The sequence below is a fragment of the Pteropus medius genome, unplaced genomic scaffold (genome assembly GCF_902729225.1).
Source record: "Pteropus medius unplaced genomic scaffold, Ma_sr-lr_union100, whole genome shotgun sequence".
NCBI lineage: Eukaryota > Metazoa > Chordata > Mammalia > Chiroptera > Pteropodidae > Pteropus > Pteropus medius.
Window position 1 is genome coordinate 15,402,992 of NW_024342471.1, and position 70,496 is coordinate 15,473,487.

At 46.7% G+C, this 70,496-nt stretch overlaps 2 protein-coding genes, 1 long non-coding RNA gene and 3 pseudogenes across 7 annotated transcripts in view; 4 read left to right on the plus strand and 2 right to left on the minus strand.

The window, feature by feature from the left end:
• Nucleotides 1-1,511: 1,511 nt before the first annotated feature.
• Nucleotides 1,512-1,630, plus strand: LOC120604006 (uncharacterized; annotated as a pseudogene).
• Nucleotides 1,631-6,162: 4,532 nt separating this feature from the next.
• R3HDML (R3H domain containing like) lies at nucleotides 6,163-16,304 on the plus strand. Of its 3 annotated transcripts, none has more exons than XM_039864387.1 (6): nucleotides 6,163-6,300; nucleotides 6,995-7,302; nucleotides 10,050-10,168; nucleotides 10,292-10,424; nucleotides 11,532-11,647; nucleotides 15,060-16,304. In XM_039864387.1, the coding sequence occupies exons 2-6, from the start codon at nucleotides 7,045-7,047 to the stop codon at nucleotides 15,190-15,192; spliced, it is 759 nt and encodes a 252-aa protein (XP_039720321.1). In that variant the 5' UTR covers nucleotides 6,163-6,300; nucleotides 6,995-7,044; the 3' UTR covers nucleotides 15,193-16,304. The 3 variants fall into 3 exon arrangements, with proteins under 3 accessions (XP_039720321.1, XP_039720322.1, XP_039720323.1); XM_039864388.1 differs by having other exon boundaries at nucleotides 6,999-7,302; XM_039864389.1 differs by lacking the exon at nucleotides 15,060-16,304 and adding an exon at nucleotides 12,428-12,882.
• Nucleotides 16,305-31,489: 15,185 nt separating this feature from the next.
• Nucleotides 31,490-31,608, plus strand: LOC120603997 (uncharacterized; annotated as a pseudogene).
• Nucleotides 31,609-31,789: 181 nt separating this feature from the next.
• Nucleotides 31,790-51,202, minus strand: LOC120603693 (uncharacterized). Of its 2 annotated transcripts, none has more exons than XR_005653090.1 (4): nucleotides 50,129-51,202; nucleotides 41,255-41,463; nucleotides 40,687-40,845; nucleotides 31,790-33,048 (listed from the first exon to the last, which is right to left on the minus strand). It is a non-coding gene; the product is annotated as an uncharacterized LOC120603693 (long non-coding RNA). The 2 variants fall into 2 exon arrangements; XR_005653089.1 differs by lacking the exon at nucleotides 31,790-33,048 and adding an exon at nucleotides 37,379-38,362.
• Nucleotides 36,882-37,000, minus strand: LOC120604021 (uncharacterized; annotated as a pseudogene).
• A 3,240-nt stretch (nucleotides 51,203-54,442) lies between the features above and the next one.
• Nucleotides 54,443-70,496, plus strand: part of HNF4A (hepatocyte nuclear factor 4 alpha) — a 24,295-nt gene continuing 8,241 nt past the window's right edge. The window contains exons 1-7 of one of the 2 annotated variants that reach the window (XM_039864390.1): nucleotides 54,443-54,656; nucleotides 58,612-58,786; nucleotides 59,871-59,965; nucleotides 65,220-65,326; nucleotides 66,008-66,163; nucleotides 69,491-69,578; nucleotides 70,463-70,496. The exon at nucleotides 70,463-70,496 is cut by the window's right edge and continues 122 nt beyond it. In XM_039864390.1, the coding sequence (XP_039720324.1) occupies nucleotides 54,542-54,656; nucleotides 58,612-58,786; nucleotides 59,871-59,965; nucleotides 65,220-65,326; nucleotides 66,008-66,163; nucleotides 69,491-69,578; nucleotides 70,463-70,496 (770 nt within the window). In that variant the 5' untranslated portion in view covers nucleotides 54,443-54,541. The remainder of the gene's footprint in view (nucleotides 54,657-58,611; nucleotides 58,787-59,870; nucleotides 59,966-65,219; nucleotides 65,327-66,007; nucleotides 66,164-69,490; nucleotides 69,579-70,462) is intronic. The other variant, XM_039864391.1, reaches the window with a different exon arrangement.

Below are 70,496 nucleotides of genomic sequence, written 5' to 3' on the forward strand. Positions count from 1 at the left end.
GCAGACCTCCTCAGTGACAGCCCCCTGGTTTCAGAGTTCTGGGGGGCCGTGGGAAATCAGCTCCTAGGATGGACTAGGGTGAGGTGTTCTTTCCTGAAGGACTAAGCTCTGGTCTTCTCGACTCACCGGCCTCCCAGCCTCCAGCCTCCACGTCCTGTGCCCAATAAGGCAAAGCACAAAGGATCTCTAGCCCTGCAGTTAGTGTGGCATTCATTCAAGGCCTCCAACCTGCAAGAAATGGCCTCTGCTGACCTCTGAACCCATCTCTCGACACACCTCTTACACTCTCTACCCTTAACTCTTCTCTAACCTGCTTTTCTTCAGTTCTTCAAAGGAACTGAATTTCCCTCAGCCTCATGCTGTTCCCTCTCTGTACTGCTGTCTCTCCCACTCTAATGTCCCAGCTTCTCCTTCCACCTGGCTATTTGATTTGTTTGTTTGTTCGTTTAACCATCACGTATTACTAATATGACTAATGGAGTGTCTTGAAAATTCTTGGGCTTTGCTCTTCTACATGAAATTTATAAGCAGCTCGCCAACTTCTCCCAGAAACGTTGTTGGAATTTTAATTGGGATCATAATTGTATCTACAGATTAAGCTGGTGAGAACTGACAGCACGTAAGTTTACTTATAACGACGGGATGTGAGTCACTGAGGATTCAGAGACAAACTGGACACGGTTCCTTCCCTCAGGAAGCTGCTTTGCTCATGGTCTTTCCTTTTAATTTTATTTCTCTTCATAAGAGAAGATCTTATCGGGCCCATTTTACAGATGAGAAAACTGAGGTTCAGAGAAATTATGTGACTTACCCCGGATCCTATGGGGAGGAAGCAATGGGGCCAAGATCCCCATCCACGTCTGTCTGACTCACAGATCTATCCATCAAGTCATTTTGGTCTGCGGGTTTGGTTTATGTGTGTCTGTTTGTGTGTTTGCACGTAGGGTGTGTTCTCAGGCACCCAGAGTGGAAAAGCATCTATATTTGAAGAGGGATGTGCTGTGGGGTTGAGTGAGAGTGCAGGTGTGTCTGCTCTTCTGGGCAGTGACTTCTATTTGTGCTAATGTCGGGGTCCTTGGCTATGTGTGTACAGTGTTGCGGGTTTTAGTGGGTGTACTGGGCACAGCATTTATGTGTATTGGGTAGGAAGTGTGTGTTGGGGGGACAGGAATGAGATATTTCTGTCGGTGTGTGTGTTTTTTCTTATGTAAGATTTTAATTTTATACTCGTTGAAATAACTCTTTTCAAGATTTTGAAAACCATATGTAACTAAATTTTTTTTATTGAGGTATAAATTAATTTTAAGTGCTGAAATCTTAAATGCTCAACTAGATGGATTTTTACATATGTACACCCATTGTAGTCACCACCCAGATCAAAATATGAGACAGATACAGCATCCTCAGTAGGAGCTTCCTCGTGTCCCCTCTCAGTCAGTAGCCCCCAAAGTAGCCACTGTTCTGACTTTCGTCACCCTAAGTTAGTTTTGCCTGTTCTTGAGCACCTTGTCATCTACAACCATGCCACCCTGAACGTGCCCGATCTCATCTGATCTTGGAAGCTAAGCAGGGTCGGGCCTGGTTAGTACTTGGATGGGAAACCACCTAGGAAGACCAGGTGCTGTGTAGGTGTTTAACAAAGAAAAAGAAAAAGCATCTTGTCAATGGAATTACACAGTTTTTCTGTTTGGGGAGGTTAATAGCTAACATTGAATAAACTTTGCTTTGTATGCAGACACTTTCCACATCTCCCTGAATTTCTCATAATGGCCAAATAAGGTAGCACCTATTTATTGTTCCCAATTTACAGATGAGGAAACTGAGGCTCAGAGAGGGCTCACGGCTTGTCCCAGATCTCCTAGATCCAGGTCACCTATCTGACTCCACAGCTCTGGTCCTTACCCACTAGACCATCCTGCCTCCCTCTGAATACTCTGCCAAAGAGGTGACACGACCATGTGGAGTGAGACCTGGGTGCCCAGAGGTGTTTCTAGGTGTGCTTTATCTTCTGAGGAGTCGGTGTCTCTGAATCTGTGGTGAGACTTCTCCAAACCCCCTCGCTGGGTCAGAAACTACCATCGGCAGCCCAGCCACCGCTGTGCAGTGGAGAAACACCAAGCCACAGGGGGCAAGTCCAGGCTCCCAGACTGACTTGCTTTGTGACTGTGGGCACGTTGCCTCCCTTTCTGAACCTGTTAAAAGATTAAAATCCTCATGCATGGTTAAGGTGGTAACAGATGGAAGGTGTCACTGTATAAAGTACTACTGCTGTTATTTTTTTAAAGAGACTTTTTTTTTTTAAAGGTAAAATAAAACACCAATACAGAAAGTCACATAAAGCAAATGTGAAACCTCATAAGGTGAACCACTTGTAGCCACCAGTCAGATCAGGAAATTGAAGCTTCTCAAATGTCCCACCTCTTTTACAGCCTGACTTTTATGGTTTTCTTTGTTTCTTTATGGTGCTATTGGCCGAGTACACATCCCTCAACAGGAGATTTTAGTCCTGGCTCTATAAAAAATGTGTATCTTTTAAGTCTCTACTGATTCTCCCTCTATCCCTTTGGTTTTCTTACAGTTTGTCTCTTGGAAGAACCCGGAGCATTTGAAGAGTGTGGATCACCGCCGCTATTTTTCGCATGAGTTCCTGTTTTTCACATGTGTTCTTTTCCCTACACCACTTGGGTTTGGAGCGACATAGATCTGGGTTGCAGCCCTGAGTCTGCCAGTTGTTCTGTGACCTTCGACAAGTCACTTAACCTCTCTGAACCTCTTTCCCCAACTAGCAAATGAAAGATGTGACCTAGAAGATTTCTAAGGACCTTCCAATGTTCTCAATCTCCTTTCCCAAGTACCAGGCTCAGGTCCCAGAGTCTCTTCTGAAAAGCAACTTTACGGGGTAAAGATCAGAGAGACCCAGCATTGGAATTCAGTTTCCACTGGGACTAGCTGTGTGAACTTGGGCGAGTTACTTAATTTCTCTGAGTTTCCATTTCCTTGTCTGTAGAATGGGGATCCTGATACCTAACTCATGAAGCTGGAGCAAAGTTTAAATGAGATCATGCCCCCAAAGCATTGAATGCCTGGCATCTTGTATGTGCTAAATAAATGTCGACTCTCATTGTTTTTATTATTAGCTGTTACTATTGCTGACACTTATCGACTGCTTACTCTGTGCCAGGCATTGTGTCAAGTGTCTTAAGATGTACTAACTCATTTAATCCTCACGACAGTGCCACTAGGCAGCTTCTTATATAGATGAGTAAACTGAGGCACAGAAGGCTTAAGTAACTTGCCCATGGTTACACAGCAAGTAAGCCATGGAGACGGGTCATAGACCTAAGCTGTCTGTTAGCCACAGAGCTATACGATCTTGAATACTACTTCCATCTATAATAATTTCCTCTTGGCTTATCCAAGCCCAGAGTGAATTTCAGGAAGGGCGAGGTTGGAGCAAAAGCTCAGTCTAGGGTGATAAACTCCAAGGGTGAGAAAGTATTCTTAACCTAAAGTGAGAACCCAGCCAGCATGTTAATCTGGGCTGCCCCTGATTATTTCTTGCCCCTACCTTCCTTCTAACATTTTATCTACTGGAAACTGCCCTAGTCAATGAGGACACTAGAGAAGGTCTCAACTGGTGGAGCTGCCAGGGGTGTCCCTGTGTGTTTGCCACCAGTGCGATTTCTGGGTTCCTGGGCTGTGTGAACATGTAGGGTAGGAGATGGTGATTTTGTCCGTGTGGTTGGACTGTGGGCCTGTACCTTCCTCCAAGCCTGTCTGTCTGTCTCTGTGGAAAGACAGTGTAACTAGCCTACCCAGGTGCCTATCCTACCTCTGCCACCCACTGGATATGTGACCCCAGGCAAATGACTCACCTCTTTGTGCCTCAGTTTCCTCATGTATATAAAAATGGACATGATGACAATAATAGTACTGACCTGATAGGGTTGTTCTGAAGATTGAATGAGCTCATCCACGTAAAGTGCTCAAAACAGGGCTGGGCACTGAGGTAGGAGCAAACATGCACAGCTTTTATGTGTTAGATTTGATTAAATGTGTAAAGGGTGGGTTTCTGCATATTTACACAAGGGCGCCTGAGGGCGAACAGTAGAAAGGATCTGAGGGGCTGGGGGAATGGGCCGTCTCTGTGATTCGTGAGAGGGGGGTGTGCTTGTGTGAGTGCGTGCATGTACGTGTGTGGTATGTGCACAGTGGATGAGTGTGTGCATTCTGTAAATGCGTGAGGATGTTCAGGGCCAGAACCCCACTTACCGCGAAACAAGCTCCAGGCCCTAGGACAAGACACCAAGGCTCCATGTGCCTCGGTACCCTCATCAGTACAATGCATGGGGTTACTACCTCAGAGGCAGCTCTGCGGACAAGTGAATGAATGTAAATGCCAGTTACACGGGAGAAGTTTGTGTTAAGCATTCTGAGAGAATGAGACATAATCATTGATGTTCCCGGGTTCCTAAGTGTCAAGCCATTCTCGTCTTCTTCCCTGGGCTGCAGAGCTCCCCCTGGTGTACCATGGTTCCCGGCTTGCTGGAGGCAGAAGAGTCCTTAGTTTAGTTTCTCTGATGGGGCATCTGAGACCCGGAGAAGGATAGGGACTTGCCCCAGGACATCCAGCATACTGGATAGAGGCAGAGATGGGGGCTGGCTTGAGCCAATCTCTCTTGACCTTCTGGGATGGTGGGAAAGCCCTGCAGAGGTCAGGGGCGGCAGCCCCCACTCCTCACTGCCTGCCTACCCCACCTCCCCCAGTGTTCAGCCTGGGCTGAGGGAAGCTGCTCTAGCCGAAAGGTGTGTGCTTTGGCAGCAGGCTCTGTCTGGGCCATGGAGGCGGAGGCCGGGTGGCTGCCCGGGGTGAGAATTCCATGTGTTTGGGGAGGACCCCACTCGGGGGCCCGGTCCCAGTCTCCAGCCCTGCATCACCACCTGATTCTGCCTGGGTACTCTCAGAGGTCACTGGAGGAGGAGGCTGATCGCTGACAGATGTGTCTACTTTGTTTTTTTATATAATATCTATCTTGTAAGTCTACCCCCCTCATTACAAAAGTATTACTTCTTATTTGTGGAGAACACAATTAGTCAGAGAGGAGAAAATTAAACTTTCTTAACCCAGAAGGACAGCAACTCAAGAAGCTTTGAAACAAACATACACACCTGCATGCTCATCATATATACACACCAGCATGATCATGCATGTATCAGTACACATATATATATGACACACAAACCATCATAAGCAATGCATATACACGTGTGCTTACCGACACATAACATATAAGCACATACATGCTTGTGCAAGTACACACAGTGTGCCAGACACTTTCCGAGTGCTCCACAAATGTTAACTTATTTAATGTGTGCAACAATGCTCTAGGTAGGTCCCATTATGACTCACATTTTACAGATGAAACACAAAATGGTTGAGTGACTTGCCCAAGTTACTCAGTTAGTGAGCGAAAGTATGGAGATTTGAACCCAGATCCATGAACTTAATTAATGAGATGCTATGTGTGAGCTGTATATTAGTGAATATACATACTCCCAGGCTTTCTTCCTGTGCATCCATATTGATCTGGTTACAAACATGGCACCCTTTTTACATACTCACAGCCCTGGATCAGACTTGGATTTGAATCCTGGCTCGATTGTGGACAGGCTGGCATGACTTTGTACTTGTTCCTTCACCTCTCTGGGTCTTGGTGTCTTTATCTGGAAAGTGGGGGGCTATAGTATCTGCTTATGAGAGTTTGCTGAGTTTGTGTGTGCAAAGCACTCAGCCTGGGCCGGGCACATAGCAGATGCTCATGAGATGGGGTCATGTTAACTAACTGCCTGCTCTGAGGCCAGAGGGCTTCGTAGGGAAAACAGAGAATACTCGCTGAAGCAAGGTGGCCTTAATATGCTGGGGTCTAGGAGGCAGAGAGAAACGTCCGGATCTGGAGTCTTCTAAGGGGAGTGGTATTTCCCCCTGGAATCCCTGCCAGTGCCACATCCCTGTCCTGACCGGTAAGTCTAGCCCCAGCCCTGCGTGCTCCAGGTGGAAGTGGGAACAGCAGAGGCTCAAGAGGGCGGGAGAGGAAAGCCCACAAATGGGCAGTGGGCGGAACCTCCTGTCCAAGTCCGGCCTGGCCGAAAGGGGAGGGGGCTGTGGAGCCCAGCACGTCAGATGCCATCAGCTCCCAGAGGACCATTAAAGTCGCCGGGCTGCCAGGCGGGCCAGGGTGTCTGCAGAGGTCGCCAGCCTCCTCACCGTCTCCTGCCGCCCGCCTGGGCTGCCCATCCTGGGTACGCGCTCCGGGGAGCCCGCTGCCTGCTCTCCCACGCGCTCGCCTCCCCTCTGGCTGTCTTCTCATTGAGTCCGTTTCTCTCTCCCTCTCCTCTGTTCTTTCTTTTTTTTTTTTTCTCCTATCATCTCTCTTTTCCTCTTGTATCTTTTCAACTTCCTGTTTCTTTCATTCCTTTCCCTGTATCTCTTTCTTCTCTCTCATTTTCTTTGTCTCCGTTTCTCATTTTTCTTTCTCTCCGCCTCTTTCATTCTCCGTTGTCTGGCTCTTTCTGCGTCTTGCTCTCGATCTTGAATGCGCAGCAGCTTGGGATGAGAGCGCCCTCACTAAGCCTTGGGGAAAGTTGGCCCTGCCCGTCCGAGGACACTGAAGGAGCCCATTCTGAGCGGGCTGGGTGAAGAGGGTGTCCAGGCTGGGGAGGACTGCTGTCTGCCTCCTGGGCCGGTGGGCTGGGGCCCTGGCTTCGAAGTGGTAACCCCATCTCACCCCAGGTCCTGGTCCAGATTAGCCACTGTCTGTGCATTTCTTTCTGTTGCCCAATCTACTCAGTCCGCTGGAGTGGGAAGGACAAGGTGTTGGGCACATGGACTAGAGCTGAGCTAGGAGACCTTTGCCAAGTTCCCAGGGTTAGCATCCTATGGGTGGCGATGCTTGAGAACACTCAGGGTTGGCGCCCTCATGCCCACCCCCTCTAGGCAGCCAGCTCGTACTGCACGAGGCAGACGCCTGACCCCTCCAGCCAGCTATGCCCCTGCTGCCCGGCACGGTGGGCCTGGCAGGCCTGCTCTTCTGGGCAGGCCGGACAGTGAACGCCTTAATGCCCAATGCCACCCTGGCACTGGCCCAGACTGAGGGCACAGCCATGTGGCCCACGAGTGGCCTGGGGGTGGCCCGCTACCGGCAGAAGCGCTACATCTCTGCCCGGGACGTGAGTGCCTTACTGGATTATCACAACCACATCAGGGCCAGCGTGCACCCGCCTGCTGCCAACATGGAGTATATGGTGAGTCTCCATGCCCTCCCCAGTGCCCCTTCCAGCAAATGCCACTTGTCTCAACATGTCCTGGAAGGGCTGGACCATTCACCGGCCTGGCCCCGCTAGCCAGTATCTGGGTTGTCTGGACCCCGTGGAAAGGGCAGGAATTAATCTGCCTGTTTTAAGGATAAGGACACTAAGGCAATTGCACAGGTCCTCCGGGGAGTCAGGGACAGAGGACTGCTACTTATGGAGCACCTACTGTGTGCCAGGCACTTCACAGAACCCTGAGGACACGCCTCTTCCTCAAGATGGAAGTGATTATTCTCATTTTCCAAATAAAGAAATTGAGATACATAGAGTTAATTTGCCCAGGGTCATCCAGTTGGGATTCTAACCCAGGTCTGCCGCTGCTAAAGGCTGTGGCCTTAACCAACACAATACCCTGCCCAAGAATTTTGGGCCCCCACTGGGGATCTGCAGGAGGCGGGTGGCTGGAGCTTTCCTTGCTAAGATCTCTTTGCCCCAGAGCTGTGATGGGCACACCAGACCATCCTCAGCAAGACTGGAGAGGCAGAGTTTAGAGCCTTGGGGGACTGGTAGCTGGAGGTCTCCAGATGAGGAAAACCAGCACTCCTGCCATCAGGGGAAGCTGGAATGTCTGCCTTCAGAGAGGCAGGGCCGGTGGCTGTCACCCCAGCCTCGCAGCAGCCAGGGTGAAGGAGGGAAGCTTTCTCTATCACAGCTCCTCCTCCAGGACTATTGTCCCAAACCAGCCTGGGGAGAGAAGCTTCCAGCTCATCCACAGATTTCTTGAGGAAAAGACATTGCCGGTCCCCCTTCTCTAAGACTTGCTACTCAACAGTCTGAAAATTCTTTTGCAAAGTGTCCGTTTACTTACATGCTAATGCTGCTTAGAGTCAGGCAGCATGCTAAGCCTGGTGGACATTGCCCAGAACAGGATGGACGAAAGCCCTTCCCTCATGGAGTTTCCATTTCGGTGGGGATGATAGAAAACAAACATCAACAACAAAATATATAGAGATTATAATGTCAGGCAGTGATAAGGTGTTGGGAAGAGGTAGGGATTGGAGCTGGAATGGCAGACAGCTAGCGGTGGGGGAACAGTTATTTGTTCATTGACTGACTCATTCATTTATTAATACCACAACTGGCACATAGAAAGAAAGCCCTCCATTTTCAAACAAATGACACATTTATTGAGCACCAGTTGTATGTGCAAGGCACTCACTCCAACAGGCGTTTAATTATGTATGGCATTCATTGTGGAGCAGAGAGAGCTAAATGTCTCACCAGGGACCTTGGGGAGGGTCAATGAGTGTAGGTTTGATGTTAGCAGGCCCCTTCCCTCAGTTTACCCCCTTTGCAGCATGAAAGAGACATTCTTCTGCTTTCCTAAAAGACTATGAGTCAGACAACCCTCGGGAGATGTTTGCACCCCTCTTTTGGCACCTCCATTTCTTCTTCACTAGCTGTGCCCTTGGCTTCTGTCCGCAAGACAAGTACCCTCGCTCAAGGAGTCCTTCCTCTCCCACAGCCCCAGGAAAGTTCCAGTCCTCTGTTTCACGTTCTCACACCTGCAAGGATTGTAACGATTGTCTCACATATCATCTCCTTGCTAGACGGAGTCCTTGGTGCCTAGCAATACTGCTCAATATCTGCTGAATGAACAACTAACATCTTAGAGGACCCCAGGAAGTCAGAGCTAGAGCGGAACTAGCACTTTTTTAAGTGATGCTTTTTTCAGATTATAAAACTTGGAGCATTCATGCATTGGAAAATGATGAAGGTGTTGCGAAGGATAAGAAGGGTATTCTCAATCTACAGATGTGGAATAATCACTAAGATAACCTATCTTGTTAAGTGAAAAGAGAAAGTTTCCAAAGAAAAAAGAGAAACACCAGATAGAATGTCTGAATGTCCGCCATGCTGCCATTTATAATATACATACACATATATTATATATTATTATACATATATCACTATGTGTAAAAACCATATATGTGCATATATTATATATGTGTGCACATGCATATAGATATAGATATGTATGCTTGTACAGGTATAGAATATTTCTGGAAGAGGGCACAGGAAGCTCAGAGTTAAGAAACTCAGAGCAAAGGTAAGCCTTAAACGATCTGTTCTCACCAACCTCTCTTTCCAACCACAGTTCTCACCACTAACTCCTCACACCCTGTAGGGGACAAGTGACTTCAAGGACAGGTGGAGGATAGAAATGAGAGCCTTTCCACTTTTCCTCCTTTGGACATCTTACATATTAAACGTGTGCATGTCTTCATTATTCAAAAAAAAAAAAACCTTTTGAATTAAATACTTTTAATGTCAAATTCATTTTTTAAAATACAATAAGTAAGGTAAAAAAAAATAAGCTATAATAAAATCAGTCATCTTCTCGTCACTCTGGGCTCAGCCACTCCTAGGAACTGCTGAGAACTCCTGGATCAAAACCCCAGGACTCTGCTCACAGCACAGCCCCAAAGCTTGAAGTCCAGTGAGGGGGATAAGGACACCATACTAGGAGCCAGAGACCTGGGTGTGCATCTCGGCTCTGATGTGGACTTGCTGTTGACCTTGAAGTCACAAACCTTTTCTGAGCCTCAGTTTCCTAAGCTGTCAAGTGGATTTGTTTCAGGGTTCGGGCGTAATGGTGCCAGGTAAACGTGTATCTCTGGACACTGTTGTGATGGTGGTGGTTGTTCCCCTGGGGAATTTCATGGCCTCTGTTTCCCCAGGTCTGGGACGAGCGGCTGGCCAGGTCTGCCAAGGCCTGGGCCACCCAGTGCATCTGGGCCCACGGGCCCTCACAGCTGATGAGATACGTGGGACAGAATCTCTCCATCCATTCTGGCCGGTGAGTGACCCTCTGCCCTTCCTTTACTTAGTCAGTCATTCGACGAGGTCGCCAAGCAGGCTGGTGGCAGAGAGGCTTTTCCTTTCTCCCACCCAGCGTCTTCCATCTTCTCTGCCTCCCCAGGCACCGCTCAGTGGTGGATCTCGTGAAGTCTTGGTCTGAGGAGAAGCGACATTACTTGTTTCCGGCCCCAAAAGACTGTAACCCACAATGCCCCTGGCACTGCAGTGGCCCTGTCTGCTCCCACTACACCCAGGTACCCCTTTGTCGGGAGTAAGGACTGATGGGAGAGCAAATCTTGGTCCCTTGGGATAAAAAAGAATGTAGTGGAACAGAAATTACAAATAAAATAGAGCCCCCTGTGGATGTTCTTTTACATAATAAGCATGTTCCTGGAAAGTTGTATGTATGTTGAGTTGAGCTGACCTGAATCTGGTTTCGAGTGTCATAGGTGGAATGATAGTTTTTTTTTTACCCCAAAATGGAGCTGTAGGACAAGTTCAAGAAGGCTTTTGAATTTAATAGGTCCCAACATTTGCTAGTATTTTGTTTTCTAAGGCTTCTACTTAGAAAGGCTTAAAAAGACATGCCAAAATAAAGTAACAAAAATCACAGTATATTTCGAGTGCTAATATTGAATATATTAATACTTATCACGCATAAAAAATACAATGCAATATAATGTTGCAAGAAATTGGACAAAAACTTCTAATTGTATGACAAATATCTTCTTTTAGTCCTGTTGGTCTTTCTATGACTCTTTTGGAGTTAACATCAAAAATGTAAATATGAGACCCTCTAGGAAGCATAAGGCCTAAATCAAATGTCCTTCCTGACATCCCATGAGGTATCATTATCTCCATTTTACCAAAGAAGAAACTGAAGCACAGAGTGGTTAAGTGATTTGGTGAAAGTCACACAGCTAGTGATACTGAGATTCTGACCCAAGACTGTTTAACTCCCAAGTTGGTATTTTAACCTCCAACACAACAACAATTTTCAAACAGTGGTCACTAGGAAAAAAGAAAAGACAAAAACCTAATAAAACAGTACAAAAAATATTAGCACATTTCACACATGATAAAATTAAATATTGGTTCATAAAATTTTTGTTCCAATTTTGTGTACGTGTGTGTTTGTGCACAGGGTAACATTACGAAAAATTTTCCTTACTGTTGGTTGTAGAAAAAAATGAAGTTTGAGAAACACGATAGTACAATATGCTTCCAGCCCCCTCACCTTGAGACAGGTAGACCTCACTTAATGCACCCATCCTGAAAGAAGTCTGGGAGCCTCCCAACCCCAAGGATCCTGCGCCCCACTGACTCCTTCTCACAGCTTCGCCATCTTTGTCCTTCCCCAGATGGTATGGGCATCCTCCAATCGGCTGGGCTGTGCCATCCACACCTGTGGCAGCATCAGTGTCTGGGGCAGCACTTGGCACCAGGCGGTGTACCTGGTCTGCAACTACGCCATCAAGTAAGTGCAGCACTGAGACAGAAGGGGCTCTGGGGCAGGAGGGCGGATTGTGAGGTAGAGTGGGCAGAATTCAAAGAAGAGGACACCCCGCCTTTCTCTATTCTAAGTAACCTCAATACCATATATGTGGGTAGTTTCAGAGTCCAATAAGAATCCTTTTTCTTTGCCCAAGTTTCAGAATCAACTGGGAGATAAAGGACTGAGGTGAGTCTTACTGATGAAGTCAATAGCGGGGAATCTGTCTTACATTGCCAGCCAGGCAGGCTTGCAAATACCTCAGTATTGAATTAGACCTGCATATCCACTGACGAGCAACACTAACAACCTCAGGCCTCTTGCTATAAGGGCAGTGCCCTCTAAGCTTACCACGAGAAATAGAACAATCAAGAACACATGTTCCCTGCAGGTAGGCAGATCCCAAAGGAAAGGAAGGATAGATGGCATGTTCAGCTAATCAGACTCTTCCAGACTCTCCAGTCAGCTTGGTGGGAGAGAGGTCATGCAGAAGTGGCCTTCATGCTCCAGTCTCTTGGAAACATGGAGAAAGGGAAATGGAAGTTCCCATCCGACAAACAGTATACAAACTTGCAAACCATTACAGGTTCTCATACAGAAACCAGAATAATTCAAAATTACATAATGACGACCACTTTTTACTCTCGCGTAACCCTTGATCATTTACAAAATACTTTCACCTTATTACCTCATTGAAGATATGAAAGAGAGAAAGAAGGAAGGAGAAAGGGAGGGACCCTGGGAAAATATTTTTCTTTTTTACAGATTCAGAAATTGAAGATCAGAGAGGTATCTTTTGGTGATTTACCAGAAGTCGCAGAGCCAATAAGTAGCAGAGCTGTTTGACACACAAGCCTTTTGATTCCAAGTCTCGTGTTATGTCTACTGTACTATGCTGATGGTCTGGAAGTCACTGGTAGTCTAAGCATTAATTCTCTGTTTTTTCGTTAGATGGTAACACCTATTGACAAAGTACCATATTGTAGCCTAGCTTTGTTAGACAACAAAACTACAATAACCAAATTTCGTTACAAACAGCCTAAGGGATTGTTCCAGTTTGTTTGCTGATATGTTAAGTTCTTGCGTCATTGAGTATTAACAGTATAGTTGTTAAGATGTTTAGACTCTGGCATCAAGACTGTCAGAATTTGCATCGTAATTTAACTTCACTTCTCTATGCCTGTTTGTTCATCTGCAAAGTGGGTGCATATTCCACTCATAGAATTGTTAAGAGAATTAAGTGAGCTGACCCAGGCAACATGCCCCTCGCCCCCACCAGGCTCATAAGAAATTCAGAGCAAGTATTGGTTCTTATTGTCATTACCAGACCCAAGTTGGATTCCCAGCTCTGCCAAGGGCACGCTGATGACTTTGGGTAAATCATGTTATCTCTTCCTTTAAAATAGAGCTAATACTGCCTGGCTCCAGAGGCTCATAGTGCATTGTTGTCCATACTACATGGTAAATAAATGTTGGCCGTGATTATAACTAGGTTATAAAGTCTTCAAGGGTGGGAAATAGATCTTATTCATTTCTCCATATATCCTTCTACTACAGTGATGTCAACCCTTTGGTTTTTTAAGCAGTAGAACATTTTTCCAAGTTTTAAATTAAATAAAAAGGAATTACTCTGATCCCATCACTCCTGGTGTCTCCACCACCCACTCTCCCCACCCCCAAATTTCAGGGAGACTTTTTGAAAACTGTGTACTTACAGCATCTGGCACAAATCCTGATGCCCAATAGGTGCTCTGGAAGTGCTGAACGAATAAATGAATGAATGAATGAATGAGTACCATCTGAAACCAGAAATGCATACTTTTCTAAGTACTTTGGTTGACTTTACTCATAGTCACTCAACAATCACTTTTGGAGAACAAAAGATTCCATTTCTGCCCAAGAATAGTGTTCATTTGAAGTGTGAGAAAACCAGGATTCGCAAAGATAACGAACACTGTGGGCCAATAGTGAGACTGTTAGGCAGCCACAAGCAAGAAAGAGCTAAGGGCACGATTTTAGACCTTTAGAGGAGAAAGAGGGAGAAGAGAAATCAGGGAGCTGGGCTAGAAGAGAGAGTCGTGAGAAGGTGAAGTGTGTACGCTGGAGCCACGTGCTGCTGGGGCCTTCTGAAATGCCTTGACCAAAAGCGGTAGATGTGATTCTGGAAGCCAAGGCCTGGCAAACTACAGCCCATAGCAAAATCCGGCCTACTGCCTGTTTTTGTAAATAAAATTTTATTGAAACACAGCTGCGCCATTCACTTAATATTATCTGTGGCTGCTTTCATGTGAGAGAGACATCTGGCCCACAACGCCTAAAGTATTTACTGTCTGGCCCTTTCCAAAATAAAAAATGTACTAACCCTTGCCTAGGCAATGGGAAGCCACTGAAAGTTCTTGATGAGGAACTGGTGTGTGGTGTTCCTTTTTTTTTTTTAACAGCTTTTATTGAGATACAATTCATATACCATACAACTCACCTATTGGAAGTGTACAGTTCAATGGGTCTTGGGATATTGGGATATTACATTAATAACTTTTTTAAATTGTAGTAAAATACATATAGCATCAAATTTGCCATTTTAACTATGTTTAAGTGTGTAGCTCAGTGGCATTCGTTACATTCACAATGTTGTGCAACCACCACCACTATTTCCAAAACTTTTTTCTCACCCCGAAGAGAAACTCGGTACCCATTAAGCAATAGCTCCCTATTCCCCTTCCCCGCAAAGACCGTGGCCCGTTGCAAGGGTTAACTCAGGAGCTGGTAGGATGGGTTTGGGATAAGGCTGTTTAAGAAATAAACAACAGTGACCCTGACAAGGCTTCAGGGGTATGTCTCACCCCCCCACCCCCCCTCCCACCACCATGATTAAATTACACTCATCGTCTAATTAATTATTCGAGCTCTCATTTGTGTAGTTGTACTCTTATAAGTTACAAAGTGTTTTTACATAATGTTTACAGACACCATTTTATTTATTTGTTTTATTCAGAGAATAAAATCAAGATGCAAGAAACGAGGTGGTTTATTCTGTCACCAACTCGCAGGTGGCAGAATCCAGGACCAGGACTGACACTTAGATCCGCCTGAGTCGGGGTAGAGAGCGGGGCGGAAGGAATGAGAAAATTAACCCTTGCTGGGGAGTCACTTATTTGCCAGGCACGGTGCTAGGCGCATGCACACGTGGCTCTGTTATTTCATTTTCGCTACATCCCCGTGCTGGGGAGAAGTCGTCTCTTGGTTTGACAGATGAAGAAACCGAGGCTTGCAGCTATGACTTGCCCAAGGACGCGCGGCCAGTCAGTGGTGCTGCTGAGATTTGGAAACCTGTGTGAGGGTTGCTCAGTCTCCTCTGTCCCCTGACCCCATCTTTCTGGGACCTTTTCTCTTCCAGGGGCAACTGGATTGGTGAGGCACCGTACAAGATGGGGAGGCCGTGTTCCGCTTGCCCCCCCAGTTACCAAGGCAACTGCAATAACAACATGTGTTTCTCTGGGTCCAAATCCAACAAGCTCCTGTGGTTCTGAATTTCCCCTGGGCTCTGACGGGTCTCCAGCTGGGCCTAACCCTCCAAGGGTCCCTCCCCAAGGACTGGGTCGAGGAATAATTCTTTCTCTTTAAAGACATGAAACGGGCCCGCTCCGCTGATCTGATCTTCCCCTTCTGGTTCCATTTTCTAAATGTCTAGCGTGTACCCGCAGAAAACGACCTCCTCGCCTTTCTTCTTTCCTCGGCTGCATCTTTCTTTTCTCGAGTTTTCAGGAAAGAGTCCTGTGTCTTTAACTGACTCAGTCCCCAGAGAGCCAGGGCTGGGAGGGGCGGTGGCCACAGCAATGTTTTACTCTCAGGCCTCAACCTTACAAGTCTGTGTCCATCCAATAAAAGGCATTTATTAAATACCCTTTAGCCAGCCACCCACCTTCATTCATGGAACAATAGCCAACCAGCTCTGGGCAGCCTTTGAAAATCCCTGAGTAGGGAACATTTCGGGTCCGAGCTTTTAAAAAATAATTGAAATTAGCTTGTGGACACCTCACTCCTATTTCGTGTTACTGGAGACACCATAAGGCCCAGGGCCCCCTTTCATCGATGGGTACGCGGAGCTGCACAGCTCGTCTGCGAAGGCACCAGGTCGGAGCTCAGGCTCGGACGCCCCTTCAGACACCTCTCTGAGCACTCAGGACTGAGAGGCGAAAACCAAAGTCTTTCTGGCCCAAGGGAACTCTCTCTTTCAAGGCTTGTATTTTTCCGCTTTCACTCTCTCTGCTTTGGTTTCTCCCTTGCATCTGCTTGCCAGTTCTATCTGTCTCTCTTGCTCTTTATTTCTCCTATAGAATCTCATTCTCATTCCCATTAACCATTTCCCCTTTCCCTACCCCACCCCACCCAGACACCATTAACACACAAAAGTCCTTTTGTCTCCAGAGATAGTAAAATTTCTCCCTCAGACCTTGCCCTCCAGCTGGGGCTCTCTCCCTACCTGGCGGATGAAAACAGGCCACTTTCCCCAGAGCACCTACATTTTTCCAGAAGGAGTGAATTTTCTTTTCTTTTGGTCATTCCTAGACCACAGCCTGGGCGTGTCAACATCACCACCACCACCACTACCCCTGCCCCAATAAAGTCCTTTGAGATCCTATGCAGTGGCTCTTTCTGGTCCCTCCCTCTGTCAGCTCCCAGGAGGGTCAAAGAGGAGAGAAGGGAATTAGCGGAGGGAGATGGAGTGAGAGGAAGACGGGGGGAGGGGGCTGACGGCCCCTCATCAGCCCCTACTTTGCTCCAGGCACATCGGCTAGATCAGCCATGCGTGTGTATATATTATTATCCCATTTGACAGATGAGAAAATGAAGCTTAGACCGAGTGTCCCTTTCCAAATGCTGGAAATAAGTGTAACAAGAGAAACAAGGATACTGTTTTGAGTTCATTATTCTCATATATCCTTCCTACTTTCTTTTGGGAGGGGGGCATTAAAATGTTCTTTCATTTATAAAACAATGGTGATAATAAATGTTAGATTTTAAAGAAAATTATTAATGTTCTTATTTGGGGGAAAAAAGGTTTGCCAACCCTATAACAATTTCCCAAATGTTCTGGAAACTTAAGTGGCATGTGACCTCCTGAATTAAATGATGTGCATGAGGTCGCATAGCTAATAAAGAACAGACATGGGATTCAGTTTCATCTGACTCCAAATCTTGTGTTGTTTTGACTGTTCACTTTGTCTTCCTGTGTCCTAGGTACCAGGATAATGAAAATAACAGTGATGGGCATTTACGAGCTACTTAGGACACTCCATCTCATGGAACTGCCATAGCTATCTGAAGTGATAGGTACTGTTCCTATCCGCATTTTACAGATATAAAAACTGAGGCTGAGAAAGCTGGATTTGAATCTGCTCTATAAGACTCAAAAGCCCGCTGTCTTAATCTGTTCACTCTCCTGCCTCTTAACTGATAAGGGAGAGACTCAGAGATTGAACAAAGGTAGAGAAAATTGAGCAAAAAAAAAAAAGCATTGTAGGGTAGGAATTCCAGATGGCCACCTGGGTTCCCCATTTCTGATAGTGCTTTTGACTAGAGCCCATGACGAAAGGACAATGCTTTTGTGCCTGCTTTTGCTGGTCACGCCTTAGACACGCAGACCTGGGGGTGAGGACTGGGGCGAAAGGAGTTGCATTTAGTATCCTGGCTTGTTAAGCTCAGTTCCAACTGAAGGGGAACTTCTCTTGCAAGAAATCAGTAGCAACGACTTTCCAACCTCTGTCGTATTTTATACTTTTTGAAGACTTTCATACCCCAGTCTTATATGGTCACTCATTTGTTCATTCATTCACCAACCAAAAGGGTTAAGAGCATAGACTCTGGAGCCCTACTGCCTCGGTACCAATGTAACTTAGTGGCTGGGTGTGCTTGGGTAAGTTACTGTGAGCTCTCAGTCTCATCTGCAAATGGGGACACTAATAGTATCTGCCTCATGAAGTCATTCAAAACATGAAATGAATGAACATATGGAAAACACTTAGAACAGTGCCTTGCACATAGTGAGTGCTATAAAATTGTCAGCTCTAAGCACAGTGGTCATTAATATAGATCAGGGGTGGGCAAGCTATGGTTCACAAGCCAAATTTCACTCACCACCTGTTTTTGTAAATAAAGTTTTATTGGAACTCGGTCATGACTATTTCTTTCTATATGTCCTATGGCTGCTTTCATGCTTCCACAGCAGACATGAGTAGTTGTGAAAGACTATATATCTTGCAGAGCCCGAAATATTTTCTAACTGACCCTTTACAGAAAGTCTGTCAACGCCTGAGATCTGTAGTGTTCTTGTATTCCCAGAGCTTATAATTCTAGTGGGACAGTCAAGCATTAAATAGAAGATGAATACAGATACATTATTATAACGGAAGTGGTACCTGGGAGAAGAACAGGGAAGTACAAAAGCATCACATAGGTCTTCCTGTAGGGGGATGTTTTTTGATGAAGAACAGAAGCTGGTCAGTCCCTGAGGCAGTGATGACAAATGGGTAGAAAGCTGGGGGAAAGAGCACGTGGCACTATCAGGAACTAAAGAAGACCTGCTGGGTGTTGGGGGGAAGGGAGTCAGATGATGCCAGGCAGGGAGGGCAGGGCCAAATCATGAACAATCTTGGGGCTTCACTTGAGGACAATAGGGGAGGCACAGCAAGATTCTAACAGTGGAATGACATGTCATATTTGCATTTGAAAAGATCATTCTGGCTACATTAATGGGGAAAAAAAAATATGATGAGAGTCAGAGTGGATGCTGGGGTCCGGGAAGAAGGCCATTTTGATAATCCAGGTGAGAACCAAGGTAGTGGCACTGGAAACAAAGAGAAGTGGATCCATTTTTGAGATGTTAGGAAGTGGAATTCCGGGGGTCTTTGTAATGGTTGGTCGTATTGGAAATGGAGTAGATGAAGGTGCCATTTTATCAAGACAGGAAATATAGGGAAAGGAGTTTTAAAAGAAGCAAAGAGCCAGATTGTAATTAGGGGTGTATTATCTTTGCGATGTCTGTGAAACATATAAGTGGAGATATCTAGGAGGCAGTTGGATATATGAATCTGGACTCCAGAGGAGAGATTTAGGTTGAAGGTACGCAATTGAGAGTCACAGGTATACAGATGGCTATTGAAGCCATCGTAATGAATGAGATCGTAGGAAGAGAGAATAATAGGTTGAGAAAAAAAGATAAATCTAGACTAAGTCCCAAGTAACTGTAGTATTTAAGAACAGGAAAAGAACCATGAACTGTCAAGAGACAGACAAGAAAAGAATAGTCAAGAAGGAAGGAAACCGGAAGACTATTGCAGAATGGATGCTAAGGGAAGAGCTCATTGAAAGGAGGAGTAGTCGACTGTCACATTCTGCCGCGGGTCCAGTAGAGTGGCCATTGAATGTTTAGGCATGGAGTCATTCTAACTCACCAGTGAAGACTAAGTGGCCTGTGTGTCTGGGGTGGCAAGGCGGGATCAGAAGGAGGCAGTGCTGTAGGTAGGGAAAATAGAGCTGGTGTAGACAGCTATTTAAAAGGGAGGAGAGAGCAGATGTAGTAGCTGAGATGGGAAGGAAGTTATTGTGGGAGTTTTTTTTTTTTTAATAAAAGAGATTATAGTATATTCAAATATTGATAGGATTCTGCTTCTGAAAGTTTGTCCTACAGATATGCTCCCCACATGTGGGTCAAGACACATGTATGAAGACAGTCACTGTTTGTAATTGCAAAAGCTTGGAAACAACCAAAATGTCCAGCAGCAGGACGCCAGTAAAATTACTCATGGGACATTCACACAGTGGAATACTACACAGCTACTCAAGAGAATGAGGTAGGTGTGCTGGTGTGGAGATCACCCTCAAATACTAAGGGTGGGGGTGGAAGAAGCAAATGACAGAAAAGTGTGTTTAATATGTTTCCATGTATTTATATGCATTTATATTTGTATGTATGTCTTAGTCAGTTCAGGCTGCCATAACAAAATGCCATAGCCCGGGTGGCTTAACCAACATTAATTTTTTTTTTCCCATGATTTTGGAGGCTGGAAGCCTGAGATCAGGGTTGCAGTATGGTTGGGTGCTGGTGAGAGCTCTCTTCCCGGCTTGCAGACAACCACCTTCTCACCATGTCCTCATATGGCAGAGAGCAAACTCTCTCAAATCTCTTCTTATAAAGACACAGATCTTATTGGATCAGGACCCCACCCTCACGACCTCATTTAATCTTAATTATTTCCATAAGGTTCTGTCTTCAGATACAAATTGGAGGGTTAGGACTTTAACATCCGAATTTTGGGAGGACACAATTCAGTTCATAGCAGTGTATATGTGTACATATATGCATAATTTCTGGAAATATATACAAGAATTTGTTTAAAAGTTTAATAGAATGAAATGTGGGATCTAAAGTAAGAGGAAAGTTTAGTTTTTATTATGTTCTGTTTGTCTAATTTTCATTTTTAACATGTGAATGTAAGACTTTTACATTTATAAAAGTAGTTTGAAACAAACAGAAGCAAAAGGAAAAATTACATCACATGGTTAAACTTATAAAGACAGAACAACAAATGGTGATAAGCATGTGGAGCAGATAGGAACTCTCTCGCCTTACTGGCAGGAATGCAAAATGGTATGGCTACTTTGAACAGTTTGGGAGTGTCTTATAAATTAAACATATATATACATATATATAAACATATATATAAACATATATATGTCAACCGGCAATTCCTTTCCTAGAAATTTATCCAAGAGAAATGAAACATATGTCTACATGAAGACTTGTCCATACATATACATACCTGCTTAATTCATAATAGCTCCAAACTGGAGACAACCCAATGTCTGTCACCAGGTAGATGGCGAACAAATTCCAGTATATCCATTCAATGGAATACTACTTGGCAAGAAAAAAGGACATGACCATAGATGAATCTCACAAACATGCTGAACAAAATAAGCCAGATAAAAGGATAAATGCCATCTTATCTATTTCCGATATTCTAGAAAAGACCAATCTAATCTGGAGTGACAGAAAGCAAGTCAGTAATGGCCTGGAGTGAGAGGTGCCTGGGGTATTCATTGCAGAGGAATAAAGGGAACTTTCAGGGGTGATGGAAATGTCTGTATCATGATTAAGGTTATAGTTACATGGGTGTATACATTTGCCCAAACTCATAGCATGGTGCACTGAAAAAGGGTCCATTTTTATTACATGTAAATTATACCTCAATAAAATTAACTTTAAAAATCTAAAGAGGGAGAGGTTGAATTTATAAAGGAGAAATCATACATGGTCACGTGGGGCTCCTGAGCAGCGGGAAGAGGTAGGGAGCGGACCGGGCAGATCTGAATGGAAGGAAGTGAGCAAAGTGCAAATGTAGGTGAATTTCACTGGGGAGTTGAGGCAGGTCCAGGTTTAAGGCATCTGTTTCCTCTGCGAAAAAGGTAAAATCTCATCCTTTCAGGGATGAGAATGGGAAAGGTTTGGAGGAGAGGAAAGATTTGATATAAAGAATAGGAGAGCAGCGAGAACAGACCGAGGCAGAAGCTCTGCGTCACGTGGTCACTAATGTGACCGAGTTGGTGGTCATGAATCTATGGCAGCCCTCATCTGTCTTCTAGGTGATTTTTTTTTCCTCTCAGCAGAGATTGGCTGCTGGCGAACAGGCATGAAAAATGCAAGGCACTTAGATTTATCCAGGCTTAGATTTTTGTCAGGTGGTTAGAAAGAAAGGAACCGAGAGAGAAGCAGTAGAGAAACTAAGATAATAGGCTGTGACTTTAAAGTGGACGGGTGGAAAAGAAGACAGGGAGGTGCGGCAGGCAGGGAGAAAATGGAAGGAATAAAGGACTGGAAACAATCCCAGTGTCCATCAAAAGGGGACCAGAGCAATAGCACTGGAAAAAAGGAGACTGTGGACAGAGAGAAATCCGTCAGCTGTCTTAGGAGTGGAGCAGTGCCCGAGGTGGGTATTACTGTAGGGAAATGAGATCATTTACCAAAAACCATATAGCAAGACAATGGTGGGGCAGGGATGTTCTGAGTCTTCTGAGTTCCAAGGTTTACTGCTTTTCATTTGGGCTCTGACATAACGAAGACCTTGATTTCGTTATCCCAAATCAGGCCGTGAGACCCAACATTGGGACAACAGAAATGGGACTGTTTCCTAAAAAGCCACGTAGCAGGTGTCTAGTATTCAAGAGAGCTAAAAAGCAAGATGGCTCTGCATTCAGAGATCAAAATGCAGATTTCGGCAGTAGGTTAGTTTTTTAATGGGGAAGGAGATTAGTGGACCAGGGGAGCGGACAGGCGGAGTGCTTTTCATCTGTGGGCCTGGAGCCGACCTGCATTTCTCCATCCCTCATAGGACTCACCAGTTTGTAATGATATATTTAATATTATCTGATGGATGCCCTTCTCCTCCATTAGTCTATAAATTCCATGAGTGCAGGGATGATTTGCTCATTTCTATACCACTGGAGTCTAGCACAAGACTTGGTATTCAGTAGGTGCTCAATAAATACATGTTAGATGAAGAGGAGTTATAATTCCAGCTCCTCTATGTACCAGCTGTGAGACTCTAAACAAGCACCTCCTCTCTGTGCCTCAATTGCCCCATCAAGGTTAAATTTAAACATGGCAATGCCTGTATACAGCTCTTAGCATCCAGTAGGCGCTCAATACATACAGTCCTCCACCCTCCTCCTTTTCTCCTCTCCTGCTCCCTCCCACCTCATGCCACACCCATTTGTGTAGAGTCATAAAACCCAACCCAGGTTGGACTCTCACCTCCCTAGCCCCTCCTGGCCAGTCCCTTTCCTCAAGTTGGGGGTGGAGGAGCTGGTATCCCCTACATCTGGCTGCAGGTCTCCTCAACCCGAGTGCAGGACTGGGGCCCAAGTGGACCTCGGGTCTGGCCAGGTTGCTGTTGCCGTGGTAACAGCGACAGTCCCCAGCCGCAGGTTCCCTAAGAGACTGGTTACTCTTTAACGTATCCACCCACCTTGGGTGATTAGAAGAATCAATAAGATAACCGGGCGGTGGCAGCTGGCTGTGCTCACTGCCTTCCTGGTGGACTGGCTCCCACTGCCGCTGTGTGTGGGGCCCAGGCTCCTCCATGCCCCCGGGTCTCCAGCTGGGTGGGCTCGGCCATGGTCAGTGTGAACGCGCCCCTCGGGGCTTCAGTGGAGAGCCCCTATGGTGAGTGGGGCCAGCGGGTGGGACCAGGGGAGGACTGAACAGGGCGGGACCATGGTCAAGTTTGGGAGACCGTGGGACGTCCCCCGCCCCATGTGTTTTGGAGGGAACCAAAGACCCTATAAGGACTCCTCTAAAATGGCAGGAAGCCCAGGGGAAGCATGCGACTTGCTTCACTAAGCTCCCAAACAGGGCCATGGCGGATTTGGTACGGGAAGTGCTGGGAGGGGCCGCAGGAGCCCCAGTGCAGTGGCTCGGCTCATTTTCTGCCCAGAGAGACCGCTTTCCTGGTGATGCATCTCAGGGGTACTTCCAAAATTTCACAGGGAATGGGGCTGGAAGCATCATCCCCACTTTGCCTCAGGGCCAACTAAAGCCCAAGGAGAGCCTTGCTGAGCATGGTTGTGGAGCTGGGATGGGACTCAAGGGGAGAGGTGGCTGGCCCTTCCTACGAGGGCCACCAACTCAGGGTAATTCAGTAAGGGGAAGTGGTATAAAGCAATGCACAGTGCGGGGCGTTGGAAAATGAGAATGATCTCATGCTAGATGTGTGCAACTTAGATGCAAGGTTAGGGAAGCATGTGCTATTGACGGTGAAAGTTTTGGGCTCTCTTGCTTGGGGGGTGACTTCAAAACTGTGACCCAAACATCTGACGGTAGAGGATGGGTAAATAAAGTATGATTTATCTTTAAGATGCAATGCTATCCTATTGTTTAAAGAAAAGGGCAGATCTGCATGTAGATAGCGAAGGACCTCCACGTTACATGAAGTGAACAAAGTAAGCTGAAGGACTGTGTATAGCCTATTACATTTCTGATAACAAAACGGATGTATGCATATATATGTACACACACGTTTATATTTACATAGAAAATTATTGGAAAGACACAGAGACCAGTAACAGAGTTTTGTTTCTGAGGAGGGAGTTTCAAGAGATCGTTTTATTTATTTATTTCTTTTGCACATTTTAGATTTTTAAAAATGAGATGCATTTTATAAACCAACTTAAATCACACGTTTGCACAGAGCTTGTCCTCTGGAATCCAGTAGATATTGGTTCTAGTTCTATGACTTTAGATAAATTATTTAACATTTTTGCGCCTCTGTTGCCTTCTCTCTGAAGTTGAGATAGGGTATCTTAGGGTCTTCTTGGATAACTAAAGGAGATCAAGGATGTAAGCCCTTGGCACAATACACATTGTAAGGACTCAATACATATTACTTAGTATCCTTATTAACTGAGGATGGATGGCCTCAAGGAATCAGGGACTGGTCTCCTGTCTAGCCCAGGAGATCTTTCTTTGTTCTACCATCAAGCATGAGTCCGTGATGCAGAGGCAATAGCAGAAGCTGAAGAATCAAAAACAGCCTGGGGATCTATCCCACACACCATCTGTGTGACCTTGGGCAAGTCACGTCCCCTCTCTGAATCTATTTCTTTGACCGTAAAACAGAGAGAACAGGACCTGTCTCACAGAGGGCGGTGCAGTTAGAGACAGAATAGCTGAAGGGCTGGGCATGGTTTAGGTGCTTCATCTAAGGTTAAACACAATTGCAAGATTTGGTTAATCTTGCGGCCAGAGGAAGACTCATTGTTTCCCAAAGGGGCCAGTCAGCTTCTGGGGAAGCAGGGCCTTGGGCCACAAGCCTAGACTAGGGATGAATGGACGGCTCCATAGAGCTCCTCCCAAAGGATAATGTAATAATAATAATAATATAAACTGACAGCCTCGTACCACATCTCAGATCTATCCACTTCGTAGGCTGTCCTCTCATGGCCTTTTATCCGAGCATCTGTCATGCTCATCACAGCAAGTATTCAACAAACGTTGGTTGGGTGATTGGATGGATGGACAGATGGACGATGGACAAATGGATGGATGGATAGATGGACGTTCTATGCCTATTACTTTATTTATCCTCACAATAGTTTTCTCAGATAAATAATTTTATTATCTCCAAGGACTGAAGAGAAAACTAACGTTCAAGATAGTTAAAAAAAACAACTATATAACCCCTAGACCTGACACTGTCTGTGCTGACGCTCTCGTCTCAGCTACAGATATGGCGGGGCAGAGAAAGGAGGGCTCCCATGGCCAGATCTGAAGCATGCACCAAAGAAAAGAAAAACACTGTTGTCCTGAGAAAGTAGGGCATTTGCTGTGCGTGCGTGCGTGTGCGTGCGTGTGTGCATGCTGTGTGATAGTGGCTAGAAGACCCTGCTTTTCAAGTAAAATAACTCTGGGTTAGCATCCTGGATCTCCTTTTTTTTTAGCAGTGTGGTCTCTGAGCCTCAGATGTTTCTTCTGTAAAATGAACTAGGGAAGTCTGCTAGGAGGCTCTGGGAAAGATACACTTTCTGATTCAGAGAAAACAACAACAAAGTGCTTTGAGGCAAACCCCTTCTCCTGGGTCTTCTAAGAGGGATAATAATAAACCTCCTCAGGTTGCAATTATAGAGTTAAGTTGCTAGATAGGAAACATGGTATGAAGCAGAGCTCAGGAGAGGCAGTGAAGGACAGCCCGGATTAGCGTCACGTGTGCTTAGAATAGTGTTTGACACACGTTAAGCATACAATAAATCCCAGCTGCTGTTTTTGAACCTTCTTAGTATGACAGTCTCTGATGAGCACATCTTTGGTGTGGTGATACTGGGTGAACTTGACCTTCCCCTGGACTTACAATGTGTTCCTGGCACTGGATTCTGCTTTGTAGTTCTCAATTACTCTGATCAAAATAGTTGGTGGGCGTTGTAGTATCTGTCTCCCCCACTAGACCATAAACTCCATGAGGTCAGGAACTTCAGTGGTTCATTCTGCCTTGTATGTCTCACACAGTGACTAGCACAGAATACATGCTCAATAAGCATTTGTTAGTTGAATGAATTGGGGGAGGTTTTAAGAAACAGCCCTGTGACAATGGTCAACAATGTCAGCCACATCCATGCTCTTTCCTTCCTTCCTCTCTCACATCTTCACTTTTGGTTCTTGATTTGTCTCATTGTAGACCAAAGGTGGCTGTCACAGCATCAGGCATCACATCTGCATTTAAGTGAAGCTGGAAGGGGTTTCCTCAAAGCACTTTTTCTTTTATCAAAGTTTCCTACAAACCTCCCAGCAGACTTTCTTAGTTCAAGGAAAGCTAGAAAGTCAAGTACCTAATGGAAAGACTTTGATGGAGGTTTATTTAATGAATGAATGAATGGATGGATGGATGAATGAATGAATGGATATCTGAGTGGATGAATAGGTAGATGGTTTGATGAATGGATGTGATGGGTTGGTTTGGGGGTAGATGGATGGGTGGATGGATGGATGGATGGATGGATGGATGAGATGGGCTGGGCTGGGTTGGGATAGTAGTACCTGCAAGTGCTCAGAATAGGGCAAATAAGAAAACAGGGTGATTTGGCTACTGTCAACAATCCTCCATCAGGGCAGTATATCTGTTTCTAAGTGCCAGATGAGCCTGATTTTTCCCGGGTTAATAGGCCTAGTTCCTTTGACAAAAGGCATCAGCCTCAGGCCAGATCAGAGGCTATCGGTTCAGAGGCAGTTTGGTTAAGTGGCTCTCCCACTTAAAATCGTGTGATAGTGGACACTTTGTTTCAGCTCTGATCTTCAATTTCTTCATTCATTGGATGAACTGTGGTTGTTATGAGGATTCCATGAGCTAATGAAAAAGAAAAGGTATCATAAACCATAAGGTTCTTTGTCTCCCTGAAGGGTGGATGGGCCCAAAGTTGGGTAGGCTACGGGACTGTGTCAGATATCAGACATGGCAGTTTCCACCCTTCATTCCTCAAAATAGTCTCCCCCACCCTTTCCCCCTTTCTTCCCTCTCTACATTACCTTCCCATCTCATCTCAATTCAATTTCAGCCCTATGGTTCGATGGTTCACAAACCTGGTATATGGGAGACTTTCTTAAACTGGCTTATTTTGGGGCTCCACTCCAGACCTGGTGATTCAGAATCTACTGGGATGAGTTCCAAGAATCTTTAATTTTTTGTTAAGTTCCTTATGTGATTTTGGCTAATAGGTCAGTTGGAGTTCAGAAACCATTGCCTGTTTTGTCTCATTTTATAAAGGGGGCCTATGGATACCCAGAGCGTCTCTTATCTCTACCCAGAAGGCTCCTGAATTCATTAATTCATTGTTTGCTTGTTCATTTCTTCAACAAACAACTACTGGGGGTGTATGGTATGCATGGCATTCTGCTAGGCACTGGGATATAGAATAAAATGTCACTTCAGATCTTGCATTGTCCAATCTAGTGGGGTCCACAGACAGACCAGCAGCAATCAAAGACAGAGTACCATGAAATGGATGGATAGGACACTCTGGTAATGCAAAGGGACTTAGGAGGAGGGGACGGGGTCAGAAACCTCTGATCCTGGAGGAGTGGACCAATATCTAAGCTGAAACCTGAAGGTTTCCCAGGGCTCAGTCAGAAGAGAGGAGGAACAGCATGTAAATTGTGCTGATTTTACTTCTATTTGACTGCAGTTAACTTCATCCTTATTGAAAGTATCTTCGGACTTCTCTGATTGTTTCGTGAATGGTTTATCTTGTTCCTAAAAAGATTCTGAGATGCTTAAGTGCAGAACTATGCCTTTCATTTTTTTCTGACTCACATGTCTTCAGCATAAGGGTGGGCCCATGAAGAAGTAAGAATTTGTCTTAGCTTAATCCCCTTCTACATAACAAGCAGGATGCCGGCTACTTTATATGTTTTCTCTATTTTATCTTTGCAATAACCCATCAAGGTGGAAAGTATCATCCCCATGTTATGACCAGGGAAATTGAGATTCAGAGTTGTTAAGTTTCCCTGCATTACACAACAAACGAGTGATTAAAATCTAGTATGTCTGATACCAAATCTCTATTCTTTTAGCTATCCTGTTACCTCTTATAATAGCAGAGGCTGTATAATATCGTGGTTAGCAGCTCAGACTCCAGAGTCAGATTGCCTAGGCTCAGATTGCCACCTACTAGCTGTGTGGCTTTGAATAAATTAGATAATTTTCTGTGCCTCAGTTTCTTCATCTGTCTAATTGAGTGATAATAACATCTACTTCATAGGATTGTGAGAATTAAATGAGGTTAATATCTGTAAAGTGCCAAGTGTCACACGTAGAAAGTGTTATGTAAATTTTAACTATTATTATTGTTACTGTTATTATACCTACTATGTGAAAGGGACTGAATGCTTACTATGTACTAGGCATTAATTAGCTGTTATGGAACAAACAGAATGAGGGATATGCAACTGGTTCCAGGATGCAACTGTCCAGCTGGAGAGTCAGGACAAAGCTTAGTTCCAAGTCTTCAGGTGCCTGGGGTTCTCAAGGCCTGGTCCATGCATCTCGGCCTGTGTGGACCAAGTGGAAGGTCTGGAAATGGAAGGAACAGACGTGTGCTGGCGACCAACCTGGGAGATGACTCTGACCCCAGGCAGCTGTGGCCTCACTCGAGTCCTCCTCCTACTGACTCTCAGCCTTCTATTCTGAGAAAAGGAGGTGTGTGCCTGGCTCAGGGGTTATCACACAATATTCATTGGAGGAGTCAGGAAAGATGCCTCTGCAGATGGGAGTTGGGGGAGGGGGTGATATTTAAATGGTCCAGGCACTTAGCTTCTGGTTCAACCAGAGAAGCTCCATTTTGACTTCTGAATGAAACACTTAATAAAAGGACTCAGTGGTTCAAAAATGTTCAGAGAACCAGAGGACCAGACCAGTGTGTTTCAAACTGCCATCTTGACTCATTAATAGGTCACACAATTTATTGAGTTGTATTCATTAGAGCCATACTAACTGATGCAGTGAACAAACCCAAAATGTAAATTCGAAGTTTATTTACCTCTGTAAATAAAGTGACCCTGGCCCAGAGTGACATTTATCATTTCTGTTCACATTCCACTGGTGAGATGTAGTCATACAGCCTTGGCCGAATACAGAGGATTCTGGGATATGTGGTCCCTAGCAGGGTAGCTATTTTCCAGGAATAGCTCTGAACTATGGAAGGAGAGCATGAATTTGTTGGTATATAGTCAACCACTTCTGCCATGGGGTCATGTACACACTCACATGCACACACACACACACACACACACAATCAAATACGCATAACAAATATGAATACACAATTTTTTACATAAAATGGTTCAATAAAAAGGTGCATAGAGAGATACAGCTATGGCGATAAAGCAAATGTGACAGAATACTACCAATCGGTGACTCTAGATGAGGGATATATTAGTGCTCACTGTATTATTCTTTCAACCTTTAGTAGGTTTGAAATTTTTCAAAGTAAAATATTGGGTAAAATGTAATTGTTAAAATTTGTTAGACTAGTAAATAGCATAAACTAAGGGATAAATAGAATTGGGCTTCATTTAAGCTTGAGAATTTTGATTCGTAACTTTAATATAAGTGTTGGCAAACTTCTTCTGTAAAAGGCCAGATAGTAAATAATGGGATCCACGGCAACTACCAGCTCTGCTCTTGTAGCACAAAAGAAACCATTGGCAATAAATAAATGAATAGGTGTGACTACGTTCCAACAAAACTTTATTTACAAAAACAGGCAATGGGCCAGATTCGGCCCAGGGGTTGTAGTTTGCTGACTCTTGCTTTAATATATCAAATATTTTTTTAAAAAAGCTTTGAAGCATATATTTTTGGTTTTAGGCAGATATATTATTTCTAGAGTGCAATTCAAGTCTTCATAAGAAATTACGGATCAGCAATGTCCAAGCTGTTAGAGACCCAAGTCTCTTAATGCTTTTTCACTACGCTGGACAAAATAATTTTAGCACATTTGCTGTTCGCATAATCAGCTGGTTTCTTTCATTTTCATTTCTTGCCTTTTATTTGAATAAAAATATACTATTTTAAAAAAATATTTTTTATTGAAGCATCATGTTCATCAGGAAACAGATTAAGGAAATTTCACAAAGATGACCATTTTTTTGAAACGAAGTAAAATAGAATAGAAAACATGATAGTGCATCTCATGTAATAAGAGTAAATTTTGCATGTGTGAAGCTTCTGTTTCCTTTCTATATGTGTATGGATGTGTGCTTGGGATTGTGATAATAGTGAAAATTTATAGAACACCTACTAGGGATTTACACATATGAATTCTTTATCTTCACAATGACCCTATAAGGTAGATGCTATTATTGTCACTCCCGTTTTATAGATGAGAAAATGCAGGCACAAAGAGGTCGAGCCACTCAGCGAAAGTGACATAGACACCAAGGGGTGATATCGGAGTTCCAATCCAGGCATTTGGGTTCCAGAGTCTGTATTCAGACTACCACTTTTATGGCCACTGTATATAAAGTATGTGACGTAAAATGTGTTACTTACTGAGGGTCATGGTCAAGAGGATTTCAAAGCCACTGGACAGAATGTTCCCAAAGGTTCTTTATAGACCTTAAAAATAGCATACTTTTCCTTTGGTGTACCCACAGGGCACAGGGGCCAATTTTATGCAATACACGGACAAACTTTTAAAATCATATTGAATTTATTTTACTGTATGTTAGAGAAATTTATAAATAGCATAGTAAAGCAGCGATATAAGAGATCCTCTTAAAATTAATGTATGTCTTCAAAAGAAAGAAAAATATCAAGTAAATAATTACAGGTAAATGAAGTACGAGTAATAGGTAGATATGGTAAAAATCATCAAGAGGAATATAAGTGTCTGGGCTTTGGGATCAGACACTGAACTTGGCATCAGAAGGGCCAGATACGGGTTCTGGCTCATTCATTTCCTAGCTCTGGTTTAATTGATCACTTATATAGTACTTATTATGGGCCAGGCACTCTTCTAAACAGTTTATAAAAATTACCTCCTTCAATCCTCACAACTACCCATTGAAGTAGGTATTGTCATCATACCCATTTCTCAGAAGAGTTAACAAAGGCTCAGAGGGGTTAAATAACTTACCCCCAAACTACACAGCCTATGAGAGGCAGAGCTAGGATTCAAAATGAGGTATTGTATTAGTAAGGGCAATACTAGCTGATGCAATAAACAAACCTAAAATGTGAGATAGAAGAGTTATATCCTGCACACAGGGACCCTGTCTACTTCCATCTTGGCTGAAAGATGGGTTTTATTTTAACCACCACACCCCGCTGTGATGGGTGGAATCTTCTTTGTCATTCAGGGCTCCATGTCCTCTGAAAATGGGATTATGAATGCCAGTTCTGTTTACCTCTCAGGATAGCTCAAGGGATGGTTGCAAGAACCTATCCTATACTGTTGTGCAGATTAACTGAGATAACACACAGAAAAGCCTTAGTTCCTGTACCGATGACATTAGCTGTGAACAATAGTAATAATAGTAATATGGTTATGCAAATGAAGTGATGAATACTGTCTTATCTCCAAATCGAAAAATAGTTTATAGGATCTCTCCTATTAGCCAATTAATACGTTACATGTAAGACTAAAAAAGTCAAGAAGTAGCTGTCTAACCATGATATTTAGAAATAGGAGAATGCCAGGGCGGGGAATAAAACCCAGCTAAAATAGTTGCAAGTGGTTGCCCCTGGATGGTGGGAATCAGGTTCAGGAAAGAGTGGGCCAGTCTACGGCCATGCCACCCTGAACAAGCCCGATCCCGTCTGATCGCGGAAGCTAAGCAGGGTCAGGCCTGGTTAGTACTTGGATGGGAGACCACCTAGGAAGACCAGGTGCTATAGGCGAAAAAAATAAAATAAAATAAGGGATTGTAAATGGACGAGGTCCTTGCAATCTGTGAGGTCAACCAACGGTTGCCTCGCCTATGAAAAAAATAAAAAGAGTGGGCCAGCAATTCCTGCTATTCAGTATCAGCTTTGTAGAAGTATGTGATTTTTTCCGTTGTGTACCTATCAAGCTTCAATTGAATTTTTTAAAACAATTTTAAATTAAAAAGAAAAAGGGAAAAATTAAACACTATTTCAAACACTCTCGAGTGTACCTGGAAATAAGAGTCGTGGGACAGAAAGCCACAGAAGGAAAAAGCAAAGTTAATGTTAGAGGAGAAATTCAGGATAAATCGTGTTTAAAATCCCTGCTGAATATCTTCCAACAGTTTGTGTCACACCGAACAGAAAACCCAAGCTCTTTCCCCTGACCTAAAAGTCCCCCTGGGATCTGACTGTCTGGCCTCTGCTGGCCTCTCCTGCCTTTCCCACTTTCGCTCACTCTATCTCAGCCACTCTGGTCTTTTTTCCTATCCTTCAATGACACCAAGCACATTCCTGCCCCAGGGCCTTTGTACTTGCTATTCCCTTTGCTAGGAACACCCTTCACCCAGATCTTCCCATAACTGATTTTTTCTCATCGTCCGGGTCTTAGCTCAAATGTTCTCCGCTCAGAGTGGCCTTCCTTGACCACCCAAATCCAAGGCTGACTCACCTCCACCCGTCACTGTTATCCTCAACAGCCCTGAAGTCTGATGCATTTCTTGATCTGTCTATCATCTGTCTCTTCCACTACAATGTAAATTCCATCAGAGCAGGGAACCTGGCTGTCTTATTCCCTGCTTTATCCTCAGCATGGAGAACAGTGCTTGGCACACAGTAGGTGCTCCATAAATATTTGTGGAATGAGCAAATACAGATGGAGACAGCTGAGTCAGTAAGCTGAGTGGCTGGATGATGGGGCAGTGGCATAGGGAGGAAGCTGCAGCCTCTCTGCCTGCGCCCTGCCCTGGGTAAACAGGTTTCATTCTGCCCAGACAGCCACTGTTTGAAAACTGTCTGCCGTGGAACTGGCCAAGCCTGGGCTGCCACACTGCCAAGGCCCCAGGATTCCCTGGGACAAGCAGGGGAGGCAGCCACACCCCAGGGAGAGCTCATGAAGGAACAGGTGAAAAAGTTATCCAAACAGGCATGAGGAAGGGTGGGGGAGGTGGCGAGACGGGAGTGCAGTTGGCCCTTTCTCGGCAGAGCCCAGAGGAGCTGGAGAGAGGCCTTGGCACACTCAGTGGACAGCTGCCCAGGCAGGACCTGGCCTTGGGGCTGGGCCTCCAGGATCCGATTCTAGTCCTGCTCTGGTCCTGACTTGCAGAGGGACCTCAGACACTTCCCATTCATGGGCCTCAGTTTCTTCCCCTGTAAACTATGAGACTGTGAGCCCATCCATCACTGGTTTTCCAACTTAAAAAAAAAAAAATGGTAGTAGCATTCTTTCTTCAAACAAAATCTTACCCGGAAACCAGTTCACAGGAGGGGTACGGTGAAGGTGGTGGGGCTAAAAGAAGTGTGGAGATGCAGGTCACAGCGAGAAAACCACCAGGTCGCTGAGGCTGGTTCTTCGGTGTAGTGAAGGGAAAGAGAGTGTAGCCAGAGGGGGCATCTAGAGTCTTATAAATCAGATACAGACCCAGGTTCAAGCCCCACAGTGTGATCTTAGGCACTTCCCTCCACCTTTCTGAGCCTGGGTTTCCCCTGTCTAAATCTGGCATTATAAACAGTACCTCCTTCAAGGTATCATATGTTCAGCACAGAACCTGGCACCTAGTAAATTCTCAACAGGAATAGTGAAAAATCAATGTTGGTTATAAGCGACATAGCAGAAATGACCTAAAGAGCCAGTTCTTTGTCTTTGCTGTGAGTTGGGAAAATATTTAACTACTCTGAACCTCAGTTTCCTCCTCTATAAAACACGGTCAAGGCTTTAAAGGAGATCAGGGGTTGAGATCCAGCCTACCCAGTTTTATTTTAAATAAAATTGGAATTGACAGCTAACCTTTAAAAGTCCCAACTGCCAGCTTCTTTCAAAAAAATTGGAAGTTCTTGCAACACCGATTCCCCAGACCCCTGATGCAAAGGCCCACTAGCGCTACCTTAGACGTGGTGTGCTTTCTCTAATTTGCCACAGTTCCCACAACGGAAGTTATATTAATGAACAGGACGTAAACCATTATGTTTGCTATGTTGTTTCTCTTATGGGAAAATTTGCTTATATCCCATTAGCTCCATAGATTTCTGTTACCTATCTGGGTATTGGGGGCACTTGAGTTTGGGACCCCCAATCGCTAAGACCACGGGAAAGCTCATTATTTATGAGAGCAATCTATTTCATAGATTTACTTTTTAATATGACCACAAGGACATTTAAAATTACGTATATTTCTGTTGGACAGTGCTGCCCTAGCCCCTCGGATTCTGTAGCAGTGACCAAGTTCACTGCTAACACATCCTGCCTCCATTTCCAATTCCGAATAGACCAATCCTAGCCAAACCTCTTGGGCTTGTGTCCCTGGCTGGGTCTTCTCCCCACAACTATCTCTGGTGTCCCCACCCTGGTTGCCTGTCTGTCAGGAGGACCCAGTCTCCAGAACTCCAGGCCTGTCTTCTAGAATTCTCCACTCAGGAAATCTCACCTCCCAGCCCCCATCTTGCAGCCATTGTGTTTTCTTTATCAGACTTTCACATAAGACAATAGTCTGTGTGAAACTTAAATACATACCCATTCTTCTGTCTCCAGCCTGCTGCATTTACCCCAAATCCAGTGATTTGGGGGGTGGAGTTGTGGTGGGGGAAGGCTTATTTTTTCCCCCTTCTCCAGGGCAAGTCATAGTTGTTCTAGAGATAAGGTGAAGGTGGACCTGGTTTATGGGAGGGACAGGGGTCTTTCTGCAGTGAAGGCACTGACTTTGTTTTTGTGAGGAAATAATGTCTACAGCCTCTCTGGAGAGATGAGAGAATCCTAAAGGGCTTAGGGAGTCACTGCAATGATGAAGACCCCCTTCAAATGGGGAAGCCTTATATGCTAGTGGCTGAGAACCTGTGTTGCAGAGTCAGGAAGACGGGTTAGAGCCATGAAAGCTGTGTGGCCCTGCACAGATGACCTTGCCTCTCTGACCCTCAGTCTCCTCTTCTGTAAAATGAAGATAAGGATAGACCTATCCTAGCACAGTGCTTCATATGTAAGTGTTCCATAAATGCTAGCTATCATCATACCTTTTGAAAAAGGGCCCACAGTAGCATGTGGAATAAATTGCATTCTTTTTTATTTTGCTTCTATGCATTTTTATAATTCTTCTCTGTGAGCCTGCTTTAGTTAAATAATAAAGTTATTTGAGATAGGAGGGATACAATTAAGTAGAAACATCATCCTAACTCTGAGCTCTAACATGGGGTTTTAGAGCTGGAAATATGTAAGAGATCTTAGAGTCTAAACTTCACACATCCCTTTAATATCTTAATAAACCAAGGCCCCAAGAAGGAAGGTGATTTGGCCAAAGTCATATAGCAAATTAGTGGCAGAGCCAAAACTAAAATGGTGACTGTGAGAATTGGAAAGGAACTTGAAGGTCACTAGGTCAGCCTTCCCAAGGCAAGGCCACTCAGACAAGAAGGTTTCTTTGCTAGATGTTTGAAAAATGCTGGATGAAAGAAAGCTATACAAACTTCATTATTAATTAGAGAACTTCTTGGAGCCTTTAACATATGATAGTGCCTTGGACATTCCAAGAGAGGCCTCCAGTTTGCCCACATTAGTTCATCACAGAGCCCCTTGAAAAACATTAACACTCATTAACGTTGTCCCTGCCCCCTAACAGAGAAACGCTATAGCTTAGACACATTCTAGATTTTTTTTCAAAAAAGAACTTTATAGATATTATAAATAGCATGGTTTAAAAAAAATATAGTACAAAATTCTGTTGCTGACATAAACAGTGATTTTTTTCATAATCTCTTTTTTCAAAGTAGGAAATATTACAAACATGCAGAAAAATGTAGAGAATAATATTATGAACACTGATGTACCCGTCACCCAGTTTTGTCAAATCCTACGTCATGGCCGTATTTTCATTGGATTCATTTTGTTTGTTTGTTTTAATGAGAAATGGAACATTACACTTAAGAGTTGAAGCCCCCTGTGCCCCAACCTGCCACCCTTCTCAGAGGTAGCCACTGTTAACATGTGATGTTTAGCACTTGCAGACATGTTTTTATACATTTACTGCACATGGCTACATAAATAGTATGTGATATTATTTTGCATATCTGGAAGATTTATTCAAATGGTATGTAGTACATAGGCTTCAGAAACCTCCTTTTATTCACTCATATAATGGCTTTTTGGATCTTCTCATATTGATACGAGTAGCACTAGGTCATTTGTTTAAAAATGTCATGTATGAAAACCCTAAGTATATTTATACAGCTTTTTGACAAAGGAGTTGTTGCCACTTTTTCACTTATCTTAAACAATACTACAAAGGACGTTCTTATACCTGTGGGTGAGTGTTTCTCTAGGATAACGTGTAGGAGTTGAATTTCTGGATCTCAGACAACAGGCATCTTCACTTTGATGAGATAGTGGTAACTTGCTCACTCTTGCCCACCAACTACTACTTGAGTCAGTTGTGTCTAGGACTCCACATCCTCACCAGCATTGATTTTAAAAGATGATAAGCGTAAACAGAATTTGCATTTTTCCTGTTACTGGGTGGGTGGGGGGGCTCTTTGTTATTTGACTGTCCTCTGTGATCAATTTGAAGGAGTTATTTATTCTTGATACAAATCCTTTTTCAGTTATATTAGTGGAAAATACGTTTGACCAGTCTGTAGCTTGTCTTTTCACTTTCTTTAGAGAATCTTTTGTTGTACAGAAGTTTACAACTGTATTGTAGTTAAATTTCGGTTAAATGATAAATAAGGTCATTAAATTTAATAATCTTTTCCATTATTTTGTGCTTTTTGTATCTTGCCTATAAAATCTTACAGGGCCTGAGATCATAAAGATATTATGCTAAATATTTTTAGCATAATATTTTAGCATAAATATAAATTCTAAAGTTATTTTTCACATTCAGGTCTTTATTCCATAGGAATTGATTTTTTTGTTTGTTTTCTTTTATTTATTTATATTTATTTATTTATCATTATTATATTTTAGGTGAGGCAACCCTTGGTTGACCTCACAGATTGCAAGGACCTTGTCAGCTTACAATCCCTTATTATTTTTTTATTTTTTACGCCTACAGCACCCGGTCTTCCTAGGTAGTCTCCCATCCAAGTACTAACCAGGCTCGACCCTGCTTAGCTTCCAAGATCAGATGGGATCGGGCTTGTTCAGGGTAGCATGGCCATAGACTCTTTTATTTTTTTTTAGGAAAGGAATTTTGTGTATGGTATGAAACAGAGGTGCCATTACATTTTTCTTCATATGGACAGCCATTTGGCCCAGCAGCATTTATTAAATAGGACATTCTTTCTTGACTCATATGTAATGCCATTGCTTTGACTCTCATTTTCAAATATATGTAGATATGTTTCTAAACTCTCTATATTGTCCTACTTGTTTTTCTCTAGTAGCCACATTTAAACAATTTTTTAAAAGGGTGAGTAAATTTATAATTATACCAAAATAAAAGGCTTAATTTTTTTAAAGTCCCCAAAAGTTAAAATTATTTAATAATATATTTTATTTAACCCAGGGTATCTAAAATATTATCATTTCTATGTCTGATCAATAAAAAATAATTACTGAGGTAGTTTTCATTCTTTTTATACTCGGTCTTCAAAATACGATGTGTGTTGTACACTTACGGCACATCTCAGTTTGAACTGCTCATATTCGAATGTTCACTGGCCACTCGTGGTTAGTGGTTACCATGTGGACAGTGCAGTTGCAGCTTTGTATATTGTAAAGCGTGTCCTCCTTACAATTGTTAACATCATCATGTCTATTCTCTTTGCTCATTCATATAAATTTTAGGATGAGGCTGAATAAGAGAGAACAAAGGTTGGAAACTAATGGCATACTTGTCTCCTCCACTGGATTCAATAAAGACACCTACCCTATTTTGAATGTTTGCAATTTACCAAGTGGCTTTGTCTCATTGGGTTTTTAATTGGAATTTCATTGAATTTATTAATTTGAGAATAACTGACATCTTTACGGAATGAATCCTTCTGCCATGAACATGATACATTTATATAAATCTGCTTTTATGTCTTTCAAAAAAGTTTGGTAATAATCTTAATACATAAAGGTCTTTTGTTAGAGTAATTCTCAGATAAGTTCTAATTTTTATTGCTATGGTAGTTTTTTAGTTGAATCTTCTCATTTGTTGATGTTAGTGTATACAAACCAAATGCTTTTAATATATTGAAAATGTATCCATCAACCTTGTTAAACTCTCTTATTAGATGTGTTTTTAACTTCTTGTCTTATTGCATTGTGAGGGTCTCCAGTAAAATATCAAATAGAAGTAGTGATAATGGACTTATTAGACAGGATTTAGTTTGCGAATAGCTGAGACACAAAACAGCAATAGTTTAAACAAGAGCGAAGAATATTCCTCAGTTATGTAAAAGTCCAGAGGTAGGCAGTCTAAGGACGGTATGGCAGCTCTTCCCCAAGGCAGTTCCCAGGAACACGGGCTCCTTCTGGCAACTGTTCTTCCATCCCCATGAGGTCTTTATCTCATGGTCTGAGATGACTGCCAGAGTTCTAGCCACACATCTATGTTACAGGTAGAAAGATGGAACAAGGGACAAAGAAGAAAAGGGAGTAAAAGTCATGTTCCAGCTATCTTTTAAGAAAAGTTCTTGGAAGCTGCCAAACTACATTTCTGCTTGTACTTTATTGGCCAGAACATATTCACATGCATGATCTATCTCACCTAGCTTCAAAGGAAGGCTTGAGATGAATCTTTTTGGGAGCATCCATGTAGAAGAATCAGAGAGACTGAGAGACTAGATAATAAAGAACTCACAGCTTCTGCCACGGTGGGCATCCTTGCTTTATTCCTGACTTTAAAGGGAAACTTAGACCTTTTCAAGTCTAATGGCTACTCGAGGTTTTTGGTAGGTAATGTTATTGAGTTTTAAAAAGTATCTTCTAAGTAAGGTAGAATTTTTGTTTGTTTTTAAATCACAGTTCATGTTGAATTATCTTAACTGCTTCTTGTACATCTACTGAGATAATCACATTTTTTTGTTCTCTAATATTAAACCATTCTTGCATTCCTGGAATAAAAAACTAACTTGATGCAGTATATATATTTTATACATCGCTGAAATTTTTAAAAACCATAGTAAGCCATAACATAAATTTACTATGTTGTACCCATTTTAAGGGTGCAATTCAGAAGCATTAAGTACATTTAATTGTTATACAACGATCACTACCATTCATCTCTTGAAATTTTTTCACCTTCCCATACAAAAATCTCTGTACCCATGAGAAAATAACTCTCTATTCTTCCTCCCTCCAGCCCCTGGCAACCACCGTTCTACTTTCTGTCTCGCTGAATCTGACTACTCTAAGTGGAACCATACAGTATTTTTCCTTTTGCGACTGGCTTATTTCACTTGCACAACGTCCTCAAGGTTTATCTATGTTGTAGCATATATCAGAATTTCCTTCCTTTTTAAGGCTGAATAATATTCCGGTGTATATTTATACCACGTTTTGTTTTTCTGTTCCTCTGTTATTTGACACTCACATTGATTGCTTCTACTTTATGGCTGCTGTGAATAACATTGCTATGAAATAGATGTAAAAATATGTCTTCCAGACCCTGCTTTCATTTCTTTTGGATGTATACCCAGAAGTGGAATGCTGGATCATATGGTAATTCTAGTTTTAATTTTTTAAGGACCCACCATGCTGCTTTCCATAGTGGATGCATTATTTTAATTCCCACCACAGTGCAAAAGGGGTCCAGTTTCTTCCCATCCTTGCCAACACTTCTTTTTATTTTTATTTTTTTAAATATCCATCCTAGTGGGTGTGAAGTGATATCTTACTGTGGTTTTGATTTGCATTTCCCTAATGATTAGTAATGTTAAGCGTCATTTCATGTCCTTCTCAGTCATTTGTTTATCTTCTTTGAAAAAAAATCTCTATTCATGTCCTTTGCCCATTTTACAACTGGGTTGTTTATTTTTTGTTGTAAGTTGTAGGGGTTCTCTATATATTCTGAATATTCACCTCTTATCAGGTATATAATTTGCAAATATTTTCTCCCATTCCATGGGTTGCCTTTTTACTCTATTGATAGTATACTTTGGTGCATGAAAGTTTTCAATTTTGATGTAGTTCAATTTATTTTTTCTTTTGGTATCATATCCAAGAAATCATTGCCAAATCCAATGTCATGAATATTTTCCCCTATGTTTTCTAAGAATTTTATAGTTTTAGTTCTTATGTTTAGGACTTTAATCATTTTGTATTAATTTTTGTATATGATGTAAAGTAAGAGTCCAATTTCATTCTTTTGCCTGTGGATATCCGGTTTTCCTAACAGGAATTTGTTTCTGATATTATTTTATTTAAGACTTTTGCACCTGGGAGATGCTACTTTGATTCAAACTCTGATCCATTGCTAGAATCCTGTTACCATCCTCCCTGACATTTAGCTGGGCTTGATATTTCCAGTGACATGATGCTGACTACTTAACAAAGCAACATCTCCCCTACTAGAACCATTGTATCTGGTAAAAACATCATCTCCATTATGAGCACAAACCTTCCTCCCTGCGGCATCCATTCATTGGTTCTGGTGCGTCCTCTGGGGCTATAAAAATAGGTCAGTACTCTTTTCCACAGAAAGTACTTTAAATTCAGTGAACAGCACAACGACACGCGGGGTTTATAAGGTTTATCATGTTTACTCCACAAAGCAATCTATTTTATAGCTAACACCTGTATAATACTATGTGCCAGCAGTTCTAAGCCCTTTCTATATATCAACACAAATAATCCCCACAAGACATACACATTATTATCACTCCAATGTTGCAAAGCAACAGAGCAGTTAAGTAACTTACCTAAGGTCACACTGCTAGTCCATGGCAGAACCAGAATTCAAGCGCAGAAAGTCAGGCTCCAGAATTTGTGCTCTCAGCCTCTTTACTGTTCTGTCTTCAAACATCTGACTATCTCAGCCAGCTTTTTGGGGTCCCCAAGGTTGACACACACTTAGTAACCTTAGTAACAAAGAAGATTGAGGGCCCAGAGGCTTCGAAAGGCAACAGTATTAAGTCAGGATACAATAGTTTTTTCATGTTGTTTATATTCCGTGCTTTTACTGATGATACATTGTTTTATTTGGTAGTAATACCATTTCCTTCTAAAATAAAGCTAAGTTAACATGAGTGAGTTGATATAAGAAAAATGTTAATAGCAGAGGTGGTTTTCAGATATGACAGAAATCATAATGGTCATAGGAATATCAGGGAAGCTTTGGAAAGACTGTGTTCAGTCAAGTTAGGTGAGGCTATGCTGCAATGAAAAAACAAACAAACAAAAATAAATAAAAAAAACAAAAACAAAAACCAAAAAACAAAACTCCAAGTCTCAGTGGGTTAACACAGCAGAGGTTTATTGCTCACTTACAGTATTTGTCTGTCATGGGTCGGCAGGTGCTCCTCTCATCCTGGTGACTCCATATCTACACCTGCTTCCACAACGACCACAGCGCTGGCTCTTAAACCTTCTGCCCAGGTGTGACAGATTATTTCTTCTCACATTTCATTGGCCAAGACAAGTCACAATGGTCACATCTAACTTAAAAGGGTGCAAGAAAGTATAATCCTGCCACATACCTGAAAGGAGAGAAGTGGAATAGTTGAGACAGCCCACGGTGAGACCATGAGTAAAGGAGCCTGAAAGATAAACTGGTCATGAAAGGTAGACTGAGTCATGACTCATTGGATTAGTCTGACCAGCCCCACCAACTGGCCTTTAGCACCTGTTCTTGGAGCAGGGAGTCTGGTCCACCAGGGGGAAGACAGAAAACAGCAGCATTCTGTTACTCCAAGGCAGCACCTCAGGGTTCTTTTTGGTTGGGGTGTTGTTATTTCATAAGCAGGTTCAGCTGAACTCTGTGGTCAGCTTTTGTTTCTTCCCTAAATGTAGATGAAGTAGATTGGACTTTGGCTGCTCTAGGATTTGGTTCTGTCGCTACTTTGAAGAGAGATCCAGGGACGGGTAATTGGAAAAAAGAAATTCAAGGATAGGGTCTAAGAGAGAAGGGAGCCTTACCCAGTGCTTGGTTATCTGGTTATCATGGAGGCTTCCTGGAGGAGTTTTCAAAGTGGGGTCTGAGGGCTCCAAGCATCAGAAGCATGCTGGAAGCTCATAGAACATGTGAAGCCTGTGGCCACTTTTGACCCAGGAGCCTGGAGGTGGGACCTAAGGCATCTGAATTTTGAATAATGACTACAGATGATTCTTACGGACACTGAAAATTGAGATACACAGAATTACAGGAAGGAAGAACTTTTCTTATAAGTCTAGAGGCCTAACAGTGTGGTTCTCAATCAGGGGTGATTTTGAACCCCAAGGGATATTTGAAAATGTCTGAAGATCATTTTGGTTGTCATACTTGGGGTTGGTGGGGGGAGGTGCTACTGGCATCTATCTAGTAAGTGGACGCCAGAGATGCTGCTAAGCATCCTATAATACACAGGATAGCCCAGTCCCTTGAACAAAGAATTATCCAGTCCAAAATGTCAACAATGCCAAGGTCAAGATGGTTAAAAAGAATTTGACCCCTACCAAATGTAGGAGCATATATGATTTTTTATCTCTTTATTTTACTTTCCAAGTTTTCTACTATATTCATACTCCTTTTCATTGAAAATCTAGTACGTATTAAACACTTTATGTACATTATATCAGTTTTTCCTCAAACATCTTTTAGTCATTCATCCAACAAATATCTGTTAAGCACCTATTACACATTTAATTTTAAACTGTTCAAGATGTGGGCAGCACCCTGGGGAATACAACAAAGATCATCTCCTTAATGGGGATGGAGGAGATGTGCAAAGTCCCTGAGACGGGAAAGGGGAAAAAAGGCCAATATGTCTACAGTCACTGGGGTGGGGGTGAGTAAAATGAAATGAGATTGGAGATGTAGAGAAATAAAAACAAGGTCTGTCAGACTTCACAGCCAATGGGAGTTTTGAATTTCATGAGTTTTGTTATAAATGCGTAGAAAGCTGTAAAAGCTGAAGGAAGGGAGGGACGTGATCCAATCTGTGTGATCAGCCCTGGCCCCTGGGTGAAGAGTGAGTGGTAGGGGACCCAGAGCAGAGGAACAAGAGAAAGGAACAGGCTTTTGCAGACCTGGAGAGATGATGGTGATGGGGCCGAGGTTGGCTGATGAACAGATGATGAAAATCTGAGATACCGTTGGAGGTGACAAGAACTGGATTTTCTGATGAGTGGGGAGGGATGGGAGGAAGGAAACAAAGATAGTGAATTCCAGGATTTTGGCTTGAATAACTGAGATGGGGTAGGATGATGGAATGACAATTAACTTAAGTATTCTCTTTCAAAGACCGAGGAAGAGGAGTGAATTGCGCGACTTTACAAAGCTAATAAGTGGACTCCAGTTCAAATGTGTCTAACTCCAAAGGGCATACTTTTCCCGCTCTCCGGGACCCATAATTTATTTTCATTATAGGGATTAAGCTATTTAATATTACTATCATTAGATGTTAAGTTATATAAATACCCCGAATGCAAACGTGGGATTCCACACGGAGCCAGCACAAACCTGGGACCCTCCTTAAAAGCCCCTGCACGTTGCTACCCGACGTTTGGAATATAAATTTCGTAGATGGTGTAATGGCACAGCGGTACGAGCCTTGGGGTTTGGAGAGACCGAGTCCGTCTGGACCTGTGATTGGTGGGATTGTAATGCAACCTTCGCTATGATTGGTGAAGCCCGTGTGGTTATTTAAAAGTTGCTGAGAGCCAATTCCTGCATTGGCCACTAAGAGGAGCCCAAGACGCGCAAAACGCGGCGCTGCGGCTCCTGGGGGCCGCTTTCTCTCCGACGTCCTCCGGCCCTGCGCAGCGCACCGAGGCAATCGCAGGACAGGGGTAGGGGTGAGGGCGACGGTGTCGGGCTCCCAGCTCATGCCCAGCTGGCCACGCTTCTTTGCACAGACCCTGTGGCCCCTTCCTCTGGCTCTCAGCCCCGCCGAGGACTTTGGCTGACCGAGGGGTGGGGCTGCGGGTTCGCGAAGGTTTGGGAAGGCCCAGATCCAAGTTACAAAATTGTGGAGTCTGTCAAGTGAGACAGCAGCAGCCCCCCTCTGCCTGCCTCTGAGACCTTCTCTCAAGTTTAACAGCTGCCACAGGTGCCCTTTAAGATCCTCAAAGGACTTTGAGAAAGTAGCATCTCACTGGAGCTTAGTTCCATGAGGGCAAAGGCCACTAGCTCAGAGATCACCCTATCCGGAGATGCCCCCTGCTGTCCCCGGGCGCCACCACATTGTGCAGTCTCTTCACTGCACTTTAACCACTACTTAAAGTTCTCTTCTTTTTAAATTACTTGCTTACTGTCTGTTTACACCCCCCTCCCTACCAAAATGTAAGCTCTGTGAGGAGGGAATAGGGTGGCCAGATCCAATACAGAACGTCCAGTTACATTTGAACTTGAGGATAAACAACAAAAGCATTTTAATTATAAGTATGTCTCGTGCGTTATTTAATATATACTTTTACTAAAAGAATTATTCATTGTTTATCCGAAATCCAAATTGAATCGGGCACCCTGTATTTTTATTTGTTCAAACACCCAAAACAGTGCCACATGGAATGTGCTGGATAAATGTGGAATGATTGGATGAACAAATTCCTTCATTCATTCACTCATCTATTCATCCAACCCATTAATTAGGTGCCAGCTGGGTCCCGGGAATATAAAGGTAAAACCGACACAGTCTAATAGAGGAGACAGACTTGGATGATGTAAAGGTCTGGGGGCTGTGGGAGCACAGCGGAGAAGCCCTGACCTGCCTGAGCCGGCAGGACTGCCCAGAGGAAGAGGACTGAGCTGACTGCCCCGAGGAGGAGGAGGAGTAGAAGAGAGGTGTGACAGCTGCTATGGGCAGCTGTGCAGCACCAGAAGCAAGGCAGGGGCTCTGGGATTCTGAAAGGGGCAGGTGGCCGGCGTGGGGGGCAGATGTGTAGCATGGTCGGGGCTCAGAAAGAGGCGAAAAAGAGACTCGCATTCGCTGAGCATTAGTGCTCACCCGTCAGGCACACTAGTAATTGTGCCCATTGGGTAGATGTGGAAACTGAGGCTCAGGCAAGTGAAATGCCTTGCCTGGGTTTACAGTCCGCGTAGAAAAAGCCTCTTTTTAAACTCAGGTCTGGCAGACTCTGAAGCCTAAACTCTTCTGGAGAAGCCTCTGGGTTAAGGATTATCACCCCAATTGAAGAATGAGGAAACAGGCCCAGAAAGGTGACGGGGTTCTCCCTATGAATGTGGCTCTGTCTAGTTTAACAGAACGCCGAGGCAGTATGAACCGTATGATTTGTCTCAAGCCCTCCCGAGAGACAACAGGAGGGCCAGGGCAGGACCCAGCAGTCCAGGCCGCTGTGCCCCCCTTTCCTGTTTGGGTTGGGTCTCTAGGACCCCCTTGCTGAGCCCTGTGGCTAATTCCTTGCATGGGTCCTGGGCGGGTCTGCAGTTACCATGGAGATCACCTCCCACCATTCCCGAAATCTCATTGTGACCAGTATTAAGAGATTAACTCTGCTGCGGCCCTTGCAGGGTCTTGGGTGCCAGGGTGGCAGTCTGAGCTCCCTCAAGGATGAAGAGGTTGCCCACTGTGCGGGACCCCATAGGACCAGGAGGAGGATGTCAGACTGGGGCCAGGGCTTCCCCCGGGATCCCCCAGGTATGCTTCCAATTCCACACCTACCTAGAGAGGAGGATGGAGCGGTGGGAGAGAGACACAGGACCGAGGGGAGGTGTCCAGATTTGGGAGCACTAAAGAGACCCTTGTATCCTGAGCCCCCACCTCAGGAAGGCCCAGGGCCTTGATGGGCTGATTCCATTCTGATCAAGGCAGGATTCAGATTTCCACAAGTTAAGGGAGCCTTCCATAGTCTTTTAGGGGTGCTCCAAAGTTACCTGAAAACCAGCCTACTAATCTCCTTCATTTTTACTTTGGGGAAACTGAGGCATAGAGAAGGAAAGTGATTTATTCAACGTCAGTGAGTCAGTGAACTGAAGCAGGTCAAGAATCCGTAGAGAGCCCTGAGGTGGCCTGAGCGGAAAACATTTGCTTAAAATGTCATTGTCCCCTTTGCCTGGAATTCAAGATCCTCCTCCCTGACTTCCAGGAATGGGTCCCATCAGTCTCCTGTCCCCAGGGCATACCCCATCAGCCACGCTTCCCTTCCCTCCCTGTCTTCCCTCCTCTGCCCTCCCCTGCCACCCACACAGCCTGAGGCTGGCAGAGTTCCTGGCAGGCTCCACTCTGCTGGAGGGCACAGCCACCAGGCCCTAACTGTCCCATCCAGGGGACATCCATCCCCTTACTGGGTTACCATCTGGATGATGCTAAATGTTTGTCTTTCCTGCTTTAGCCCCTCTGTGACTTCGTACACAGAGCAGGTCCTGACAGCCCATCCCCACCACCACCTCCTGCCAGGCCTGCACTGGAGAGCATTGGGCCAGGCTCCGAGGCTCGCTGTTGTCAGGCTTCCTGGAAGCCTGTGTTGGGGCAGAGGGACGAACATTGTCTCTGGAGCCAGGGAGAGATAGCTCAAATAGCATTGATTCAGCATTCTGAGCCTCAGTGTCCCTACCTGTGAAGGGGACAATAACCCTTCCTTCTTCAAAGTTTGCTCAAAACTGCTGTGGAAAAATCTGTAGGCTGTGCTATTAAATGAGCAAAGCAAGGTGCAGAACAGTGTAAGGGTAGGGGATGATAATCTATGGTCTTACATGCTGCTTCACCAGGTCTGCATAAAGAAAACTTTAAAGATACCTAAGAAAGTAAGAGAACTGGTTACTTATGGTGAAGAGGGGAGTGGACCGGACAGGGGACGGAGGCAGAAGCAAGAGTTCTCAAAGAGCGCTTTTTATATTATTTTGATTTTCGAACCATGTTAATGTAGTACCGTTTCAAAAATAAATTTTAAAATGTGGGAAATTAGGGAAAATATCAAATAATAATAATAATAATCACACAGACTTCAATAACATGACAGGTGTGCAGCCAAGACTGAGACCCATGCCCTAGGACTTGACTCAAGGAACAGAGAAAGCCTGACTCCGAGTCTCTGAATCCTTGGGCCCTTTATTTTAAGTCAATCTCATTTTGCAGTAGCAAAATAATGGTCATTGGTACCAAGAATCGAGATTTCCCTATGTGCCAGCCACAGTGCCAAACACTATCTGAATATCATCTCATTAAATCAGCCTTCTGACTCTATGAGGATGCTGTCATTGTCCTCAGCTTACAGATGGGCAAAGAGAGATTCACTGAAATTGCAAACTCGTAAGTTATAGAACTTGGCTGCACATCTAGGCCTTTCCACCTCCAAGTTTCAGGCCCTCCTGCATTGGGTCTCAATCTTGGCTGAACCTCAGAATCACCTGGGAACTTTAAAAGCAATGCCCCTCACCTACCCACCCCACCTCAGGATTCTATCATTGGTCTGTGATGGCATTTGGGCATCAGTATTTTTCAAAGGCTCGAGGAGATTCTGATTCACCATCAGAGTTGAATGTCTGCTTTATGCTAGACAACTTTTCAAGTGGGAAACCAAGACCAGGGAGAGAAATGACCTTGCCCAAGATCACACAGTGGCTGGAGACAGAGCCCCAAGGTCACACAGTGGCTGGAGACAGAGCCGGGGCAGGGCTCACATGGAGCCTTTGTGAAAATAAGTAAAAGGCACCCACCTCTGGGCAGGCTGATCTCTTTGGGCACTTGGCTTGGTAATTGGAGCGAGGACTGGATTTCCACCTCCAGTGCCCGCTTAGCCAGAGGACCTCTATGCAGTGTACAACTTGTACCACTGTATGCAGTGATCCTGGCCTGAGGCTCAGACTCCCAAACACTTCATTTCACCGACCTGGCAAATTCTTAAAGCCTTTCAGAACAGAATACAGGGAAACCAACAGTGGCTTCTGGACTGTGGATTCATCCCTTACCTTGCACACCCCATCTAACTCCCAAGGTCACTTTTGCAGATAAAGTCATGATCATAACCAGGAGAGAGGAACATAAACAGGAGGATGGCAACAGCAATGGCCCCACTGCAGAAGTCATAAGCCACCTTGTGAGGCCCCGCCCACACAGACCCACGTCCTCCTGGCTTCCTTCCTGATCATTTTCCAGACCATACTCTCTACCTCTTGAGCCTTATAGGTCAGTGTCTCCCACAATGCACTGCTCTCTGGGCAAAGCAGCTTCCACGCTCTTTCACCATCACCCGCCATGTTCTGCAGTTCAGGACATTTCCTCTGCCCAGGATGCCACCTCCTCTAGGAAGCCATCCCTGACCGCTCCAGCCCAGAGATACACCCTCCTTCTCTCGCCTTCCAGCCCTCACAGCCCATGCACAAAGCCCGCACATGCCGTGGGATGGTGCTTATTTCGCCATCATACTGGCCAGCTTTCATTGAGTACTTCCTGTGTGCCGGCCCTGGAAGGGCTTAGGAGCACAGACCGGAGCCAGACTGCTCGGGTTGGGACTCCAGCTCCTGTTTCTAAATTGGGTGAGCTTGGGCACATGACTCAATCTCTTTGTGCCTCAGGTCTGCAAAATGGTGATAAAAACATTGTCTGCCTCCCAGAATGGTTGTGAGGATTAATGAGTTAACACATGGGAAGCCCCCCAAACGGCTTTATAAACATCGGCATGATTGTCAGCACACGCATCTCGGTCCTTTTCATCCTCCCGACAACCCTGTGAGTGAGGGATTGTTATTTCCAACTTGCAGGTGAGGAAACAGGCACAGAGAGGTCAAGAGAATCAGGGCTCTGCTTCTGTCTCTATGGCCTGATGCCTCCAGAAAGAGGACGTGGCTACATGGGTTCGAACTTGGAGCCTCTGGTTTGCAGCTTTGGGCTGCTCCCCACCAGGACACAAGGCCAGGTGAACTTCCCTGAGTTAGGCCTGCCGGTGGCTCTCAGGCACCACTCCGCTTCCAGCCAGCCCTGGGAGGGAGGGTGACCAGTGGAGGAGGACGTTTCAGTGCCGTCTTGTTCACTAATGTCCAGAACACATCACTGAGTCCCAGAGAGAGCCCATCTTCCCTCTCCTAGCTGGAGACCCAGGACGCCTGGGGTGACCTGTCCTTGGACGAGTCCCTTACCCCTCTGGCCTCCATCCCCCCATCTGTACAAGGAGAGGGGAAATGAGTCGAGACCAGCAGTTCTCACTTTCCACAGCGCACCAAAGAGGCAGATGCTGGGTGAAGCAGGGCCTGTGCGCACACTCCCTTGGCTCCTGGGAACCTCAGGACCCAATTTGAAACCCCAGGCCAGCTCCCAAAGGCTCTGGTAGCTCTGACACTGCTGGATTCTAGAATCCCAAACTCAAAAGCTGCCGCTTCGCATCCCTGTTTGGAAAGCTTCCCCCCAGCTGTCTTTATCTCTCTTTGGTAACAGAGCAAATTTGCTCAGGACCCAGAGCAGGGGAACAAGCAGACTGTTGACTCTTAAGCAAAACCTCCCCTTTGGAGGGCAAGCAGAGGAGGCCGCTGGATGTGCGTGAGGAGGCCAGCGGCCTCTTGCATAACCCAGGCGGCCTCCTGCCCACCCCGGCCTTTTCAGGGTTAGGGGTGAGGCAAACCGCAAACTCATGCCCAGTTAATTTTTTAAGGCAAAATCAACAGGCTCAGCAATGATTAGCAGGCAGGTAAGTTCGTCTTAATCGTGCTGAGGACAGGGAGGAAGGAGGCTTCTGGAGGCCCAAGGATGGGGCTCAGTTATCAGTTAACCACATGAATGTTGTTTCCTTCCAAACCCATTGGCCTTCAGCCCTGACCTCCCTCATCTTCCTCTCAGCAGTCCTTCCATGGCAACCCAGTGGCCATTCGTCACTGAGTGAACAAACACAGCACCATCCCGGGTCTGTAGGACCCTCGAGGGCTGTGATGGAGCAAAGGGGGACTCTCGGAGCTTGGGGTCTTCTTATTAAGGCAAAGCTCCCCATCACTGCTGCAGGCCCTTGAGCATGTCCCTTCCACCCTCCAGGGCTCAGTGAGGGTCCTTAGGTATACGGTTCAACCTGCAGCCAGCTGCCAGTCCCCTGGGGACTCGGTGTCTCCATCCTCCAAATATGGGGAGTTGGCTGAGACACCTTTTCCAGTTCTTGAAGTTCTGTGAGATCATGATTGGATTAAGCCAACGTGGCCCGTCCCCGGGGTGAGGAGGGTGGTAGGAACAGTGTTTTAGGAGTTCGAAGGGGAGAAAAGATGGCCAGAACCGGGAACAGACCTACCTGGTATCTGCCGTTGGTACAGCGAGCGTCAGGTCCCAGCTCCAGGAAGAGGGCTGTCTTCTCAGAGGGGAGGCAGGGGTCTCTGTGGGGTGGGAAGGGGCTGCAGGGATGGCCTGGCAGACCCCAGTTGGCCCTGGACCCCTCCCTCTGGACCTGGGGAGCTACCAAAGGAAGTGTCCCCGGGCCTGTTGGCTGCCTGGACTGGAGTTTGGTCAGTGGTTGAGGACCTATATTGTGAGAAAGTTAGGACTTTGTCCACAAACTGGAATTTGAAATTTCAAAGGGGCGAAACTGAAGGGCCCTACCCCAGAGTGGAGATGGCTCTTGGCTTCTTTCCCCCACGACTTTTGTTCTTTGTCTTGATAAGTCCCTGGTTCCTGCACCACTCCCCAGACAGTGAGTGGGGGAGGAGAGACAGGAGGTATCAGGGTGGTGAACACCCAGGGGAATGAAGACGCCAGGCAGCCCAGGGTAGCAGGGGTTTGGAGGATGCCTCTGCACTTGAACGTGCCCGGGACAGGTGCCTTTGCTTCTCAGATCCCTGAGCTCCCCAGCAGTCACATGATGGTGGACCCACCAACTCAGTGCTCCAGCCTTCTGAGGTTTGTTCTGGGACTCCAGGAGGGAGGCAGGCAGCACATAGCCGGGGGAAGCCCTCAGCTCTGGAGTCAGGCTCGAGATCAAAACTCAGCCCCTCCTGTTGTGATCTGTATGGCCTTAGGCAAGTCACTTTAACTCTCTAAGCTTCAGATTTGTCATCTGTAAAAGTAGGGCAGATAAACTAAGAAGAGCAAAAGGTTCTTAGCTCTGGGCCTAGCACAGAATCTCTCCAGAAACATTAGCCATTATTTTAATTTAAAAGAAAAATGATGGGGTTCAGAGCAGCAGTTCCTTAGCCACTGCCCACACCAGAGGCTTGAGTGCCCTGCCCGCAGCTGGGTCTGTGGCAACCCCTCTGCCGTCACCTGGCTGCCCAGGGCAGTGCTATGAAAACCACCCCTCCTTTCCTTCTCAAGGCCTCTACTTCTCCATCTACAACATGAAAGAGTTGGCCCTCTGAATGAGCTCCGAGGTCCTCTGTTATCCCTTGGGAGCTGTTGCATGTGGAGCTGTCTGAGGTCTGTGGTCTGACAGCTCAAGGGGGCGGGGCAGAGATAAAGAAGGGCTGCTGAGCTGATGGCTGGCACAGAGGCCAGGGTTTGCTCACGGCTGGGCGTGCGGTCCCTAGGAGCTCTCCTGCGTAGGGTCCCTGATTCTGACAGAGTATGTGGCAGGTGGGTCAAGAAATCGACCACCAATGACAACAATTGCTACTGTTGCATCCACTGTGTGCCTACATTTGGCCATTTAATACCCAAAGTGTCACTGTGAAAAGGGTATTGACTCATTTATCTGATGCCAAAACTAAGGCTGAGAGAGGTGGAGCCTGAGGCCACGGATTGTGGGAAGTTGGCAGTGCCTGGATTTTGACCCAGATCTTTCTGATTTCAAGGTCTGTGATTTATCCTCTAAGAGATTGGGGATTGAGGGCGGTGGGGGGGCGGGTGGATAGTAGGGCTAAGAACCTTATAGTAGTATTTCATTTGTCACAACAAACTACAAGTTGGGCCCATTTTGCAGAAAGTGAAACCCAGGCTTTGAAATAATAATTTGCCTGAGACCACAGAGCCAGTAGATCTTACCAGGGGTGGGTCATTTATATGAGGGACATGCATCTAGAAGATATTGTTTGAGGTCAGCTAAGGGTGGGGTAAGTCGTGTATGTAATAGATTATGTAAGTAATATAGTTCATGAGTGGGTAGCTTTACTTTTGAGGTACATTGTGATGGGCAGGACATGGATGGGGTATGAAATAGGTTTCTGGAATGTGCCTCGTAGACAGTGGGTCACGTGCGTTGTGCACTTGGTGAAGTGTGTATGTCATGTTTGTCATGTGTGGGCTGTCCACCTGGTCGTTCTTGTATATAGTGGGTCACGGTCGTGGCATGACATAGCTCACCCTCCTTGATCGATTTAATTCGATCTAAGATGTCATTTGTAGAGGTTGAAAGATCATTATTTTTGTTACCAATTAAACTGACGTGCCAACGATCACACTTTGCTTTTGGAAATGTGGGATGCGCCTCTTAGAATCGACGAGATGCCGGATGTGTAGGCTATGTATTGCTGGATTGTGACAGGAGTTGCCATGTGTGGCCTGCCACGGGTGCCAGACAGGTGGCGGCACTTTGAGGCCTCTCCTGAAGGTGTCCCTCTTTTTCGTCTGTGTTTGTCCCTTAGCAGGGTCTCTGGCCCAGCTCAGCACAGCCCCCAAGGCTGTTGAAATTGGGGTCAGACATCCCCGGATGGGACATGGCAGGAACCCGCTAGTAGTTGAAGTTTTGTCCTTGGGCACTTATGGAATCTCAAAGTGTGGGTTTGGGGGGCACTCTCTCGCCTTCCCGCAGAGTCTTGTCCTGACCACCAAACAAATGGATCAGGCTCTGCTCCCCATTTTACAAATGGGGAAATGGTAACTCCGAGAGAGAGATGATTTACATGGTTATCTGCATGATGACAGAGCTAATTCCTAAACCCAGGTCTCCTGATGCCAAATCCAGCCTCTGTTCTCCAGAACAATTGCTCCCCCACCCCCCAGCCCAGTTATCTCAGCTCCAGGGGGAAGATGGAATGGGGAGAACAAAGCTATGCAGGGCAGAGAAAGGGCTTCTAATAATCGAAAGGGTGTGAGGAGGATGCCTCCACACACCCCTCAAACACACACTGCCTCTCCCACTGATTCGCTTCTCATTAATTCGCCCACGCATTTACTCATTCACTCATTAATTCAGCCTGTCTCTAATTCACTCACTCTTTAAATTTACCCATTCATTAATTCACCCACCCACTCACTCATTAATTCACTCTTTTACTAAATTACCCTCTCACTCGCTATTTGGCTCTCTCACGGTGTCACCAAATCCTGCCACCCTGGTCTTTCCAGCTGGCAGGGGACAGGCTCCCACGCCACCAAGTCTTAGGTCTTTCTGCCTCTGCCCTTGATTTCTACCTTCTACCTTTTAACTTTACCTCCCCAACTAGATTGGGAGTTTTCGGAAGTGTCTGCAGGGAGGACAATGAGGACCGCAGAGTGTAAGAAGGAAAAGGCCAGCCCTGAGCTGAAGGCAGGCAGGACTGGTTGCATGATGCTCGGGACCCAGTCCAAAATGAAAACGCAGAGCCCCGTGTTCAGAAATCATTAAGAATTTCGGCAACAGTGGAACATTAAACCAAGCGTGGGGCTCTGTGGCATTCCCACGACACTCACTCTGAAGGGAGGAGATGGATGGAGAGAAATGAGGGAGACAGAAAAGGGGGGTCGGGGAGCAGGAGAAGGGAAGGACACTTGCTTGCCAGGCACCACCTGGTGTTTTACTAATGCCATCTCATTTAACACTCAAACCACCCTTGAGGTTGATTGTACATTTTATGGAGGAAGAAGTAGGTTCAGAGAGGAGAATCGTTTATCCCAAGTCACGATGGGTAGGTGACGGACGCCTGAATGTAAGTCCAGGCCTGTGGGGCTGCAAGCCTGTCTCCACCTGTTCTGGGTGGGGGGACAGGAGGATGTGACAGGGAAATGGGAGAGGGGGTCTTCTGGGTCTAAACAGCCAGGTGCTGTGGGGGCTGATGGTAGCCTTGGCGGGGTGGGGAAGGGGGGCTGGGGGTCACGGAGAGCAGGAGAGGTGAGGCCGGTCCTCCAAACCCTCAGCTCATTCTGCTCCCAGGGGAGGCGGGAAACAAGAAGGGGGCTCCCAGGAAAGGATCCTGAAGATTAGTGTCTGGGGCCCGGGGTTTAGGCTTTTAATTCATGAGCCATGGGGCAGCTTTATCTCTCCAGGAGTATTGAGGTAGAAGTCAATGATTTGGGAAGTCATTGAATTAGGGCGTCTTGGAGGTGAGTTGTCAGTGTCGTGAGCGTATCAGTTACAATGCCTGACTTGGGGTGACAATGACTTGGAAGTTGGCTGAGTCAGGGGTCAGCGAGTGCTGGTGAACTAGCCAGCCCCTCTTGAAGAATCGATAACTGAATATTGGTGAGTTAAGGCCCCAACAGTTGTCATAGCACCCCGGGTGTCAGCCAGAAACCAACAAACAGCCAAATCCCTGCAGCCCCGCCCAGACTATCAACCAGTGGGGGAGCCGATTAACCATTAACCCCTACCCCTCCCCAGCAGAGCCTCCACCCCGGCACAGAGGCTAGGCCAAGACTCCTGGGAGATCCTCCTGGAGGACAGTTTGAAAGGCAGGAAGGCGGAGAGCGCACCTGGGAGGAGGCAGTGGGAGCGTGGAGGGTGGGGGCCGGGCTCGGCCTGGAGCCTTCAGGGTGGGCATCCTGGGCAGGGCGAGTGGCCGAGGTGTAGAGGGGGAGGATGCGCCTCTCCAAAACGCTTGTCGACATGGACATGGCTGACTACAGTGCTGCGCTGGACCCGGCCTACACCACCCTGGAATTTGAGAACGTGCAGGTGTTGACGATGGGCAATGGTAGGTGGGGCAGGTGTGCCCAGGTGTGCCAGTTGGGGGCAGGTCTGCAGCTCTCAGTTTTGGGTTGGGAGGAGAATAATAGACAATAGCATGTTGGTCCTTAGGCAGCACAGGTGTCGTCAGGTGAAGCAAATGTGCAGTGACCCCTGGTTGAGGGGAGGCATGTAAGTAAGGGCAGATCTGAATAGGTAGGTCTCCGGTATTCCTGCTAGGCCCTTCTGGTCTCTGGTAGCTCAAAACCATTCCTGATCGGTATGTCACCGGGAGCAGAGACATGATGGTGTGCGCCCTCTTGGCATCCAGCTCCAGTAATTGGGCCCAATGTGGCCCCTTCTTGAACCCCTTTGACATAGGTCCAGAGACATGGAAAGATATTTCCAATCTCTAGAGACGGTGGATGGAGGCGCTACTGTATTTCAGAGTGCCTTCGGAACTTTCCTGGGTTGAACAGCCCACTTAGAGAAAATGGAGTCTTCAGGAAAGTTTTGCTAAACGAGATGCCAGTCGGCAGTGTGTGTGTTGTGTGTGTGTGTGGGTTGGTGTGTGATCGTGGCCTCTTCTTGGTGTGCACGCATCAGCTTCCGTGTAAGTGGGTGAGTGGGTGGTGTCGACAACCGTGTGCCTGCGGGAACTATTTGCATGTTTGTGTTCATTTGCCTGTGTGTGCCTGGTCTGTGTCCATGTCCATTCCTGTCTGTTCACTGAGCGGGTCTGTGTTGGTTGGTGAATCCAGGGGCGCCTGTACGTGCCATAAGTGGTGGTGAACGTGTGTACGTACGTCTGTGGATGTTTGCACACGTGTGCTGTGGATGGGACTCGTTTGTGTGCCCCGTGCTTCCTGGGCACATTTATGTCCCATGTGGACATCCCGTCTCCTGCCCCTGTCTGTGCCTGCTCGTGAACGTGGGCACGTCCCTGCACTGGGGGGCCGGCGCTCTCTAGTGCACACACAGTTACCAGACGTGATACGCAGGGTTTTGACATCGCCATTAGCCCAATCAGCAACACGTCCATTTGACTCTGAGCAGATTTCATGGCTTGTGTGTGTCTCTCCCCAGGTCTATGCATCCGCCCCCAGGTCACCATCACGAGAGCACATCTGAAGGAGGGAGGTGTGGTTCCACTTTGCAAGGAGATGGAGGAAGGGAGGGGGCTTGGAGGCCAGGAAGTTTCTGGAGGGGAAGGTCCCTAAGTAGTGGCCACCCAGCCTCAGAGAAGTGGGTGGCAGTCGGCTGAGGCCAGCCTGCCACCTGCCTTCCTGTCATGGTGCTGCCGCTTCAGCCAAGGCCTGTAAGGCTTGTCAGTTCTGCTCAGCCAGAAAGAGGTAACTGCCCTGCCCGTGGTCAGTGGGTGCTGCCTGTGGTTGGTCTCAACAGCTGCTCGCCTGCCCTGCCATCCACTCACTGTATGACCTTGGGCGTGTCACCGCCCCTCTCCTGGCCTCTGTATCTTCTACAAAATGGGCTTAATCATCCCAAGCCTGCTGGCTGGCTGGATTTTAGGAGTCTCTGGGGATCACGTGAAGGAACTGAGGGAAGAACACACAGGAAATGGTAAACAAGGAACTGCTCACCAGGCGGGGTACTATGTAACCCCACAGGGACAACGTGCGCTGTCATGCTTCTGGCCACCGACCCGCCCTGGGCTGCATCCTGGGGCCAGCCCTGTCACCCCTCCAGAGCCCACGCCTCCCATTCCCAGGAATGGTGCTCCTGAGGCAGAAGCCACCCCCTTGATTGGGTGTCATGAAGCCAGGACAGTTTCCAGCTCTGGAGCCAGAAAGATTAGGGCTCACATTCTGGCACAGATCCTCCCTACCTGTGTGAACTTGGCAAGCCAGTTTCCTCTCAAAGCCTCGGTTTCTTCATCTGTAAAATGGGAATAAATAATAGCGCCTGCCCTCCCCTCCCCCACCTTGCCCCGCGCTACCCAGAGGATTAAAGAAAATAAGACACCTGCGAACTTAGCACTAGTAACTGGTCCTGGCCCCATGTGGGTCATCTCAGGAACTCTGAGCATCTGTAAGAAGGGTCTGCATTCCCCACTGGAGCATGAAATGGTCTGGCAGTTGGGGTTACGTTTGAATATACATCCTGGGCTGGTGGCTCGAAGCCTCCAAGGATAGCTCCCCACCTATCCTCCACCCCTGTTCCGGAAGCAGCAGCAGCAAGAGGTCCTTGTTTCAGAGGCACCAGCAGACAACCCAGCAAGGGTAGCACGGTAGAGTCATCTAGCATGCCTGGGCCATAAATCTGTGTCCTCTACTTAGCAGCAGTGTGATGATGACCCTGGGCGAGCCACTTATCCCCTCTGTGCCTTAGTGTTCTCACCTGGCGAATGGGGCCGATCAGCTGACTCCAGGGGTGAGGTGATATACTTGGCAGCACGCAGTCCATCCTGCCCGGGATGTGGGCACCCCTTCCCCCATCCTCCACCTAAATGGCTGGGACTTGTGGGGTCAGCTCTCCCCGGGGGTCCGGGGAGGTGAGGCTGAGGGAGAAAGGGCACCAGCACAGCTTAACAATTATCCCCATCTCGAGGAATAATTCACCAAGTGGAGGGGGCCGCACTCCTGGGCACCCTCGGGAATCTGGGAGATGTTCAGCCAGGCGACAGCAGAATGAGATGCAGCGGTGTCCGCTTGTGCATGGAGGCTGGAAGTCATCTGCTCTGAGAATTTTCTTCTGCAGAAGAGTTTTTATTTCACGAACACTGGCGAAGTGCTCATTATGTGCCAAGCTCTTCACTGAATCCCTGTAACAGCCCTAGGGGATTATTCTGTTCCCTATTTTACAAGTGAGGAAATGAAGGCCAGGAAAAGTAAACTAATGCAGCCAAGGTCACATGGCTAAGAAGTGGGCATGCTGGGATTTAAACTTGGCAGAAATGTCTCAGACTTTGTGCTCTTAACTACCACACTATGCCTCTCTTCAGTTCTTAACTGGATGTTCCTTAGGAATTCAAGGTCGGATTCAGGGTCTCTATGAGAACGCATGTGTGTATGACTTTGTGTGGTGTGCACATGCACGCATTTTTGGGGAGAGATGGGCCATGGCATTTATCATCTTCTCTGAGAGGTCTGTTCTTGGTGGAAGTTTGCTTACTAAAAGAGTGTTCAGCTGCTGAAATTTAAAAAAAAAAAATTGAGAACAATTGGACCAGTCAAACGGTCCCCTTAACAGTTGGGGAAACTAAGGCCTGAGAGAAATTGAAGCAAGGAGAAGGAACTTGCCCAAAGTCACAGGTGAGTTAGTGGCAGAATCAGCACTAGCACCCAGGACCTCCAGCACCCGAGATCTCTTCCACCTGCCTCTTATGCCCCTCCTCACATTCATATAGATGCAGTAGCTTTTGCCCTCTGGGACAGAAGGTATACGAGAGGTGTCCACATGCTTGCCATGGCCAGGAGGAGGGCAAATGAGCTGCTGTCCTTGGTACATGTCTTCTTCTTTCCCAGGAGAGTTGGCAGGGCCCCTGGGCGCCAAGCTGAGACCCACCGAGCCCTGGTCACTCAGTGAGAAATGAGAGGCAGGACCTGTTTCTGGGCAGATGCTGGATGGGTATTTGCCCCTTCCGCAGCCTCCTCCAGCTAGTCAGTCAGGGTCTACCAGAGTTGGATGCATCCTAGGAGGTGGCCAGGTTTTCATTACTTTCCAGAGAAAGCTGGGCTAGCAGTCCTCACCACGGGGAGAAGCAGACCCTCACAAACAACTTTTTGAAGCCACTGTCACAACCATTCCGAAGTTAGAGATACAAAAAGGGGTTCCAAAATGCCAAGGGGCTTGCCCGAGTCCCTGAGGGAGTGGGAACAGTACTTGGGTTGGCTGAGGCTGAAGCTCTGGGGTGATCCCCATAACACTCATATTGATTATTGACTCTAAACCACCAGAGGAGCAGGGCTTCCGGAGGTGACTTTCTGCCCCTCCTGAGTCCTCAGTCTTCTCTTCTGGTGCAGACACATCCCCATCAGAAGGTGCCAACCTGAACACGACCAACAACCTGGGCGTCAGTGCCCTGTGTGCCATCTGTGGGGACCGGGCCACAGGCAAACACTACGGCGCCTCGAGCTGTGATGGCTGCAAGGGCTTCTTCCGGAGGAGCGTGAGGAAGAACCACATGTACTCCTGCAGGTGAGGAGCCTCGATTTCTCCAGCCAGGAAACAGGCGCACTTGGGCATGTGTTCCCCAGGGTCTGTCTTCTCCCCGGCTAGGTCCCGGAGGCATCTGCCCTTCAAGGCCTTCAAGCCTCTTAGGCCTTGTGGATTCAGATGGAAACAATCATTCTAGGAACCTCATTCACTGATCATATAGCTATCGGCTGCCCTTTTTTGAGCACTTACTATGTGCAGGCATCATACAAAGTCTTTGCATGTACGTATTTAACTGTCCCTACAAGCCCATTGTTATTTTCTCCATTTTGCAAATGAGGATCCATGAGCCTTAGGAAGCCTCAGAAGTTGGGGCCCATTCCCTAACGTGTTGCTTTTTCTGAGCAAATAGGGGATTGACCCCAGGCCTTTTCATCTACCCCAAGGGCTTCTCAAAGCCTTGGAGATCCCTCCTTCAAAGCATCTTCTATTCTGAGCGACAACAATAAAATAATAGCAGTTGCTAGTTAGGAGCACTTGGTCACACGCAGATCCTGTGCCAAGCTCCCTTCCTGTATTTTCTTATTTTCACCCGTCGACACTCCTCTGAGGTGGTTCCTATCATTATTCCCATTTTATAGATAAGGAAGCTGTGGCTTGGAGAGGAATTGGAATTTGCCCAAGGTCATCCAACTTGAATCGATGGCAGAACAGCGTTGACCCCCGGGGCCACACCCATAACCATTGTGTGGTCCTGCCTCTGCTTATATCGCCCTCCAGAGAGTGGCTCACGTGGACCAAGCATTTGCTCTGAGCCGTAACCAGGAGCCCGCTCTGGGCTCTGGGCTCTTATAGGATGTGGTGGAAATAGCAATGCTTCGATACTCACAGGGCTAGGGTTCCCAACTTGGCCCTACCACCAGGCTGAGCAATCGGGTCTCCATATTGCCTCTCCAAGCCTCAGTTTCCCCGCATGGACTCTTAGAGAATCCATAGAGCCTTTCTCATGGTGAGATGGGGGCTCCTGGGACGAAGGGTTAGAGCAACAGATGGCCAAGGTTCTAGTTCTATCGCTGTGGTGGGAGGGCTGTCCCTTCCCCATCCAACCATCCAAAGCCCTCCTCAGATTTAGTCGGCAGTGCGTGGTGGACAAAGACAAGAGGAACCAGTGCCGCTACTGCAGGCTCAAGAAGTGCTTCCGGGCTGGCATGAAGAAGGAAGGTGAGCCTGGGCTCTGCCCCTACCACCCCGCTGCCCCACCCGCACCCACGGCTCCCCACAGTCATTTACGACTGCAGCCACAACTTTATGACTCGGTGACAGGCCCCAGAGTGACTGGCTAATGGCTGAGAGGAGGAAGGGCCTGGAAATCTGACCATAGGGAGGGGCTGGGCTTGGTCTTGAGAACGATTAGAAGAGATAAGCTCCCACCCTCAGCTGCTCGGGTTTCCAGCTACCACCATCCCTGCCTGTCTTCACCACCACCAGGCAGCCAAGTCTGGTGTTTTTTCTTTATATACTATTTCAAACATTAGGAAAAAGCACAGAGCATGATATTACAAATGTCCATGTACCCGCTACCCAGAGTTAGCTAGTATGGATGGGGGGAGGGCTCTCTTCCCAGGGACAAGTGCTTCAATTCCTTAGTCATCATTCTCGAGTATCAGGTGATCTGAAGTTTTCCTGTTCCAGGGAACAGGAGCGAGGCACCAGACTTGCCCTGGGTGGAGGAGGAGGAGGAGGCCAGAATACAACATTTATTCCAGGCCTCCTGCTTCCAGCAGATTGATGCCAATTACTGGGCTGGGTTTTTCCACGATGGAGAGTTCCTTTTGTTCTTAGGACGACCCAGTGCGGCTGGCACTATCATTCCCCCTTTTCATGGATGAGGGAACAGAGGCCCGGAATGGCTCGGCCACTTGCCTAAGACCCCACAGCTGGTCAGTGCAAGATCTGGGGCTGGAACCCAAAGCTTCAGACTTGAGTTCAGTGCCGTCTGGACAGCACCTCCATGCTGCCTTCTATATGCCCTCCAGACCTCAAAAGGTTTCAAATTTTTTCAGCCCCAGCTCAGGAAGCAAAAGTCCTTTAACTGCTTCTCAAAGTAACTTGAGTTCACTGTCAAATCTCTTCATCTTCTTCTCCGCTCATCATCTTTAGCCCCCAGACCTTCAGTTCTAGCCCGCAGCTGCGTCACTCCAGCCGAACTCTTGGTCTAGTCCTGTGCACTTTCCACTCGTACCCCACCCCACCCCACAGCAGGAACCCGGGACCCGGCCTGCCAGAGCGGACGGAAAAGGAGGGGAACCCGGTTTCGGCAGCCTCCCCTCCCCTGTCTCTGCCTCTGAGCCCGTTCGATCTGCCCCTCCCCCAGGACACACCTGTGTCTCATCCCAGCAGGGCCTGAGGTTGAGCTGATGAGACCCGTTGGCAAACCTGGACCTGCTGACCCTAGTGAAGGAGCGAGCGGCCTCCAAGGCCCCTCCTGCTCTCTGCACCACAATTCCAGCATCCAGACCTCAGCGGTCCTCGAAGTGGGAGAGGAGCTTTTTCAAAGGGCAAATGCCCCCCACCTCCTCCCTACCCAGAGTTCAATGGGATTGAGCCTCTCTCACCTCTAAGCTGGGAACCACTGGGAATGAGAAAGGTCAGAAATGCGCAGGTGACACATGTATGAAAAACTGGCAGTCAGGGAAAGACTGAGAACTACAGTCTTAAGGGCCTTACAGTCTATGGTTCTAATAGTGATTCTATTAACCTAACAGCCTAAGATTTTGTTTCCAGAGAATGAATTTCTCATGTTAGAATTTCACACCTGTGACAGGCAGGTCGGAGAAGGGTTGGCAGCCTTCCTAGGCTGTATGTGGCCTGATCCTGCTGTGGGCGGTCTTTATATATGTCTCTTGTTAAACATCTATTGTCATTTTCACGTGTGTCACTTCAGGGAAGTTTCACATGTGTCACTTCAGTACAGTGTGTCCCCTCTGTACTCTAGATTTCCCATCTATAAAATAAGGGTTGTTAATGATCCCTCCCAGCTCTGTGAGTCTCACCACAGACACCAGGACATATGCATCCTCCCTCTGAGCTGCCAAGGAGGCACAGACCCATATCCTGGTTCCTGGAAGGGAACGAGAGCCCTCGGCCATTCTGCCTTAGCTTAGCCTTGAAAATAGCCATTGCTTCTTGGCTCAGGGAAGGTGGCATTATGCCAGGAGGACCGGAGAACTGGCTGATGGCAAGTCAGTGTGGGCTGGTAAATGTTGGTGTTTATCTGCATGCCTGGGTTAACTCGAAGATCATGACACGTGCACGTGTTGCTTGCTTTGAAAATGGGCCAGAGTAGCAAAGTATTCAGTTGCCACTGTGCTCAAGCTCTGGGAAGTGAGGGTATTATTAGGTCTATCTGAGTCTTACAGTCCCAACACCCCTCCGCAGCCTGGTGGGAAGTTCCCAAAGCCAAGATCGATGCTCAGTGGACGTCTCAGGGATCAGGAAGGTCGAGACAAGTTTTCCTTTCCCTTCCTTGATGGCCTTAGCAGGATTCAGGCACTAAAACCCAAAAATGGTCCCTGAGGAGTCCATTGTATGGTAATGGATACTCACTAGACTTTTGAGGATGATTACTTTGTAGCATATACAGATGTCGAATTATAATGTTGTATACCTGAAACTATATTAAATTAAAAAAACAAAAAACGTGGTCCCTGAGGACAGAAAGGCACGGGATGCAAACATAAAATTTATAGAGCAGCCAGGTGTATACGAGGTCATCAAACTTACCCCTTCACTCCTTTACAGATGGAGAAATTGAGGCCCGAGAGGTGACATGTTTGGATCAAGGGTGGAGTCAGGATTAGAACTCAGGCTCCCAGAGCTGGGCAGACACCAAGCTCTCAGGATTGAAACTGGGAGGGACCAGCATGGGGGGCATCTTCTCCTGTCTAGATTCCCGATAGTTTCTCTTGACCACAGGAAAGGGCTCCTAATCTTATAGGCCTGTAAGTCTTGGCCAGAAGTGGGTTCCCTGAAGTGACAAAGACTTGGGGAGAGACCTGGAGGTCAGTGGGCCCAACCGCAGGTCAAGAATTCTTTCCTATAATTCGACACCTACCTGGGCCTTACCCAGGACAAATGTCAGCCTCCCGGTGTCAGAAACCCAGCCTAGGAAACAGGGCCAGGGGTGCAGGAGGTTCGGGTTGGTGGTGGGCCCTTCCTTGTAATCCCAGCCAAGCCCCCTGCCGGCCCCCATTAGGGGTTCTCTGAGAAGATGGGCTCATCCTCCTCTGTGCCTCTGCCCAGGCTGGTTAATATTCAATAGAAGTTACATTAGGTCCCCGACCCTGCTAATACTGAGCAAACATTTGGAAAACATCATTCCTGTGACCGAGCTCGCGCCGGGCACTGATAAGGCCGGCCTAACCTTGAGGAGCCCAATCCGCAGCTGCTGACGGCAGCCCTTTCATTCGGCCCGCCTCCACCCGGCGCCCAGTGGGTGCGGGCAGCCACCAGGGAAGGGGTGTTGGCAGGCTGGGCACTCGGGCCGGGGAGTGGTGCTGGGAGCTGGTCCCATTCAGGATGGTGGGTCTCGGGAGAGATTAATTACCTCGAGACTTCTATTTTATCCCATTGATTCCTGGCTCCGATGAGACTGTCTGACTTTCATTCTCTGATTTCAGCAAATAGGTGAAATCCAGGACAAGTTCAATAGCTGGGATGTCGATGTTCCACGGAGAAACAGGCCATAGGGCACTTCCCAGAATCAGAGCTGGTCTCCCCTAGCATCTGCTTTCAGGCCCTCAACAAATATTTATTGAGCACCTACTGCGCGCCAGACTCTGTTCTAGTCGCTAGAGCCATAACAGTGAACAAGAGGAACGAAGTTCTAGCTTTCTGGAGCATTCCTTCTGGATTGGGGGGGGGAGGGGTGGAAGGTGGTGAGAAATGAATAAAGAATTCTACAACAAATGCCAAGACTAAAGCAAGATAAAGGGTAGAACGTGAGGGAGGGAATGCCACAGGACGGTCAAAGGGGGCGTCTCCCAAAAGGTAGCATTTGAATGGAGACAGGTGTGCCATGCAGAAGCAGCTAACAGCAGGGGCAGAAGGTCTGATGGAGAGTGACAGGCTGTGTGTGAGGAGCATCAAGGGCAGGTTTGGTGAGCAGAGCCAGTGAAGGAAATCAGAGAGGAAGGGTCACAGGGCGGAACTGTGACTTTATACCGAGTGAGATGGGGAGGCGCTGGTTTTGACCAGTGGAGGGATGTGACCAGTTCAGCAGATGCTTTGTCTTCTGAGAAGCGCACCAGTAGTAGAGGCGAGGCTGGACGCAAAGGGACCAGTGGGCCTGGACTACTTTGGGGAGAGAAGGCAGGGCCCACACAGAGTGGGAACCAAAGGCCGATTCTGTAAGGATTCCTGACAGCATTTGGGGTGTGAGCAGAGGTGATATGTGAGAGAATGAGAGATAGAACAAGACTCCCAGGCTAGGAGCTGGAGAATAAATCTGCCTGCTCCTGCGATGGGAAAGATGGCAGGGGAGCAGAGTTGAGAGGGAAAAGCTTATAGGCGGGGAAACTGAGGCCCAGAGAGAGGGGGTGATTCCTAGCAGCACGCAGGGAGCGAGTGGCCATTCCAGACAAGAACTGAGTCTCCCGCCACCTCGTCCTCCCTCCTTGCAGCTTCAGCCAAGCCTCATTCCACAGTGAGGCCTCAGACTCCAAGCGACGGGGCCAGGGAAGCAGAAGGTCCATCTTAGACCTGAGGCCAGCACCGACCCAGATGGGGACATGCAATGGGGTGTGGGGCCCTGGTGGACAGAGGTCCCAGCAATCTGAGTTCCTGGGGGATAGCTCAGTGACGGGGCAGGAGGGAGACATCTTTCCCTCGCCGTCTCCAAGAATGTTAGTCTGGGGCACATGCTGCTCACTGCAGATGGATGAGACCTCCAGATGCCCTTGGCCAGGCTTCTGCCTCAGTGTCCAGGAACCCCTGAGCCATCTCTTGTCACCCAGAAGGATTCATTTTGCTTGTGTTACACACTTTCATGTGGAAAGAAAGGAACTCTCTTCCAAAAGAGAGCTTGAGAATCTGTCATCTAGACAAATCCCCTTTCGGTGCTCAAGATCCACCTTGAGCCCTCTGCCCTGTCATCCTTGTCTTGCATGCCTCCAGCGATGGGTGGATCACTCCCACAGCCATTACCTTGTGCTAGCAGTTGGAAAGTTCTTCCACAAGCTGGGTTAGAACCCATCCCCCCTCATTCCCACATGCGGATCCGGGCTCTACCCCCTGGATGGCCCCCTCCTCCCACCTCCAACTGTGTCTCCTCCACTGTAGGACAGCCCTGCAGAATCTCCTTCTGGGTTAAACTCTCTCCCCTTGGACCTCGCCCACTCCTCACTATTCATGGGACAACCCTGCCCTCTGCCACTTCCCTGACCTCCTTCCTCACCTCTCTCCGCCGTCCTCACAGCCGTCCAAAATGAGCGGGACCGGATCAGCACTCGCAGGTCAAGCTATGAGGACAGCAGCCTGCCCTCCATCAATGCGCTCCTTCAGGCCGAGGTCCTGTCCCAGCAGGTACTAGAGTGATCCCTCCACCCCCTGGGGACCCCCCCCACACACACACACTGAAGAGGACACTCACCTCCACCCTGTCCTCCCTAGCCAAGCCCTTTCACAGAAGGGAAACTGAGTCTAGGGTCACGCAGCCAGTATAGGAGCAAAGACAAAACTCAAACCCAGGTCTGGCACTCTGGGGTGCTTTTTAATTCATCCTGCGGCCTGCATTGTGGGAAAATCTTCGCTTTCACTGGGGGCCTGAGATCAGCTTAGCCCCAAGATAACAGAGTAGTGAACAAGTGGACAGAGTAGCAAACTGGGACTCAGTCAACCCCTTGCTGTGGGACCTTGGGCAAGTCACAGCACCTCTCTGGGCTCTTATTTCTTCATCTATCAGATATGGATGATAATTTTTGCCCTGCTCCTCCTCTAGGGCTGAGGGGCTCCTTAGGGTTCTAAGGAGCTGGTGGAGGAGGAAGTGGGGGCAGGCAGCAGGCGAAGGCCCGGAGGGAGCTCTCTCCTCCTCCACATCCGCCTTCTCCTTCCTTCTGTCTGTTTTCCCTGGAACTTCCCGTAGAGCCGAGAATGCACCCTTTTCCAGACAGGGAAATTACCTGGGGAGAGGCCTCTGTGCAGGGAGCAGTAGGAAGGGGGCTTGGGGGGCGGCCATCTCCAGCATTTTCCTTCATCTCCCACCAGATCACCTCCCCTGTCTCCGGGATCAATGGAGACATTCGGGCAAAGAAGATCGCCAGCATCGCAGACGTGTGCGAGTCCATGAAGGAGCAGCTACTGGTGCTTGTCGAGTGGGCCAAGTACATCCCGGCTTTCTGCGAGCTCCCTCTGGACGACCAGGTGAGGGCGGACGTGGCCTTCGGGTAGGAGGGTCCCGCTGGCTCACCAGGGATGTAGCCTTGAATTGGTTTGATTTTATTTAACAAAATGCATATAATGTTCATGTGTGCCTAGGTTTGGTTAAATCACTTCGCAAATTTCAACTCATTTAATCTCTCCAACAACCTTATGAGGTAGTACCCTTATTATTCCCATCTTATAGGTGAAGAATGAAGGGAAAGAAAGAGATTTTTAAGTTCTGGGACACAGAGAGGTTAACTAACTTGCTCAAGGTCACGCAGCTAGTATCCAGCAAAGCTGGGATTAGAACCAGGCAGGCAAGCTCCAAAGTCCAGGCTTCTAACCACTGCACAGTGTACCAGGCCCCTCTCCTGGGGAGATGTTGACAGCAGCCGAGGGCCAGGAATCAGGGAATTTGGGCTCGAGCCCTGGTTTTAAGATTAGTTCTCTGATCTTAGACAAATTACTTCCTATCTCTGAGTCTCAATTTTCTTATCTGTAAAATAGAAATTACAATACCTGCTTCAGAAAGTTGTCGGGAAGGTCGAGGACATCACCATCTGAAAAGCTTAAATTGTATAATGAGCACCTACACAGTGCCCGGGCTATTGCTGACCGCCCTAGATGTCACCAAGATGGTTTGACATTCTTTGGAATACCAACATGTCACAAGGGAAACAAGGAGGCTGGGAGGCAGGGGGAGGAGTCTGAGAACAAATGAATTTCTGCCATACTGCAAATGATAGCTTCTGCCCGGGGCACCCCTTAGGCCTCTGCAGACATTGTCCCTATCTGGGAAAGGAGAACTGGGCTGGGTCACCATCTCAGCTCTGAGGTAAGCTCAAGCACAAATAGACAGGGCCCAGACATCAGCTCTGGGGCATTCGCTTCTGTTTTGCACTTGCGCACAGAAGACTGGCAATGAATGTCAGTCTATTAAAGTATCTGAGAAGTCCCCCCGGCAAGCCAGCTGTTGAACTTAGTGGAACCCAGGGCTTCTGAAACTCCTTTGACACCCAGACTCTCCTGGAGTACCTATGAGTATCTCCCGGTGGGGGGACACGCTGTGCAAACACCAATTTGGTGGGTCCTCCTCAGCCTCGCGCTGGACGCTGGATCAGACACCCTCTCACGTGGACCCCTCCCGCTTTGGGAGGGATGACAGGGCAGGGATCCTGGCCGAGCTGCCCCTGCCTTCTCCCCTGTTCTTCATGTCCTGGCCCTGGTCCCCTCTGCTGGAGAGTCTGCATTAATGTTTAATCCCTCCTGTTCCTTCTCAGGGGCTCAGCAGGGCAACAAGATACCCCCAAGCTGAGCAATTGTTAACCTCAATTCCCACTCGAACCTCCCTGGCTGGGGCTCAGAGCATTCTCAGAGAGCAGTGATGGGTGGCCAATAACTCAAGACAATCATTAACAACACCCCCCAACCGCCCCACTGGCCCACCCCCAGAACAGCCGCTATGTCAGGGGATTGGATCTGGGGCCAGGAGGGTTCCCAGCTCCCCATTTGTGGTGTTTAAGGAACACATTTTGCCCGAGATGGTGGGGCACACCTGGGAGAATTGGGGGGCATTGTCCTCCTAAGGACATCTCAAATCTATTGACATCGCCTCAGGAATCACCTTCCAAGTTCGTTTGCTTCTTGATTTATTTTGGACATTAATTCATTAAAACCTAGACGTTTGGGTGGCATTGGATAAGGGGGCTGAGGCCTTGAGAGGGAAAGCGATTTGCCCAAGGTCACAAAGCAAGGTAGCCACAGAGCGGGGATCTGATGCCAGGTCTTCCGCCTCTTGGTTTGAGAGCCACTGGAATAAGTGACATAAGCCTTGCACAGTGAGTGCCTGGTGTATAGGAAGCTCTCAGTCATAAGCATCCTTGGCCTCTCTTTGTCCTAGTCTTGGAAGGAGACGCTAACATCCCAAGCTATCTGCCATTCCTCTTCTTTTCCTGTCATCCTCACAAAGCTTAACTATAGAGGAATGGATGAGGTAAGGACAGGTGGATGCCTAGGAGGGGCTGGATCTGGAGAGGAAGTTAAGTAGTTTGTTCATTTGTTCATTCACCCTTCTTTCCTTCCTTCAAACAAATGTTTATTGAATGCCTTAGAACAATTTCTCCTCTTAGAGAGGCCTTCTCTGACTTCCGCATCTAATGTAGAAGCCACTCTTTCCCATTGCTCTTTTATCACATGACCTCACCTTCCTTTTCTTCTTTTCTCCCTCCCCCCCTCCCTCCCTCCCTCCTTTTCTTTCCTTTCACCATTGTATCTCTTAGTGGGCACTTAACATTTTGATGACTGAAAGAATGAACAATAAAAGGAATTAATGAACAAAAGCATTTTTGCTTCACAGTTTGACCTGCTAAAAAAAAAAAAGCCTCCAAACTCCCTAAGCTAGCCTTGCAGATAAGACCCTTGAGGCTACCAGCCTCCTACTGTTTTTACCAGCCCATCCTTCAGTTCTCGGGCAAGCACTAAAGCAGACGGTTCTGAAAGGACAGATGATGACCTCCTGTGAGTTGGCTGGGCTCCTACCTTGGGCTTCAGTCTTCTGAGGCAGCCTTGTCCTCTCTCTGTAGGGAGGGATCTGTCAAGCTTATGCCCTGCCAAAGGCCAGTGCTCATGCCTTTGCCTTGGGAACGAACGTCCACGTCCAAATCCTTGTAATTCACTCTCGGAATCCTGGAATCTTATGATGTCAAGCAGGCAGATGCCCTGCAGATCTAAAGCAGTGATTTCCCAAACACAACTGTACATCGAAATTGACTGGAGAGCTTGTTAAATACAGATCCTTGGGCCCACTTCATATATACAGAATTAGAATCCCTGGTGGTAGGGCCTAAGAATTTGCATTTTCATAAAACGCTCTTCGTAATCTTTCATAGCTGCTCCATGGGTAGGAATTTGGGACCCACAGTTTTAAAACTTTTTGGGTCATAGACCTTCTTCAGAGTCTGATGAAAGGCTTTGAGCTTCTGCTGAAAAAAAAAAAAACACCCAGAAAGTTGTTAGAGTTTCACCAAGCACACAAGGAAGGCCGAGAGGGGAGCGGCAACTTGCCCAAGGTCACAGCAGTTTACAGACAGAGTCGACATCTGGTCTCCCATCTCCGAATGCATGTTCTTTCCCCTTCCGCTTCCTGAATCCTTCCCAGGTCCCTGGTTTTATCAGGTAAGGGAAGAGCAGTTTTCTGATGCCCATTTTATAGTTCAGATAGGTGAAGGCAAGGGAAGCATTAAGCTGACTCACCCAAGGTCATCGAGTCAGCGAAAAGCAGCCTTCTCAAGGGTGCAGATGCCAGACACCATCTCTTCTCTTTTCCAGGTGGCCCTGCTCAGGGCCCATGCCGGCGAGCACCTGCTGCTCGGAGCCACCAAGCGATCCATGGTGTTCAAGGACGTTCTGCTGCTAGGTGAGGAGGCTGCCCACCCAGCCAGGGCTCCACAGAGGGCGCGCACAGTGTAGAACCCTCCTGGGCACAGGAGATGTCCACGGTGACCTGTAGGGGTGAGGGAGACAAATAAAAAATGTCCCTGGATACTCTACTCAGATGCAAGGAAATATGGACGCAAAGGATTCAAGTTCCCCAGTGTTAACGTTCAAGTACCATCACGGTTGTCCCTGGAATTACCCATGAATTCTAATGTGCTTTCTCGGGTAGGAGCAAGGGGCAGCCAGAAGCGGCACAAACCCCAGCCTATGTCACCTATGCCTTCATGGCGTGTTTATTTATTATTTTAAATGCTTACATAGAATCACACTACGACGAGCCAGATACTAACTAGTCTGAGTACTCGACAGACATTAATTAACTCCTTTAATACAACAACCCTATGAAGTAAGCTCTATTATTTATCCCCATTGTACAGATGAAAAAACCGAGGCCCAGAAAGGAATGTATCCAAATATATCTCACTAGCTAGTGGTAGAACCAGTATTCATCCGGATAGTCTAGTTTCAGAATCTGAGCCTCAAAGTTTTGGAGACTCCCAAGTGGGCCTTGAACGTCATCTGTGTTGAGGGTCGTGTTGGAGAATGGAATGTGGGTGACGTGAAAGGGTCCCAGAAAGCCAGGCTTCAGGCCCAGTCCAATGGCTTCAAGCAACTCATTCCTTTTCATCTGGGCCTCAGCTTTGTCATCTGTAAAATAGGCATGACAAGCCCCATGGGGTGCTCCTTCATGAGCACCAGCTGCATGGTAACTGCAAAGGGCAGGGCCTGTCCAAAGCTAGGGTTGGGGGTACACCCAAGGTGGCTTCCCCACCCCATCCCACCCCTCCTTCCCAACTCCTCCAGGCAATGACTACATCGTCCCGCGGCACTGCCCGGA

Coding starts and splice junctions, on each gene's coding strand:
- R3HDML (XM_039864387.1), top strand. CDS start 7,045: ATGCCCCTGCTGCCCGGCACGGTGGGCCTGGCAGGCCTGCTCTTCTGG. Junction 7,303..10,049: donor CTGCCAACATGGAGTATATG/GTGAGTCTCCAT, acceptor CTGTTTCCCCAG/GTCTGGGACGAGCGGCTGGC. Junction 11,648..15,059: donor GTCTGCAACTACGCCATCAA/GTAAGTGCAGCA, acceptor TTTCTCTTCCAG/GGGCAACTGGATTGGTGAGG.